Source organism: Coregonus clupeaformis, chromosome 17 (genome assembly GCF_020615455.1).
Source record: "Coregonus clupeaformis isolate EN_2021a chromosome 17, ASM2061545v1, whole genome shotgun sequence".
NCBI lineage: Eukaryota > Metazoa > Chordata > Actinopteri > Salmoniformes > Salmonidae > Coregonus > Coregonus clupeaformis.
Window position 1 is genome coordinate 29,384,190 of NC_059208.1, and position 53,763 is coordinate 29,437,952.

Here is a 53,763-nt window from a genome sequence, read left to right on the forward strand (position 1 = left end):
ACGACCCCCACTCGGAACGTCCGCGGGTAGCCAGCAGGGTGTCAAGCCGGATGGACATGTCCACCAGCTGGTCGAAGGTGAGGTGGGCATCCCTGCAGGCCAGCTCTCGACGGACGTCCTCCCGTAGACTACATCGGTAGTGGTCGATGAGGGCCCGCTCATTCCACCCTGCATCCGCCGCTAGAGTCCGGAACTCCAGAGCGAACTCCTGTGCGCTCCTCTTCCCCTGTCGGAGGTAGAATAGACGCTCCCCCGCCGCTTTCCCCTCAGGTGGATGGTCGAACACGGCCCTGAAGCGGCGAGAGAACTCTGCGTAGGTGATCGTAGCAGCGTCTATCCTCCTCCATTCGGCGTTGGCCCACTCCAACGCCTTGCCGGTGAGACAGGAGATGAGGGCGGAGACGCTCTCGTGTCCCGAGGGCGTCGGGTGTACGGTGGCCAGGTAGAGTTCCACCTGCAGGAGGAACCCCTGACACCCGGCAGCGGTGCCATCATAAGCCCTCGGGAGCGAGAGCCGAATGCCACTGGGTTCCGGAACACCGATGGGAGGACTGACCGATGGTGATGGTAGGGTAGGCGGAGGCGTGGGTACCCCTCTGGTCTCCCATCGGTGCAGAGTGTTAATAACGTCCTGCAGGGCGGTCCCGAGTTGAAGGATCCGATCGTCCTGCCCGCGGACGCGCTCCTCCAACGATTCGGGAGCTGATGCTGCTCCTGCTGACTCCATGAAGGTGTGTTATTCTGTCACAGTGGCTGATGTGGATGTGGTGGAGGAGTCACACGCAGGACACAGAAGCTAAGTCCAACCGACTTTACTGAACACAACAATATATCAGACTCTGGCCTCAACAAAATAGGAGGCGGACTATGCGCAACAATGCGCAAAACACAAGTAATCCAAGGCGCACGAAAACAGTACAGTGCGACGACAGGAAATTACAAAATACAAAAGACGAGCCGCACCTGTTGACAGGCGAACAATAACACACAATACACGACTAACAAAACGAGAAACTTATAGGGGACATAATTAACCCAAATGGAAAACAGGTGTACAATAAAGACAAAACCAAACGAACATCGATAACATACAACGGTGGCAGCTAGTACTCCGGGGACGACGACCGCCGAAGCCTGCCCGAGCAAGGAGCAGCCTCGGCCGAAACCGTGACACTCATCTCACCATGTTAGCTACACATACAAATAATTTGGATCAAATATGGTTATTACTAGTATTTGTTAAGATTACTTCTTATTGTTTTTCATTTATTGACCCATGCTGTTATGAGAGAGGGAGAGAGACAGATAGAGAGAGAGATCAATCTGGTCAACAAATTCAGAACTCTTGCTCTGTTTTATGAGTTGAAGAACACAAGTTGTCTTAAAATATTATCCACTGTTAAAACAATTAGATCTGGAGGGTTGGCGTTAAGATCAGAATGAATGGTGGATTGGTCACTGTGGGTGAAAGAAAAAGGAGCACTTGAAGAAATAGGAAATTAGGAATATATGTATAATTATTTAACTACAGATACTGTAGATGTGAGCGAAAATAACTGTAAGTAACAGTAGAAGTATTGTTGTCCGTTAGTTTACTCCAATCATGGTAGGGATGGTAGGGCAGGAAATAAAATAAGAAAAATACTGTATCTCCCAATGATCAGATCATGGCTGGCACCTTAACCCTGAGAATCTGTAGTACACAGATGTTAAACAGGGTGTGTCCCAAATGGCACCCTATTTATTATATGCAGTTGAAGTTGAAAGTTTACATACACCTTAGCCAAATACATATAAACTCAGTTTTTCACAATTCCTGACATTTAATCCTAGTAAAAATTCCCTGTTTTAGGTCAGTTAGGATTACCACTTTATTTTAAGAATGTGAAATGTCAGAATAATAGTAGAGAGAATTATTTATTTCAGCTTTTATTTATTTAATCACATTCCCAGTGGGTCAGAAGTTTACATACACTCAATTAGTATTTGGTAGCATTTCCTTTAAATTGTTTAACTTGGGTCAAACGTTTCGGGTAGCCTTCCACAAGCTTCCCACAATAAGTTGGGTGAATTTTGGCCCATTCCTTCTGACAGAGCTTGTGTAACTGAGTCAGGTTTGTAGGCCTCCTTGTTCGTACACGCTTTTTCATTTCTGGCCACAAATGTTCTATAGGATTGAGGTCAGGGCTTTGTGATGGCCACTCTAATACCTTGACTTTGTTGTCCTTAAGCCATTTTGCCACAATTTTGGAAGTATGCTTGGGGTCATTGTCCATTTGGAAGACCCATTTGCGACCAAGCTTTAACTTCCTGACTGATGTCTTGAGATGTTGCTTCAATATATCCACATAATTTTCCTTCCTCATGATGCCATCTATTTTGTGAAGTGCACCAGTCCCTCCTGCAGCAAAGCACCCCCACAGCATGATGCTGCCACCCCCGTGCTTCCCGGTTGGGATGGTGTTCTTTGGCTTGCAAGCCATCCTCTTTTCCCCTCCAAACATAACAATGGTCATTATGGCTAAACAATTCTATTTTTGTTTCATCAGAACAGAGGACATTTCTCCAAAAAGTACGATCTTTGTCCCCATGTGCACTTGCAAACCGTAGTCTGGCTTTTTTATGGTGGTTTTGGAGCAGTGGCTTCTTCCTTGCTGAGCAGTCTTTCAGGTTATGTCGATATAAGACACGTTTTACTGTGGATATAGATACTTTTGTACCTGTTTCCTCCAGCATCTTCACAAGGTCCTTTGCTGTTGTTCTGGGATTGATGTGCACTTTTCGCACCAAAGTACGTTCATCTCTAGGAGACAGAACGCGTCTCCTTCCTGAGCGGTATGACGGCTGCGTGGTCCCATGGTGTTTATATTTGCATACTATTGTTTGTACAGATGAACGTGGTACCTTCAGGCGTTTGGAAATTGCTCCCAAGGATGAACCAGGCTTGTGGAGGTCTACTATTTTTTTTCTGAGGTCTTGGCTGATTTCTTTTGATTTTCCCACGATGTCAAGCAAAGAGGCACTGAGTTTGAAGGTAGGCCTTGAAATACATCCACAGGTACAACTCCAATTGACTCAAATTATGTCAATTAGCCTATCAGAAGCTTCTAAAGCCATGACATCCTTTTCTGGAATTTTCCAAGCTGTTTAAAGGCACAGTCAACTTAGTGTATGTACATTTCTGACCCACTGAAATTGTGATACAGTGAATTATAAGTGAAATAAGTACACAAAGTAGATGTCCTAACCGACTTGCCAAAACTATAGTTTGTTAACAAGAAAATTGTGGAGTGGTTGAAAAACAAGTTTTAATGACTCCAACCTAAGTGTATGTAAACTTCCGACTTCAACTGTATGGGCCCTACATAGGAAATAGGCTGCCATTTAGGATGCAGACTTAGTCTTATTATTATAATGCATAGCCTATAGGTGAGTCATCATCATGGTGTTGTGAGTAAGAGACACTCTGCTCTGGTGTCTTGTCAACCCCACTATGTCAGACAAACACGTAGACACATACTTAAGGGAGGAGCGCAGCACAGCACTCTCCATGCATAATTGAAGTAACAGGAGACAGGTCAGGGCTAGCATGCTATGAAAACTCAACATTACAAGTGGAGAAAATCACCTCCCAGCTACAATGTTATTCATCATGACAGACTGACCATCTGTGTGTGGAGCGGTAGTGTATCGTCCATTCCTTTGTTGCTGCAGGGGGAACAGTCATCATTACATAGCCAATGTGTATGAATTGGGGACAGAATACAGATTGTTACAGAAAAGAATGTCTCACAATGAGAAAAAATAACTATTTTGTAAGGCATAAAGAGGCTGAGCTAACATTAAAAAAAATAGGAAAATGGCTCTAAAAGAGACGTGTCACAAATTGCATTCTTTGATTGTGTTCAATTTAAATCTCTCACTTTGAAGGCTATTACAGCATTTTATCCATGCTACCCATTCTATTAAAAATAGAAAACTATTCAATAGAACACCCAGCCACTGAACCAACTCAGCTGTAGAAAAATCTGATAAAGATAAAGACTGTCTTTTCTCTGTGAGATGGAATGGAATAGGTAACTGAAGTGTTTCCTATATAGTGCAGTACATTTGACCAGGGCCCTGGTCAAAACAAGGGCAATATTTACAATAATAATACTATTTTTGAGGGTGCTTATATTTGTCCTGTTACACACAACCCACTGGGCACACACTGATTGAATCAATGTTGTTTCCACGTCATTTCAATGAAATGACGTTGAACCAATGTGGAATAGATGTTGAATTGACGTCTGTGTCCAGTGGGAGGTGTGTAATGGAAATGTGTTTCTTGCATATCCCAACTCCCCCTGAGACACCCACAGGGAGTGGGGTCACAGCCAGGGTCACCATTGTACAGTGCCACTGGAGCAATTAGGATTTAGTGCCTTGCTTGTGCAATTCGGGATGGACCCATGGATGGTGGTATCCATCTACAGTCCAATGACTTAGCAGTCTGTCAGTTGTTCACAGTTGTGCTCTTATTATAAGAGCTAACCTGGTCATTGGTAAAACATTTATGGCAGCTTTCTTGCATTCTCCTTGTTTAAATCTACAGATTTAGGTAGTCTCTTCCTAAAAAAAATATGCAAAACCTTCAGACAGTGATACTCCCAATCCATGTGAAAAGATTCCATTGGATCACAGATATTGAGGAATAGTGATTGAGTTTGCTCCCTGACATCACAATCACGCTGATTCCATATCGTTCCAACATGAGAGGAAACGCCTGAATCTGAATGATAACCGTTAGGTCTCTAAGTTCTGTACATCTTTTGTTGTTAAGTAAAGTTGTGCACTTTTACAATTAACCACGATAAGAGGAGTGTTATCATATTTTCTTGTCAGTTTGATGTAAATGCACAGAAAGGATATTTGTCAGCGCTTATACTATAAATCTTGATTATTACAACAGTGCAAAGCTTTAGGCTAAACTCATTTTATAATCTCTGGGTTCCCCCTGAAATATTCCCTTGATTGGTAGTCCATTCCATGCATGCTGTTATTACTGCTACCCAGACATGAATAAAAGACTGTTTACACATTTGCTGCCGTCTTCAGTTTTTAATGACATTTTCTTGACAAACGTTAATGTACCACAAATAAACCCCTAGTAGAGTGCTTGTGTAAGAAGTGGTCCAGAACCATGCTTGCCTGATGAGTAACCTTGCCTGAGATTTGAGGACTCGCATTATCTCCCGTGAGCTAATGCCTAGGCTTCAGCTCAGCGGGCTAACTCAGTGTTGATGCTCGGAGGACTTGCCACTTGCCAGTAAATGTGCATGTAAATGTTAAAGTTAATCATTGCAGATAGACATGGCCCCGAGCCACCAGTCCCTCCCTCTTCAATCTGACTCATCCTCTGCCATTGGGCCACTTTGTAATTTGGCCTCAGATAAGAGCAACATTTTAATGGTTTAAAAAAAGCAATTAACTCCACTTCTCATCTCTGCTCTTCAACTGGCAAACATTATTTATTGTCCTTTTTTATTATTTTCATTCTCCTCCATCATGTCTTATTTTTCTATGATCTGTTTGCCAATGGGTATGTATAAGCCTTTCCACAAAAGTTGCATTTTAGTGGATCTAGTTACCAAAACCAATGGGGAGAAAAACCACACCACCAGACATAACAGAAATAAAAGGCACAGCCTCCAAACAAATGGAATGAGCTGTGGTTTCAAGCTTAGTCAAGCTTAGTCCTCACAAGAGAAGTCTCCAACGTGTTTCCTGAGCTTGTAATTCTTTTTATGGAAACCTTATCAATTAATCATAACTAGGGGAGCAACTGTTATAAACACAGATATTGTGATTACACAGAAAGAGAGAGAGAGAGAGAGAGAGAGAGAGAGAGAGAGAGAGAGAGAGAGAGAGAGAGAGAGAGAGAGAGAGAGAGAGAGAGAGAGAGAGAGAGAGAGAGAGAGAGAGAGAGAGAGAGAGAGAAAGAAAAAGCGAGAGCGAGAGAGCGCGAGTGAGAGTGAGAGAGAGAGATGCTGTGAGGAAATTATACATCTCTCAGAGAGCTAAGGCTTCGTTCTCTTTGTAATTGCGTCTGCTGACTGGCAGGCCCATCAAGAGAAATTCCTCCAGGCAAACCAGCACTTAGCAGAGCTATAAAACGGAGGATCCTAACTAATAAAACCTCACACCAAACACCAGTCTAGTACTTTGTCTTGGTAAAAGCCGAACTTCCATATTCACCTGAAATCACCATGTGAGGCAATTCCAAATAGGTTACATGGAAAAGGGCTCAAAGCAAAATATGTGTAAAGATATGCAGCTTTGTAAACCTCAATAATCAAAAGTATATCATGGAATGGTTGAAATGAATAGTTGATGGACCAATGACACTGGAAAAAGAGGATATTCAACAGGACATAAATGCATACTGGAGGACAGAGTGTTATTTTCACAACCTACACTCTCATTCTGCTCACTCATTACCCCCCCCTCCCTCTCTCTCCCCATCTCTCTCTCTGGAAAGTATGAACTATTCCAGTAGATTTGCCAGTTTGGAAGCGTTTGGATGATATTAACCAGTGCACTGGCAGAGCTAGTTTCCTGTCACTAAATTGCACTGACTGCACCCAAGAGTGTTGAGACTGTCAGCTGAGCACAGTATAATATAACTAATTCTGGGGCACCTTGCAACAAAAGCTCATAATACTAGGGGCTAGATTCAATCCGTACGGCAGAAGATCCGTGTTGTAGCGGTTGCCATTTAAAGGTAATTTCCGACTGAGTCGACATATGCTAAGCTAGGGTTAGGGATAGGATTGGTGTTACACTTGTACATAGGGTTAGTGTTGATGCTTCATGTCCACATTCTGGTTCAACTCTAACCCCAGCCTCAACCACAACCCTAACTTCATGTCCACATCCCAGTTCAACCCTAAATCTATCCTCAACCACAGCCCTAACCCTAACCCTAGCTTCATGTCCACATCCCAGTTCAACACTAACCCTAGCCTCAACCACAACCCTAACCCTTACCCTAGCTTCATGTCCACGTCCCGGTTCAATCCTAACACTAGCCTCAACCACAATAACAACCCTAACCCCAACCCTTAACAGTTAACCCTAACCCTTAACACCATCCGTGTATGAATACAGTGTAACAATGACTAAATAGAATACAATACTTGTTTCACTGTATCTATATAAATAATGACATACTAATAACACAGTAATAACAGTAATACCAACAATGCAATGCAAAGCGTGACCAACAATTAACATTTTTGAACAAATTTTTGTACCACTGGCAAACTCATCACTCTGCCCTTTGGAATCCATTTAGCTGTGTCCCTCACTTAAAGATTTTTAATAGACTCCACTCTCACTCTCTGCATTGATGGATTTAGTAATGGTACACCACCACGTCTTATTAATGATGATGTCTTTGGGCTTGTTCCCTCGGCTTGGAGGTGAGGATGGAGGGATGAAGAAAATGGAATGCTGGAACAGAGTGAACGAAAGGAAAGGAAAGGAAAGGAAAGGAAAGGAATGGAAAGGAATGGAAAGGAATGGAAAGGAAAGGAATGGAAAGGAAAGGAATAAAGGAAAGGAAAGGAAAGGAATGGAAAGGAAAGGAAAGGAATGGAAAGGAAAGGAAAGGAAAGGAATGGAAAGGAATGGAAAGGAAAGGAAAGGAATGGAAAGGAATGGAAAGGAATGGAAAGGAAAGGAAAGGAATGGAAAGGAATGGAAAGGAAAGGAAAGGAATGGAAAGGAAAGGAAAGGAAAGGAATGGAAAGGAAAGGAATGGAAAGGAATGGAAAGGAAAGAACTGCAAGAAAAGGGAAAGGAAGAACCTCCTTCCCTTTCTATGATCCCAGGTACAGTGCCTTCAGAAAGTATTCACACCTCTTGACTTTTTCCACATTTTGTTCAGGCACATTTTGTTGTGCCTGACTTTAAAATGGATTAAATTGAGATTTTTTGTCACTGGCCTACAGACAATACCCCACGATGTCAAAGTAGAATAATGTTTTTAGAAATGTTTGCAAATTAATTAAAAATGAAAAGCTGAAATGTTTTGAGTCAATAAGTATTCAACCCCTTTTATTATGGCAAGCCTAAATAAGTTCAGTAGTAAAAATGTGCTTAACAAGTCACATAATAAGTTGCATGGACTCACTTAGTGTGCAATAATAGTGTTTAACATGATTTTTGAATGACTACCTCATCTCTGTACCCTACACATACAATTGTCTGTAAGGTCTCAGTCGAGCAGTGGATTTCAAACACAGATTCAACCACAAAGACCAGGGAGGTATTCCAATGCCTCACAAAGAAGGGCACCTATTGGTAGATTGGTTTAAAAAAAAAGCAGACACTGAATATCCCTTTGAGCATGGTGAAGTTATTAATTACACTTTGGATGGTGTATACTACAAAGATACATGCGTCCTTCTTAACTCAGTTGCTGGAGAGGAAGGAAACCGCTCAGGGTTTTCACCATGAGACCAATGGTGACTTTAAAATAGTTACAGAGTTTAATGGCTGTGATAAGAGACAACTGAGTATGGATCAACAACATTGTAGTTACTCCACAATACTAACCTAAATGACAGAATGAAAAGAAGGAAGCTTGCACTTTGTCCTTAATACAAAGTGTTATGTTTGGGGCATCCCTGAGTACCACTCTTCATATTTTCATGCATGGTGGTGGCTGCATCATGTTATGGGTATGCTTGTCATCGGCAAGGACTAGGGAAAATCCTAGAGGAAAGCCTGGTTCAGTCTGCTTTCCACCAGACACTGGGAGACAAATTCATCTTTCAGCAGGACAATAACCTAAAATACAAGGACAAATATACACTGGAGTTGCTTACCAAGACAACATTGAATGTTCCTGAGTGGCCAAGTTACAGCTTTGACTTAAATCGGCTTGAAAATCTATGGAAAGATTTGAAAATGGCTGTCTAGCAATGATCAACAACCAACTTGACATAGCTTGAAGAATTTTTAAAAGAATAATGTCCAACTATTGTACAATCCAGGTGTGCAAAGATCTTAGAGACTTACCCAGAAAGACTCACAGCTGTAATCGCTGCCAAAGGTGATTCTAACATGTATTGACTCAGGGGTGTGAATACTTATGTAAATTAGATATTTCTGTATTTCATTTTCAATACATTAGCAAACATTTCTAAAACATGTTTTTACTTTGTCATTATGGGGCATTGTGTGTAGATGGGTGAGAACAACAATCAATTTAATACATTATGAATTCAGACTGTAACACAACAAAATGTGGAATAAGTCAAGGGATATGAATACTTTGTAGGAGGATGTCTGTGAAAATAATGAGAGAATCTTTAAGGCTCTCAGGTATGTTGCTGTAATGAAAGGTGCATTGCCATAGCATCATTGGCAGCACCTTCTTCAGGCTGGTCTCAGGTGTTCTGCTAATGAACATGTCAGCGTGCATGTTTTTGAAACTTCTCAGGTGTGCTTTGGGAAAATATCAGGTGTAGAAATGAAAACCAACTCAAGCTTTCAATATCAAGGGTTGAACATGGTTTGCTCATATACCAACCCAGGCCACAAAGTGTTAATTGCACTACTTCTGCTATACAATTTTGTTAACAGCATATTTAGTCAAAACAACCTTGAGTTTATTATGAGGATATTATTGTGATATCACAGAGAGGAAACTTATTGTATACTACAGCACTACATTCTGTTATGTGCTAAATCCCCAAAGTCACCTTAACCCTTTACTAGGCAGTTCAAAGATATAACAACACAGAGAGATGGAAAAGCTGCATTATTTTGAGTTCAACGCAGCCTTGAGAACCTTTCCCCTTTCGTGTATAGTCAATGAGACATAACCATGACTTCAAAAGCCGGCAGCTTAACCTTCTCCCCTTTCTGCAAAAATAACAAAAACTACTAGTGAGTCACTGCTCTCTTTTGGAGGAAAAAGAGCCACTGGTTTAAGACGGCAACCCCATCTGAATACAAATAAGAAAGACTCATCCACTCCTTCTGCAGTCAGACACACAGGCCTACACGAGCAATTCAGTAGCTGCTACCTGCCAACTTCTGACTTCCCTGAATAACATATTTAGCACGTTGAGTGGCTTGGCTTGTATGATGCTCACTGGTGGGACCTTGAGCAAACAAAAAAGGAATACATTACTACACCCAGGCTAGTCCTTTGTGACCAGCTGATTAGAGACAATGGGGCTAATGCCCTTATATTTAGATTGACACCAAGTCTGCATGGATAAATGGCTTTCCAGAAGGTGTATCCCCACTGCGGCTACCATCATATCAGGCTCGCTTGCTGCTTCGCGTCATGCGGAGGGAGTAGAAGAGAAGGGTCCTAAGCTTTTCATGTTGAGCATCATCCCACAAATCACATAGTCACACTATATGTTATGTCCCTCCAGCTTGCTTTTACACTGGGTAAGGTGACAAGCTCTAAACTTCTAGCACTGAATGTTAAAGAATGGATTGGAGGATGGGGTCCACTTAAGCCTCAGCCCCCTTGGCTCCTTCTGTTCTGTTTCTTCATTGCCACTGTGAGAGTTCTTCTCATTCTTCCTCCATTACAGCCACTCACTCAGGCTGCGTCCCAAATGGCACCCCATTTCCTACATAGTGCACTACTATTGAGCAGAGCCCTATGGTCTCTGGTCAAAAGTAGTTCACTTTATAGAGAAAGGGGTGCCATTTGGGACGCACACTCACTCTGCTGTGCTCTGCCACCTGGCTCCCCCTGCCACTCCTCCACTCTGGGGGCAGGCCACTGTCACTTACCCCCGTACGCCGGCGCTGCTCATCTGGGCTTGTCAGAGCGCATCTCATCTCCAGGACTAAGCTGGCAGAAAATAGCCCATTGGAGAAGAGGGTAGGATGAGAGGGAAGAGACTGAGGGATGCCAGGAGGTGACTTGTCTTCCAAGGGAAATGCAGGCTGTCAACTTTTTATAGGACAAAGCATGAGACTAAGAGTGCATGCACTTACAGTGGGGAAAAAAAGTATTTAGTCAGCCACCAATTGTGCAAGTTCTCCCACTTAAAAAGATGAGAGAGGCCTGTAATTTTCATCATAGGTACACGTCAACTATGACAGACAAATTGAGAAAAAAAAATCCAGAAAATCACATTGTAGGATTTTTAATGAATTTATTTGCAAATTATGGTGGAAAATAAGTATTTGGTCAATAACAAAAGTTTCTCAATACTTTGTTATATACCCTTTGTTGGCAATGACACAGGTCAAACGTTTTCTGTAAGTCTTCACAAGGTTTTCACACACTGTTGCTGGTATTTTGGCCCATTCCCCATGCAGATCTCCTCTAGAGCAGTGATGTTTTGGGGCTGTCGCTGGGCAACACGGACTTTCAACTCCCTCCAAAGATTTTCTATGGGGTTGAGATCTGGAGACTGGCTAGGCCACTCCAGGACCTTGAAATGCTTCTTACGAAGCCACTCCTTCGTTGCCCGGGCGGTGTGTTTGGGATCATTGTCATGCTGAAAGACCCAGCCACGTTTCATCTTCAATGCCCTTGCTGATGGAAGGAGGTTTTCACTCAAAATCTCACGATACATGGCCCCATTCATTCTTTCCTTTACACGGATCAGTCGTCCTGGTCCCTTTGCAGAAAAACAGCCCCAAAGCATGATGTTTCCACCCCCATGCTTCACAGTAGGTATGGTGTTCTTTGGATGCAACTCAGCATTCTTTGTCCTCCAAACACGACGAGTTGAGTTTTTACCAAAAAGTTCTATTTTGGTTTCATCTGACATTCTCCCAATCCTCTTCTGGATCATCCAAATGCACTCTAGCAAACTTTAGACGGGCCTGGACATGTACTGGCTTAAGCAGGGGGACACGTCTGGCACTGCAGGATTTGAGTCCCTGGCGGCGTAGTGTGTTACTGATGGTAGGCTTTGTTACTTTGGTCCCAGCTCTCTGCAGGTCATTCACTAGGTCCCCCCATGTGGTTCTGTGATTTTTGCTCACCGTTCTTGTGATCATTTTGACCACACAGGGTGAGATCTTGCGTGGAGCCCCAGATCGAGGGAGATTATCAGTGGTCTTGTATGTCTTCCATTTTGTAATAATTGCTCCCACAGTTGATTTCTTCAAACCAAGCTGCTTACCTATTGCAGATTCAGTCTTCCCAGCCTGGTGCAGGTCTACAATTGTGTTTCTGGTGTCCTTTGACAGCTCTTTGGTCTTGGCCATAGTGGAGTTTGGAGTGTGACTGTTTGAGGTTGTGGACAGGTGTCTTTTATACTGATAACAAGTTCAAACAGGTGCCATTAATACAGGTAACGAGTGGAGGACAGAGGAGCCTCTTAAAGAAGAAGTTACAGGTCTGTGAGAGCCAGAAATCTTGCTTGTTTGTAGGTGACCAAATACTTATTTTCCACCATAATTTGCAAATAAATTCATAAAAAATCCTACAATGTGATTTTCTGGAAAAATGTTTCTCAATTTGTCTGTCATAGTTGACGTGTACCTATGATGAAAATTACAGGCCTCTCTCATCTTTTTAAGTGGGAGAAGTTGCACAATTGGTGGCTGACTAAATACTTTTTTTCCCCACTGTACTTTCTGTCTCAGATGTTTGTTACAATGACATTTTGATATAGTATAGTTTGTTCTGGGGGGCTTGCGTAATAAAAAAAACTTTATGTATGGCCTAAAATATATTTAGAGCCAAAAAAATGAACCAAGGTAATGCCCTTATTTAGAACCTAAAAATAAGCAGGCAAATACTGCTTTGAGTTTGACTCAGTCTAGGAGTATCAGTTATAGAAGTTATCTAGGTCTCTCTTCTTTTTCGTCTGTGCAATTCCCTTCTCAATCAAACAAGATATTGATTAAATATGTAATAGGAATGTAATTGCTTAAAATTATTATTCCCATTAGATGTTTGCCAGACCTATGAAAAAGGACAAAATATATATAAAAAAGAATGTTGCTTTATTCAGTAACTCAATGTTCTTACTTTTGGATCATTGTAGTAAACATAATACATGTACACTAGTTTCTGACACACTTCAGTCTTAGCAAATATAATTGATTTACTGGAGGGGGTATACACAACCTAACAAGCATTACAAACACACAAAATACAACATCACATTGAACAACAACAGTTCAAAATAATCTTGAATACAAACACTGACAGAAGTGCATTTGAGAACATCTTTTTTTTTTTTTAAACAGTTCAAGTTTACTTTCAAACCCAAACACATCTCAATCAAAAAGGGACAAATTCCAGTTAATGAGGAATTTCGTTCATCAGTAGGCTACCTCAATGGGTATAGTGCAATGGGTAGGATTTTCACATACTAGCCAGTCAGCACTGCATTTACATCCCTTGATTATTATGACACCATTAATGTGCATTAAATTATAATAATAATATAATAATAATAATAATATAATATGCCATTTAGCAGACGCTTTTATCCAAAGCGACTTACAGTCACGCGTGCATACATTTTTTTGTGTATGGGTGGTCCCGGGGATCGAACCCACTACCTTGGCGTTAAATTATGATGCCGATAATCAACAATGGCACACATTGCAAAGTTCATAAATTGGCACTGGCGATCTGTGTGTCACTAGTGCTGTTTTAGGGGTAGAGAGAAACCCAATCCAATGCTATAGATTCACTGATTCCTGTCACCACTCTCAGTTGTCTCAAAAACAGGAGAGGCTCCATTTACATTTTAGACATTTAGCAGACGCTCTTATCCAGAGCGTCTTACAGTTAGTGAGTGCATACATTTTATTTTTATTTATTTTTCATACTGGCTCCCTGTGGGAATCGAACCCACAACCCTGGCGTTGCAAGCGCCATGCTCTACCAACTGAGCTACACAGTCAAACTAGTTTCAAACCTGTTCCCTCTGCCGCAAACTCAACCCTGGGACAGAGAGATCTGGGGCCGCATGTCAAGCATCTCAGAGTAGGAGTGCTGATTTAGGATCCGTTTAACCTTTTAGATCACAATACAGTGCCTTCAGAAAGTATTCACACCCCTTGACTTTTTCTACATTTTGTTGTGTTACAGCCTGAATTTAAAATGGATAAAATTTTGATTTTTCACTAGCCTACACACAATACCCCATAATGTCAAAGTTATACTGAACAAAAATATAAACGCCACATGTAAAGTGTTGATCCCTTGTTTCATGAGCTGAAATAAAAGATCCCAGATATTTTCCATTCGCACAAAAAGCTTATTTCCTTCAAATTTTGTGCAAAAATCTGTTTAAATCCCGGTTATTGATATTTTCTCCTTTACCAAGATAATCCATCCACCTGACAGGTGTGGCATATCAAGAAGCTGATTAAACAGCATGATCATTACACAGGTGCACCTTGTGCTGGGAACAATAAAAGGCCACTAAAATGTGCAGTTTTGTCACATGACACAATACCACATTATGTCTCAAGTTTTGAGGGAGCGTGCAATTGGCATGCTGACAGCAGGAATGTCCACCAGAGCTGTTGCAAGATAATTGAATGTTAATTTCTCTACCATAAGACATCTACCAATGTCGTTTTAGAGAATTTGGCAGTACGTAAAAAGCGGCCTCACAACCGCAGACCACGTGTAAATATGCCAGCCCAGGACCTTCACATCCAGCTTCTTTACATGCGGGATCGTCTGAGACAGCTGATGAAACTGAGGAGTATTTCTGTCTGTAATAAAGCTCTTTTGTGGGGGAAAACTCATTCTGATTGGCTGAGCCTGGCTCCCCAGTGGGTGGGCCTGGCTCCCAAGTGGGTGGGCCTCTGCCCAGTCATGTGAATTCCATAGATTAGGGCCTAATTTATTTATTTAAATTGACTGATTTCCTTATATGAACTTTAACTCAGTAAAATTGTTGAAACTGTTGCATGTTGCGTTTATATTTTTGTTCAGTATAACTCAAAATGAAAAGCTGAAATGTTTTGAGTCAATAAGTATTCAACCCCTTTGTTATGGCAAGCCTAAATATGTTCAGGCGTAAAAATGTGCTTAACAATTCACATAATAAGTTGAATGGACTCACTGTGTGCAATAATAGTGTTTAACATGATTTTTGAATGACTATCTCATCTCTGTATCCCACACACAAAATTATCTGTAAGGTCCCTCAGTTGAGCAGTGAATTTCAGATGGGTGTAAAAAAAATAAAGCTGACATTTGAGCATGAAGTTATTAATTACACTTTGGATGGTGTATCAATTCACCCAGTTGCGACAAAAATACAGGAGTCCATCTTAACGCAGTTGCTGGAGAGGAAGGAAACTGCTCAGGATTTCACCATGAGGCCAATAGTGACTTTAAAACAGTTACAGAATTCAATAGCTGTGATAGGAGAAAACTGAGGATGGATGAACAACATTGTAGTTACTCCACAATACTAACCTAATTGACAGAGTGAAAAGGAAGCCTGTACATAATTAAAATATTCCAAAACATGCATTCTGTACGCAACGAGGCACTAAAGTAATACTGCAAAAAATGTGGCAAAGCAATTAACTTTTTGTCCTAAATACAAAGTGCTATATTTGGGGCAAACCCAACACAACACATTACTGAGTACCACTCTCCATATTTTCAAGCATAGTGGTGGCTGCATCATGTTATGGGTATGCTTGTAATCGCTGGAGAACCTGGTTCAGTCTGCTTTCCTTCAGCAGAACAATAACCTAAAACACAAGGCCAAATCTACACTGGAGTTGTTTACCAAGAAGACAGGCAAAATCCTAGAGGAGAACCTGGTTCAGTCTGCTTTCCATCAGCAGAACAATAACCTAAAACACAAGGCCAAATCTACACTGGAGTTGTTTACCAAGAAGACAGTGAATGTTCCTGAGTGGCTGAGTTACAGTTGTGACTTAAATCTGCTTGAAAATATATGGCAAGACTTGAAAATAGTTGTCTAGCAATGATCATCAACCAATTTGACAGAGCTTGAAGAATTTTGAAAATAATGATGGGTCAACGTTGCACAATCCAGGTGTGGAAAGCTCTTAGAGACTTACCCAGAAAGACTCACAGCTGAATTATTTTTTTATATATATCTTTTTTACAAATGTTAGAATTTTTCTTCCACTTTGACATTACAGATTATTTTATGTAGATTGTTGAAAAAATTTACAATTAAATCCATTTTAATCCCACTTTGTAACAACAAAATGTGGAAAAAGTCAAGGGGTGTAAATACTTTCTGAAGGCTATGTATATACTATTAGAAGGACAGGAGTGCTGCTGCTGATCCCACATCAGCATTCTTACTCTGGGGGCTTGGTACATACTGGGAAGCTATTAATTAGTTTTGTTTTGCACACCACAAGGCAATGAAATGTAACAGGCAGCATTGCACACCATCATATAGGCTTCGGCTGAGTCCCAAAATGGCACCCTATTCCCTATATAGAGCACTAATTTTAGGCCCTGGTCACCTTTATAAGCTTTGGTCAAAAGTAGTACACTATAAAGGGAAGAGGGTGCCATTTGGGATAAATCCACTGAATCACGCATGGTTAGCAGCACTGATGAGCCATAGAAGGGGTTATTCCTCCAGCTTGATTCGGGGCAGAGCAGTCATTAGCACCCTTTCAATTTAAAACCATCGCAGGCTAATTATAGCACAAGTTTATGCACGCATATAACCTGCGCAGAATGACAATTATCACAATCAGAAGTGGTACCCATTAATAGTAAGTAAGGAATTCTGATCCTTTTTTGCAACTATGTGGACTGAATTTTAAAAATAGGACAATTGAACTGTAATGGGGACGCAAGTGACATGAACCTTTTTGTATTTATCTTTTGACACATAGGGCAATGACAATAAAGAAACTCATTAAAGAAACTCAAGTGTTTCTGAATGAAATAGAAGTACCCCTTGCATATCTAGTGACACTGCATAGCAACAGAAACTTTTACATAAATACATGATAATAGATTAGATCCTATTCTTAAAAGACTGCTGCATTTGAATGAATAATGCATGTTCTAGTCAGCATCTTTAGAAAACTGGAAACATATTTTCCTGGACACACTCTTTGAAAGTTTTCATCTGCCTTGAATTAATATCTCAAATAATCTAGAAGAGGAAGAATTTATTATGCAATGGCCACAATAGGTCAAAAAGGTAAATGGCAAATATTTGACCCTCAATGAAGCACAAGATAATCCAATTACAACTAATAACACATACTTAATGGTAGACTGGTGACCATATTTTCAAATTCACTTTGGTTTCTCTTAAAGGGATACTTCTGGATTTTGGCAATGAGGCCCTTTATCTATGTGTGGTCCTCTGTAGCTCAGCTGGTAGAGCACGGCGCTTGTAACGCCAAGGTAGTGGGTTCGATCCCCGGGACCACCCATACACAAAAAATTTATGCACGCATGACTGTAAGTCGCTTTGGATAAAAGCGTCTGCTAAATGGCATATTATTATTATTATTATTATTATTATTATATCTACTTGTCCAGAGTCAGATGAACTCATGGATACCATTTTTATGTCTCTGCGTGCGGTTTGAAGGGAGTTGCTAACTAGCGCTAGCGCAATTGCTAACTAGCGTTAGCGCAATGACTGGAAGTGTATGGGTATCATAAACTTCCAGTCATTATGCTAATGCTAGTTAGGATTGGCACATGAAACTACCTCTAACTTCCTTCATACTGTACGCAGAGGCATAAATATGGTACCCACGAGTTCATCTGACTCTGAGTAAGTAGCAAAAAGGCGTAATTGCCAGAATCTCACAGTATCCCTTTAAGGTTTTGGCAATATTCTGCAAACAATTTTGTAAATTGCCAATTAGAAAGGCAACATGACAAAGCTACAACTTTGTGCAGGAGGGTAGGCTAAGCCACAAAGGTGTGATTTATCAGATAACAGTATAACAAATCACAAACCAACAAAGAAGTATGAAACCAAGACCAAGTCATCCTAAAGTCCCATCTGGGCTTTGCTGAAAACCTACATTACATACTCAAATAGGTTCAGTGTTTTAGACTAATAAAAAAGATACATTAATTCATACTATACATTTTTTGCTCATAAATAAATATATAAAATAAATTCCTATACCTCAAAAAGACACGTTGTATAGCACTTTCTGCCTAAGGTACAGACAATGTATCCTTAAATCGTGACTCATGTGTCCCTGCATCCCATGCTAAATGCCATTGAATGTCCATTGCATTTCACTCTCTTCTGTGTGAGGACATGGTCATCTCATCACACAGCACAGTCTCTAATACCAGATACAGATTACATCATATCAACTATCCTCAATCGGAGACTATCCTCAATCCCAGATTTTCATATTAAAGATATTGAACGGGATCTTAAGCACTTACAAATTCATAACATATCATACGAATTGCAGGAAACATACATTTGTGCAGGACGTAACATATCATACGGAATGAATGACGTTGTATACAACTGTGCACAATTTTCTGGGACCCATTTTGGCTTGTGAGTGCTACTTTCAAAACTACTTGCTGAAATTATACAGAACCTTTCTAGCATCACTTTCAATAACCCACAGCCCCAATATCTGATCATCTGGAACAAGCAGTTACAAACTTGAGACTGTATATATCAACTAAAGTTATGTCCTGCACATGAGTACATCTGCAAAGGGCCCCAGGAGGTTTTTGTTAAAGATGCAGCGCACCCACACCAGGTACGTTGTAAAGGGTTTGATGTTTTCAGAGAAGGTATAGTTCTGGTGGGGGAGAATATAAGGCATGTACGTGTTCTCTCCTTGCTCCTGGATCCACACTTCGTACTTCACCTCCCTGACCTTCAGGTACTTGAGGTTCCAGGGGATTTGCCACGACACAGTCAGCATGGCCTCGTTGGTGGCCGGGACCGACGTCTGGCACTGGGGCTCTCTGACCCGGCCCGGGTGGACCGTGCTGGCAGGCTTGGCCTTCTTCAGGTTGGGCCTGGTTTTCACTGTCTCTCTGAGAGCCTCTAGTAAAGAAGGGATGTCCACAATGGTGTCCTGGTAGATGCGATAGAGCCACTCAGGGTTGCGGCAGCACAGGTGTCTGGGTACTTCCTTACTGGCCAGGATGTGTTCCTGCTCTTCCTTCTCCAGGTGGGCTATACCTCCCTGCTCCCAGGGCCTCTCTGGGTAGGCCACAGAGTTCTCTTCCACCATGTTACTCCAGGCCACATACTGCAGGTCCATGCCTGGTAGAGAGGCCAGGGTTTTGTAAGGGGTGTACTGCTCAGGGTTGACCGCATAGGGGAAGAGCTCCACTACGACGGCCCCCCGGGGGAGGAAGAGAGAGGAGACCAGCTGGGCCCCGTGCATGCTGACCAACATGGAGGCCCCGCTGATGACCTTGACGATGTTTGGGAAGGTCTGCTCCTCCAGAGACACCGTCACGGCTCTCATCTGGAACTCCTGCGCCAACGCCAGGATCAGCTCAGCTTCGTTCAGGATGAGTCTGTTGATGGAGCGACTGAACACTACGATGTACTCGTCCTTTTCCTCCGCCGCGCTCTCCTCTCCTCCTCCTTGCGTGTTGATATTGAGCTTCTCCATCAGCGATGAGGCAAACTGCCGGATCTCGTTCCCAGAGACCAGGATGTTGGCTTTGGGGCCCTGTGGCTGGACAAAGCCATACTGGTACCAGGTGGTCATCTTGGACAAGCCCACGTAGGACTTAGTGAAGCACATAAGTTTGCCAAAGTTCCTCAGCTGCTCTTTGAGGAGTGGCTGCTTGCTGCTCAGCAGACGGTAGAGGTCAAAGTGTGCACCCTCGCCCCAGCCCTCCATGAAGACCAGGCGGGCCTCATCGTCCAGATCCGAGTACTGCCGCATGGTGTAGAAGATGGGCAGCAGGTCGTCGTGGAAGACGTGCATCAGGTTATCCGGATTGAACCGGTTGAGGATGAGGGTGACGTCAGGGATGAACACAGGCTTGGGCATGAACTTGAGGGCGGCGGCGGGCAGCTCTAGGAAGTTGAAGTACTGGGTGTTGTGATCCTCCACAGAAGACAGGTCCAGCAGGGCCGGCTGGAAGCGCCGGGGCCCCAGGTTGGGCAGCATGAAGGAGGAGTTGCTGTGGAAGAAGACAAACTCCTCGGCCTTGGCACAGTAGCACAGGTAGTCGAAGCGGCAGATGCGGTCAGTGTGCATCTTGCCGGTGCAGACCATGCGGGTGCCATGCTCCTGGAGGGCCAGCAGAGCGCCGTGGTAGTCTATCCGGGCCTGGGACAGCTCCTGGGACTGGTGGGTCAGCTGCAGCTCCTCCTCCAGTACTGCAGCGTGCTCGCTCAGCCTCACATACTTCCAGAGCAGTGCTGCCACCACTGAAACCAGTAGGCCGTTCAGAATGGCCGCCACGTTCATCCTGCAGCTCGCCGCACGCATTACAGCTCCACGTCCAATCTGATCTCTGACCTCACACGCATGCTCCGCCTCCCGCTAGCCAGGCGCCGATACACCTGGAGAGGAGAGAGAGAAGGGGAGAGGGAGAGAGAGGGGAGTGTAGGGGGGCGTGGGGAAAGGGAAAGAGGAGAGAAAGATTATTTTTAGCATACTACTGATATCATGTTTCCAACGGAATCAACTGAACATACTGTTTCAGACTTTCCAAAAATCAAATTACATTCAAACTCAAAGCAATCAGAAATAATACAAAACAGAGCGGAAGCCTATTATTTGGAGTGCTATTGATGAAGGTCTACATACCAAAGCATGGCTCAGAGCCCCTTCCCTCGGAGAAGCCTTTGTCTGCGTCCCAAATAATGGGATACTCCGAGATTTTGGCAATGAAGCCCTTTACCTACTTCCCCAGAGTCAGATTAACTTGTGGATACCATTTTTATGTCTCTGCGTGCAGTTTGAAGGAGGTTGCTAACTAGCGTTAGTGCAATTGCTAACTAGGGTTAAGGCAATGACTGGAAGTCTACGGAAACAGCTAACAACGCTAGTTAACATTGGCTCACAAAACTACCTCTAACTTCCTTCATACTGGGCGCAGAGACATACAGTGCATTCGGAAAGTATTCAGACCCCTTCTGTTACGTTACAGCCTTATTCTAAAATGGATTAAATAGTTTTTTCCCCTCAATCTACACACAATACCCCATAATGACAAAGGGAAAACAAGTTATTTTTTAATGTTTGTAAATGTATAAAAAAGTAAAAACTGAAATACCTCACATGATTTGGAAAGGCACACACCTGTCTATATAAGGTCCCACAGTTGACAATGTATGTCAGAGCAAAAACCAAGCCAAGATGTCGAAGGAATTGTCCGTAGTGCTCCGAGACAGGATTGTGTCGAGGCACAGATCTGGAGAAGGGTACCAAAAAATCTCTGCAGCATTTAAGGTCCCCAAGAACACAGTGGCCTCCATCATTCTTAAATGGAAGAAGTTTGGAACCAAGGACTCTTCCTAGAGCTGGCTGCCCGGCCAAACTTAGCAATCGGGGGAGAAGGGCATTGGTCAGGGAGGTGACCAAGAACCCGATGGTCACTCTGACATAGCTCCAGAGTTCCTCTGTGGAGATGGGAGAACCTTCCAGAAGGACAACCATCTCTGCCAGACGGAAGCCACCCCTCAGTAAAAGGCACATGACAGTAAGCTTGGAGTTTGCAAAAAGGCACCTAAAGGACTCTCAGACCATGAGACACAAGATTCTCTGGTCTGATGAAACCAAGATTGAAATCTTTGCCCTGAATGCCAAGCGTCACGTCTGGAGGAAACCTGGCACCATCCCTACGGTGAAACATGGCGGTGGCAGCATCATGCTGTGGGGATGTTTTTCAGCGGCAGCGACTGGGAGACATGTCAGGATCGAGGAAAAGATGAACGGAGCGAAGCACAGAGAGACCCTTGATGAAAACCTGCTCCAGAGCGCTCAGGACCTCAGACTGGGGCGAAGGTTCACCTTCCAACAGGACAACAACCCTAAGCACACAGCCAAGACTACGCAGGAGTGGCTTCGGGACAAGTCTCTGAATGTCCTTGAGTGGCCCAGCCAGAGCCCAGACTTGAACCCGATCTAACTATCTATCTATCTATCTATCTCTGGAGAAACCTGAAAATAGCTGTGCAGTGACGCTCCCCATCCAACCTGACAGAGCTAGAGAGGATCTGCACAGAAGAATGGGAGAAACTCCCCAAATACAGGTGTGCCAAGGTTGTAGCGTCATACCCAAGAAGACTAGAGGCTGTAATTGCTGCCAAAGGTGCTTCAACAAGGTAGTGAGTAAAGGGTCTGAATACTTATGTAAATGTGATATCAGTTGGGTTTTTTTAAATACATTTGCAAACATTTCAACAAAAAAAAAGTTTTTGCTTTGTCATTATGGGGTATTGTGTGTACAGTCGTGGTCAAAAGTTTTGAGAATGACACAAATACTAATTTTCACAAAGTCTGTTGCCTCAGTTTTGATGATGGCAATTTGCATATACTCCAGAATGTCATGAAGAGTGATCAGATGAATTGCAATTAATTGCAAAGTCCCTCTTTGCCATGAAAATGAACTTAATCCCCCAAAAACATTTCCACTGCATTTCAGCCCTGCTACAAAAGGACCAGCTGTCATCATGTCAGTGATTCTCTCGTTAACACAGGTGAGAGTGTTGACGAGGACAACGCTGGAGATCACTCTGTCATGCTGATTGAGTTAGAATAACAGACTGGAAGCTTTAAAAGGAGGGTGGTGCTTGAAATCATTGTTCTTCCTCTGTTAACCATGGTTACCTGCAAGGAAACACGTGCCGTCATCATTGCTTTGCACAAAAAGGGCTTCACAGGCAAGGATATTGCTGCTAGTAAGATTGCACCTAAATCAAGCATTTATCGGATCATCAAGAACTTCAAGGAGAGAGGTTCAATTGTTGTGAAGAAGGCATCAGGGCGCCCAAGAAAGTCTAGCAAGCACCAGGACCGTCTCCTAAAGTTGATTCAGCTGCGGGATCGGGGCACCACCAGTGCAGAGCTTGCTCAGGAATGGCAGCAGGCAGGTGTGAGTGCATCTGCACGCACAGTGAGGCGAATACTTTTGGAGGATGGCCTGGTGTCAAGAAGGGCAGCAAAGAAGTCACTTCTCTCCAGGAAAAACATCAGGGACAGATGATATTCTGCAAAAGGTACAGGGATTGGACTGCTGAGGACTGGGGTAAAGTAATTTTATCTGATGAATCCCCTTTCCGATTGTTTGGGGCATCCGGAAAACATCTTGTCCGGAGAAGACAAGGTGAGCACTACCATCAGTCCTGTGTCATGCCAACAGTAAAGCATCCTGAGACCATTCATGTGTGGGGTTGCTTCTCAGCCAAGGGAGTGGGCTCACTCACAATTTTGCAGCCATGAATAAAGAATGGTACCAACACATCCTCCGAGAGCAACTTCTCCCAACCATCCAAGAACAGTTTGGTGACGACCAATGCCTTTTCCAGCATGATGGAGCACTTTGCCATAAGGCAAAAGTGATAACTAAGTGGCTCTGGGAACAAAACATCGAAGTTTTGGGTCCATGGCCAGGAAACTCCCCAGACCTTAATCCCATTGAGAACTTGTGGTCGATCCTCAAGAGGCAGGTGGACAAACAAAAACCCACAAATTCTGACAAACTCCAAGCATTGATTATGCAAGAATGGGCTGCCATCAGTCAGGATGTGGCCCAGAAGTTAATTGACAGCATGCCAGGGCGGATTGCAGAGGTCTTGAAAAAGAAGTGTCAACACTGCAAATATTGACTCTTTGCATAAACTTAATGTAATTGTCAATAAAAGCCTTTGACACTTATGGAATGCTTGTAATTATATTTCAGTATACCATAGTAACATCTGACAAAAATATATCATAACACTGAAGCAGCGAACTTTGTGAAGACCAATACTTGTGTCATTCTCAAAACCTTTGACCACGACTGTAGATTGATGAGGAAAAACAACAATTTAATCAATTTTAGAATAAGGCTGTAACGTAACAAAATGTGGAAAAAGTCAAGGGGTCTGAACACTTTCCGAATGCATGGTACAAATGGTATCCACAAGTTCATCTGACTCTGGGGAAGTAGATAAAGGGCCTCATTGCGAAAATCTCAAAGTATTCCTTTTTAGTGCACTACTTTTGACCAGGACCCATATGGCTCTGATCAAAAGTTGTGCACTATATAGGGTAGGGAAAAGGGTGCAATTTGGGGCGCATCCTTTGTTTACCTTTGTGGATAAGCACAGGCATTCCTAGAACCTTAAATCACATCCCCCTCCTGGTTATGTATTGATGAATTACATTGTGTGGAGAGAAAGTGGAAAATAAATTCCTCTTAAAACTACACTAATCTGCATATTGAGAGAACATGTGAATCATGTGGTGAGAGAGACTGTCTGCGTCCGAAATGCTATTCCCTATATAGCGCACTACTTTTTATCAGTCCATGACCCATAGGGCTGCAGGCAAAAGTAGTGCACTATTTTGGGAATACAGTGCCATTTGGGATGCAGCCACTAATTCAGATCCCAAGCAGCTGCTTCCAGACTATGGTGGAAAATAGTCATCTAAAGGTTGACTGCTACAAGAACAAAGGTTTCTATAGGCTAGCCTCTGCCTGGGATACTATAAATATCACATCACTTTCCATAATAGCCGCTGAGATTAAATGAATATAATTATTCCAGTACAAAAAAAGTTGAGGGTGTGTAAATGACATACAGGTTTGAGACTTAAAACACTTCATTTAAATATGCTTTAAATCACCATGATAACTTAGCAATACTCAAAAAGAAGAGTCAAGAGAGTTTTCTCCCTAAGAAATCCAGAGACTCATATCAGCAATATAGCATAGTCATTTGCATCTATAATATTAAATCAGAATCTACAGACTAGCTCCCTAACCTTCAACTTTGGGCTGCAGACACTAAATACACTCCCTTCCTCTCCCTTGGAGCCAGACTGTGTCTGCAGTAGGCTTGGTCGGTATACTGTATATGCCGTATACCAGAATATTTGGAAATAACCACGGGATGGTTTTTCAATACCGTTGAAGCTATTAAACTTTTTTTTTTAAATATACATTTGAATATTTGAAGCTACTTTTTAAGTAAATACCTGCAGTCAACTTGTGCAATATGACCCCAGGCATGTTATTCGTTTACAAGCACAACAACGAGAGATCGGAGCCTTGTGAGTCACTCACTGTTGTGCAGCACGCGCCAGGTGATCTAGCTAAAGTATGGAATTCACAACTAAATGTTTGCCAGCTAGATATCTTATAACTATTAAAGGAAAACTCCACTCAAAAACTATATTTTTGGTATTTGTTTCATTAGTCCATTGTTGATATAGTCCCAAAATGTTTTGCATGTCAGCAATCAAGTTTTCAAGATATGTAACTTTCAAAATTCAGAAATCTGGCCCGTATAATGAATTTAGCATCATATGATCCTGCGTTTTGCATCATACAGGCTAGGTTTCTGTATTTTGAAACAGTGGAAACAATGGAATAATTAAACAAATACCAAAATATAGTTTTGGGGTGGAGTTTTCCTTTAAGTTAACTGTCTAAAATATGCTAAATGCTCTGCAGTTGTGCATTTGGTTTGCTAACTTAGTAGCTAGGCTAGTTATCTACTAAAACGGAAGTATCAATGAACATGATTGTGGGAAATTAATTAATGCTCAGTTTGTCACGCGCTGCATAATTTTAGCCACAGAATTATGTGCTAGCCATCTAGTCTATGTTTTATAAATGTGCAATGAGCATAAAACAATGTATATAAAGGAATTGACAACTCGTTCTCATTCTGAGAAATAAGCATCTTCTTATCCAGGTAGGCCACTTGATTTCAACATCTAAACAAAGTGAACAGGCTGTTGTTCAAACAGTTGGAGACGGACAGGAGGGTGTATTCATAACAGTTCAACTGTTCTACCTTGTTAGCAAGCAAATAGATCCAAGTTGGCTGACTTTAAATATAAAGATTAGCTGGCTACTCAATAGCACGTGGGCTTGTGCTTGAGAGATTGTTTGAGACCTGTGTTAATTTTCTATTATGCCTGCTACCAGAAGTTGGTCATTATTAGTGGATGTGCATTGTACATGGTTCAGGTTACATTTGTAACAAAAAGGGCATTTCATATGAAGCTTTGAAAGCCAGATCAGTGATTATTGCAAAAAAAGCAGGTTAAACTATTTTGATAAAATAATGTAATTATTAGTGGGTCTTCTGGTTGTCAAAGGATTATATTTAGCCTAGGTATAATTTTACAATCCCTGAATTCATTAGATTATTCCTGTTTGAAATCCAGTGTATTGACCTTTAATTGTGCAACATTATTATACTTTAGAGAAAAAGTTCCAAAAATCGAGATCTACAGTACCAGTCAAAAGTTTGGACACACCTACTCATTCAAGGGTTTTTCTTTACTTTTACTATTTTCTACATTGTAGAATAATAGTGAAGACATCAAAACTATGAAATAACACATATGGAATCATGTAGTAACCAAAAATGTGTTAAACAAATCAAAATATATGTTATATTTGAGATTCTTCAAAGTAGCCACTCCTTGCCTTGATGACAGCTTTGCACACTCTTGGCATTCTCTTAACCAGCTTCACCTGGAATGCTTTTCCAACAGTCTTGAAGGAGTTCCCACATATGCTGAGCACTTGTTGGCTGCTTTTCCTTCACTTTGCGGTCCAACTCATCCCAAACCATCTCAAATTGGGTTGAGGTTGAGTGATTGTGGAGGCCAGGTCATCTGATGCAGCACTCCATCACTCTCCTTGGTCAAATAGCCCTTACACAGCCTGGATGTGTGTTTTGGGTCATTGTCCTGATGAAAAACAAATGATAGTCCCACTAAGCGCAAACCAGATGGGATGGTGTATCGCTGCAGAATGCTGTGGTAGCCATGCTGGTTAAGTGTGCCTTGAATTCTAAATAAATCACTGACAGTGTCACCAGCAAAGCACCCCCACACCATCACACCTCCTCCTCCATGCTTCACGGTGGGAACCACACATGCGGAGATCATCCGTTCACCTACTCTGCGTTTCACAAAGACACGGCGGTTGGAACCAAAAATCTCAAATTTGGACTCAGACCAAAGGACAGATTTCCACTGGTATAATGTCCATTGCTCGTGTTTCTTGGCACAAGCAAGTCTCTTCTTCTTATTGGTGTCCTTTAGTAGTGGTTTCTTTGCAGCAAATCGACTATGAAGGCCTGATTCACCAGTCTCCTCTGAAAAGTTGATGTTGAGATGTGTCTGTTACTTGAACTCTCTGAAGCATTTATTTGGGCTGCAATCTGAGGTGCAGTTAACTCTAATGAATTTATCCTCTGCAGCAGAGGAAACTCTGGGTCTTCCTTTCCTGTGGCGGTCCTCTTGAGAGCCAGTTTCATCATAGCGCTTGATGGTTTTTGCGACTGCACTTGAATAAACGTTCAAAGTTCTTGAAATGTTCTGTATTGACCTTCATGTCTTAAAATAATGATGGACTGTCATTTATCTTTGCTTATTTGAGCGGTTCTTGACATAATATGGCCTTGGTCTTTTACCAAATAGGGCTATCTTCTGTATACCACCCCTACCTTGTCACAATACAACTGATTGGCTCAAACGCATTAAGAAGGAAAGAAATTCCACAAAAATAACTTTTAACAAGGCACACCTGTTAATTGAAATGCATTCCAGGTGACTACTTCATGAAGCTGGTTGAGAGAATGCCAAGAGTGTGTAAAGCTGTCATCAAGGCAAAGGGTGGCTACTTTGAAGAATCTTAAATATAACATATATTTTGATTTGTTTAACACTTTTTTGGTTACTACATGATTCCATATGTGTTCTTTCATAGTTTTGATGTCTTCACTATTATTCTACAATGTCAAAAATAGTAAAAATAAAGGAAACCCCTGGAATGAGTAGGTGTGTCCAAACTTTTGACTGGTACTGTATATTGTGAATCGGCCATCAATTTTAAAAAATCTAGATGTGATTTTTAGGCCATATCAACCTAGACTTGGCACTCCGGTGCCGCTTGCCGTGCGGTTGCAGAGAGAACAGTCTATGACTTGGGTGACTGGAGTCTTTGACAATTTTTTGGGCCTTCCTCTGACACAGCCCTACCTTGCTGTCTAATATTTGTTTCGTGCGTGCAGCAAACTGTGAGTAGAATTTTTTAGTTACTTTCATAACTTTATGAACTGTGATATCTGTCCGGCAAACAGTTTGTCAGAGACTGCATAAAATGTTTGCATGCGCTCTTTAGCATTTAGCTAGTATTCGCTATGGTATTTTACATGTACTTTTTAGTATAACTAACCTTGGGATTACAGAGGCTCAGTGGGGTTTGAAAATAGCGCCCCTTGTGTGCAGTGCCGGTATGACCAAATATCCCGGGATGGCACAAGGTCGGTTTGAAGGTAGGACAATCTGGATACCACCCAAGCCTATTTTGCAGCCAAGCCTATCTATCCATCAATCCCAGGTTAAGTAAAAGAAGTCCAGTTTAACCCTACCTCAATGCCCCTAACGCTTTGTTTGAGCTGCAGACAATATGGAGCACAAGATTCATACAGCAGATATCATGGAAACATACTGAACGGTCATTGCCACTTCCAACACACGTTTGCGCAGACACGCATGCACACACACCTCTGATTTCTTCATTTTTTCTGGGTCAAATTGCTCCATCCTAAAAACTCCTGAGAATCCTCCTTTGCCACTAGCATCCCCAGAGAGCAGCCATCCCCCTACAGTCTTCCTGTCTCTCTCTCTCTCTCTCCTCTCCAGACTGAGCTCATAAAGAACTCCAGTATCCCTGGCCTGACTCTGCCTGAGTCCCAAATGGCACCCTATTCCCTATGTAGTGCAATACTTTTGACCAGGGCCCATAGGACACAGCCAGCCTTACACTCGCCTGAAGCCCCGGACTCTCTCTCCTCTATCAGCCAGCCAAGCCAAGGGTCCTGGAGGAAGAAGCCAGACTGAACAAAGACATAATGGCTCCATCTCTCCCTCCTTGCACTCTCTTTCCCTCTCTCTCTTCCTGCTCTCATTCTATCTCTGCTCTCACTCTTTCTCTCAATCTCTTGCTGCTCTTATTCTTTCTCTCAATCTCTTGCTGCTCTCATTCTCTCTTTCCATATCTGCTCTCATATGCTGCAATAGAGGCAGGCTAAAAAAGTCCTCAGGCTATTTTGACATCCAAATCCGTAGGCTACAATATGTCAGTGGTAGTAGTAGCTCAGTCTTTGTGGTAATACCCTGCAGTCATAGATAAGTTACAGGAAAAAGATCTAGAAACACAGAACAGTTACACAAGAGCTTAAAATAGACTACTTTAATAAGAGCTTTTTCACTTGTTTTCATTACGATTTGAGATTTAGTTTACCAAAAGAGCATGATACTAATTCAGGTGGTAAAAGTCTTGGGGAAGCCCTTATCTCCATCTATAGATACAATATGATAGCAATGCAGATGTACAGGTACTCATAATACTCATATGTGAACTGCACTACATTTGAAGTTAAACTGAGTGAATCCCATCGTTCTTTTGTCATCCAATCCTGGGCCTCCTTTTTTCTCCTCTTCCCCATGTTTGACTTGGATCGCCATTCGCCAAGGGCACTGGCAGAGGAGTCAGGTTTGGTTAACTCACCTCTGCCTACTGACCCATACTGTACTGACAGGGGGCTAAAGCCCATTATTAGACACTGCTGGTGACCTTGACAGCTGGGCCTATAGGCCTCATGACCTGGGTGTCATCAGGAGGACAATATGGTTGTTTCCCAAATGGCACCCTATCCCCTTTAAAGTGCACTAATGTTGATGTGCCCTGGTCAGAAGTAGTGCACTACAAAGGGAATAGGGTGCTATTTGGGAAGAAGCCTCTGGCTAACCCTAAAAAATAAAATTACCTACAGGGTTCCTCTGAAGTTTGACCAAGCCCCCTACATGGGATTTAGGTCCAGAGATTACTTCTGAGATTTTTAATGTACCTGTGAGTCCAAATAGGCAGATAGCACAAACCCCTCAGCTTTCCCTTTTAGCCTACCCATTTAACCAATTCCTACAAGTGTTTAAGTTGGTATGCCATTCAGACAATAACACTTAATTTTACTAATTCACATTCATGAAGCACGACAATGGGCTAATAGTGCTCAATGTAATTTTTTTTGCAGCTAAAATGTCACACAGCATGAAGACCTAAAGCAGCATTGCCCTCCAATTCATGAGGACAAGGGCAATTGTGCCAGTGCCAGTGTTAATCCTCCTCGATGCACACAGGCGGCCCACAGGGATGCGTGCAGGGCCCACTGCAATTCCACTGTGCCAAATACTGAAGGGTTTCAAAAGGTCAGCCTGCCTCTGTGATAAATTAGCAGGCAATTCCATGGCACCATCTTCAGCTAACACTGCAGTGAGCCGTTGAGGTTTCGTTTTTTGTGAGAGAAAATGAGGATCCAAACACCACCGCTCCGCTCTCCAGTGTTCTCCCTAGAGACGCCACATGATGCTTTCCAAATTAAATATCCTGTTGTGTAATAGCTTATTCCAATTCTGAATTATACAGACGTACAGAAAAGGATGGTAGGATGAATTGGGAGACGCTAGCACTCAATTTAAGAAGTGGATATTAATGATTACATAGCGTAATGAAAAGTCTCGCACAGTTTGACAACAAGTCTGAATTTTCTAAGGAAAGACTCTGGCACCGTGACCAGCATGCAAAAATGACAGGACAAGTAAAAAAAAAAAACCTTGGCCATCCTGTTACTAGGACCACAGAACTGGAATGAGATTCTAGATAAGATTTGTTGCACAACCTGTCACGGTCATAACCATTCAGGCACAATGACTTTAATTAGCCTACATTTTGGGTGCTACAGATAATATTGTGGTACACACACTACTAAGAAATAGTCTTGAAGTCCATCATATGTAGCTAAATACATTTTCTATGCAAAGTGTTTTTGTGAACAACAGACAAAGTAGGCTATATCTAATCGAACTAATCTGACTAAATCAGGGTTTTTCAAACTGGGGTCCGCAAACCATTTTTTTTTATTATGGGGGGAGGGGTATTTTGGGTGAATTATTTGATTAATATCACAAGCTGCAACAGAATACCACCATGGCAGAGTTTCCGTTAGGAAAATGTGGCCCCAGACATTTGACCGGCAGCATTTAAATCTAACGGAAATTTGAGAAATTTACCAGACCTATATGCATTGGGTGCGTAACCTGATTAGGGCGTCCACCCACAGTGCTGAGAATGACAGATCACATTTAGATTATGGTAATTCATATTAAATTTTCCACTCAAAGGCTCAGTATCTGTATGCTGTATGCGTGTGATAAATAAGATACATAATGAATATACTGTTCACACACGCCAAGTTAATTCCACAAAATGTTGCAAATTAACCTATAGACCGATAAGCATATATAAAAAATATAAACACAACATGTAAAGTGTTGGTCCCATGTTTCATGAGCTGAACCAAAACAAATAATCAAACACTTTCCATACACACAAAGAGCTTATTTCTCTCAAAGTGTATGCACAAATTTGTTTACATCTATGTTAGTGAGCATTTCTCATTCATTCATTAAAATCACAATTTAACCGACACCCATCTATTTTTGTGACTACCTGGACCTACCAATTGGTTTTTAAGTATTGAAACCAAACCATATGGATTTAAATGAAAAGTATTTGAATAAACATGAATGTAAGAAGCGAACATCATTTCAAATAGGCTACAGTGCCTTGTTACGTTACAGCCTTATTCTAAAATGGATTAAAAATATAATAATCCTCAGCAATCTAAACACAATACCCCATCTTGACAAAGTGAAAACAGGTTTCTAGAAATGTTTGCAAATTTATACAAAATTAAAACAGAAATACCTGTGGTAAATTCAATTGATTGTACATGATTTGGAAAGGCACACACCTGTCTATATAAGGTCCCACAGTTGACAGTGCAAGTTAGAGCAAAAACCAAGCCATGAGGTCGAAGGAATTGTCCATAGAGCTCCGAGACAGGATTGTGTCGAGGCACAGATCTGGGGAAGGGTACCAAAACATTTCTGCAGCATTGAAGGTACCCAAGAACACAGTGGCCTCCATCATTCTTAAAAGGAAGAAGTTTGGAACCACCAAGACTCTTCCTAGAGCTGGCTGCCCGGCCTTACTGAGCAATTGGGGGAGAAGGGCCTTGGTCAGGGAGGTGACCAAGAACCCGATGGTCACTCTGACAGAGCTCCAGAGTTCCTCTGTGGAGATGGGAGAACCTTCCAGAAGGACAACCATCTCTGCAGCACTCCACCAATTAGGCCTTTATGGTAGAGTGGCTAGACGGAAGCCACTCCTCAGTAAAAGGCACATGACAGCCCGCTTGGAGTTTGCCAAAAGAAACAAGATTCTCTGTGTCTGGTCTGATGAAACCAAGATTGAACTCTTTGCCCTGAATGCCAAGCGTCACGTCTGGAGGAAACCTGGCACCATCCCTACGGTGAAGCATGGTGGTGGCAGCATCATGCTGTGGGGATGTTTTTCAGCGGAAGGAACTGGGAGACTGGTCAGGATCGAGGGAAAGATGAACGGAGCAAAGTACAGAGAGATCCTTGATAAAAACCTGCTCCAGAGCGCTCAGGACCTCAGACTGGGGCGAAGGTTCACCTTCCAACAGGACAACGACCCTAAGCACACAGCCAAGATAACGCAGGAGTGGCTTCGGGACAAGTCTCTGAATGTCCTTGAGTGGCCCAGCCAGAGCCCGGACTTGAACCCTTTCGAACATCTCTGAACAGACTTGAAAATAGCTGTGGAGCAATGCTCCCCATCCACCCTGACAGCTTGAGAGGATCTGCAGAGAAGAATGGGAGAAACTCCCCAAATACAGGTGTGGCAAGCTTGTAGCGTCATACCCAAGAAGACTCGATGCTGTAAACACTGCCAAAGGTGCTTCAACAAAGTACTGAGTAAAGGGTCTGAATACTTATGTAAATGTGATATCAGTTTGTTATTTGTAATAAATTAGAAAAAATGTCTAAAAACGTGTTCTTGCTTTGTTATTATGGGTATTGTGTGTAGATTGATGAGGAAAAATAACAATTGAATCAATTTTAGAAAAAGGCTGTAACGTAACAAAGTGTGGAAAAAGTCAAGGGGTCTGAATACTTTCCGAAGGCACTGTAAATGTCATATTAAACAGCATATAAACACTCTAAATAGATCAGGAGCCAGACAGGGAGCCTAAGAAGGAATGAAAATGAATTATTTGACCTATATTATTTCAATTATTTAAAGGCTATAGCCTACAAAGAAATACGTTGTGATGCATTTGCGAGTGCGACACACTAGGCTGGTAGGGACATAAAGCTCTCAGCATTTAAACACCATTTCGTTGTATTAAATCATTATAGTCTATAAATTGCGCATATAGGCTGTGACTTAAAATTAAATACAAATTAAACTAAAAATGACTTATTAGTGCCTTCAAATTCATTTTTAGAATTCATTTTTAGAAACACGAGTTTTGCCAGTCTGTGGCTTCAGGCTCATGCGATGGTGCCTGGAGAGAACGGACAGCAGCGGAGAATATCATCTCCACGCTTGCACAGCCACTGGGTCTGCTAAACACCCTTTTGGCCACTCTTGCCAGGCTGGGCAGAGATGCAGAGTTGTTTATTTTTCTATAGGTAGGCCTAAAGGTTTTTAGGCAAAATAACCCAATCAAAACGGAAAGCTTCTTGAACGTGAGAATATGCCAAGCCTATTGGGCCAAAATCAATTATGGCCTATTGTATAGATAATAAAACGAAAATGAACAAAACGTTTAAGAGACCAGATTTTTTGTTTATTGATACAATGACACACTTAGTTATCTACCCATCTCGTTCCTTTCTTTTATCATATGCACGTAGTAAGTACATAAGTGTATTTTCAGATTCCACAATGATTCTTTAATATATAATAATAATATTCTTTAGTTGTGGATGTTTCATGTAGCCAGCGTGTAACAATTGCCATTTCCCGCACGTAGAACAACGGCATCCGGTCTATAACCTAATAGTTTAGCACCATACCAGCATATGGCATCCAATCCTTACACATAACAGTGGACACTACTTCACCGCACTCCCTCTCTTGCTCTTGGTCCTCATCTTTGTAAATTACCTTGATTTAGCACCTGTGTGTTTGATCAGTTTCTTTATGAAAATATTTAGCGAACTCCATGACAGTAGCTAAAGCAAGAGGCTATTAGCAGCACACAAGTAGACTACAAATGCATGCTGGGGCGGCATGCCCTGAGCTCCTGAAGTGAGCGCTACTGGAGAGAAATTGAAGCGGGCGAAAAGGCCGAACCGCCAGCCTCTGGAAATCTGGCTCCACGCTCCAGTCAAATTGGGCACGCTCCGCTCCAGCTCTGCTCATTCTCTGCTCTGTGTCCAGCATGAAGGAAGTTCGAGGTAGTTTCACGAGCCAATGACTGGAAGTCTACAGGAACAGTTTGCATGCTAGCTGTTCCTGTTCATCCAACTCTGGGGAAGTAGATAAATGGCTTCATGGCCAAAATCTTGAAATATCCCTTTAATATGGAGGAAATTAAAGTCATTGGAGATTTTTTTATTTTACCTTTATTTAACCAGGTAAGCCAGTTGAGAACAAGTTCTCATTTACAACTGCGACCTGGCCAAGATAAAGCGAAGCAGTGCGATAAAAACAACACAGAGTTACAGTGGGGAAAAAAAGTATTTAGTCAGCCACCAATTGTGCAAGTTCTCCCACTTAAAAAGATGAGAGAGGCCTGTAATTTTCATCATAGGTACACGTCAACTATGACAGACAAATTGAGGAAAAAAAATCCAGAAAATCACATTGTAGGATTTTAAATGAATTTATTTGCAAATTATGGTGGAAAATAAGTATTTGGTCACCTACAAACAAGCAAGATTTCTGGCTCTCACAGACCTGTAACTTCTTCTTTAAGAGGCTCCTCTGTCCTCCACTCGTTACCTGTATTAATGGCACCTGTTTGAACTTGTTATCAGTATAAAAGACACCTGTCCACAACCTCAAACAGTCACACTCCAAACTCCACTATGGCCAAGACCAAAGAGCTGTCAAAGGACACCAGAAACAAAATTGTAGACCTGCACCAGGCTGGGAAGACTGAATCTGCAATAGGTAAGCAGCTTGGTTTGAAGAAATCAACTGTGGGAGCAATTATTAGGAAATGGAAGACATACAAGACCACTGATAATCTCCCTCGATCTGGGGCTCCACGCAAGATCTCACCCTGTGGGGTCAAAATGATCACAAGAACGGTGAGCAAAAATCCCAGAACCACACGGGGGGACCTAGTGAATGACCTGCAGAGAGCTGGGACCAAAGTAACAAAGCCTACCATCAGTAACACACTACGCCGCCAGGGACTCAAATCCTGCAGTGCCAGACGTGTCCCCCTGCTTAAGCCAGTACATGTCCAGGCCCGTCTGAAGTTTGCTAGAGTGCATTTGGATGATCCAGAAGAGGATTGGGAGAATGTCATATGGTCAGATGAAACCAAAATATAACTTTTTGGTAAAAACTCAACTCGTCGTGTTTGGAGGACAAAGAATGCTGAGTTGCATCCAAAGAACACCATACCTACAGTGAAGCATGGGGGTGGAAACATCATGCTTTGGGGCTGTTTTTCTGCAAAGGGACCAGGACGACTGATCCGTGTAAAGGAAAGAATGAATGGGGCCATGTATCGTGAGATTTTGAGTGAAAACCTCCTTCCATCAGCAAGGGCATTGAAGATGAAACGTGGCTGGGTCTTTCAGCATGACAATGATCCCAAACACACTGCCCGGGTAACGAAGGAGTGGCTTCGTAAGAAGCATTTCAAGGTCCTGGAGTGGCCTAGCCAGTCTCCAGATCTCAACCCCATAGAAAATCTTTGGAGGGAGTTGAAAGTCTGTGTTGCCCAGCGACAGCCCCAAAACATCACTGCTCTAGAGGAGATCTGCATGGAGGTATGGGCCAAAATACCAGCAACAGTGTGTGAAAACCTTGTGAAGACTTACAGAAAACGTTTGACCTGTGTCCATGCCAACAAAGGGTATATAACAAAGTATTGAGAAACTTTTGTTATTGACCAAATACTTATTTTCCACCATAATTTGCAAATAAATTCATAAAAAATCCTACAATGTGATTTTCTGGATTTCTTTTCTCATTTTGTCTGTCATAGTTGACGTGTACCTATGATGAAAATTACAGGCCTCTCTCATCTTTTTAAGTGGGAGAACTTGCACAATTGGTGGCTGACTAAATACTTTTTTTCCCCACTGTACATATGGGGTAAAACAAAACATAAATTCAAAAATACAACAGAAAATATATATATACAGTGTGTGCAAATGTAGCAAGTTATGGAGGTAAGGCAATAAATAGGCTATAGTGCAAAATAATTACAATTTCGTATTAACACTGGAATGATAGATGTGCAAGAGATTATGTGCAAATAGAGATACTGGGGTGCAAATGAGCAAAATAAATAACAATATAGGGATGAGGTAGTTGGGTGGGCTAATTTCAGATGGGCTGTGTACAGGTGCAGTGATCGGTAAGGTGCTCTGATAATTACAGTTTATTTCCTGTATAGAAAATTATTAGGCAGGCCGTCTAAGTGGTAATTTTTGGGATGGATAAACAAGTTTGTGTCAACTTAAACGACCAAAACCTGACAGAAAGCATGCAGATAAATTAATGAACTAATATATTTTTTACTGTTCAAAAGTTTGGGGTCACTTAGAAATGTCCTTGTTTTTTTGTCCCTTAAAATAACATCAAATTAATCAGAAATACAGTGTAGACATTGTTAATGTTGTAAATGGCTATTGTAGCTGGAAATGGCCATTATCAGCAACCAAATATCTCTGAGCAAGAGGACAAATACATTAGTGTCTAGTTTGAGAAAAAGACGCCTCACAGGTCCTCAACTGGCAGCTTCATTAAATAGTACCTGCAAAACACCAGTCTCAACGTCAACAGTGAAGAGGCGACTCCGGGATGCTGACCTTCTAGGCAGAGCTGCAAAGAAAAAGCCATATTGGCCAGTCTGAGATATGGCTTTTTCTTTGCAACTCTGCCTAGAAGGTCAGCATCCCGGAGTCGCCTCTTCACTGTTGACGTTGAGACTGGTGTTTTGAAGGTACTATTTAATGAAGCTGCCAGTTGAGGACCTGTGAGGCGTCTGTTTCTCAAACTAGACAATTTAATGTATTTGTCCTCTTGCTCAGTTGTGCACCGGGGCATCCCACTCCTCTTTCTATTCTGATTAGAGCCAGTTTGCGCTGTTCTGTGAAGGGAGTAGTACACAGCGTTGTACAAGAACTTCAGTTTCTTGGCAATTTCTCGCATGGAATAGCCTTCATTTCTCAGAACAAGAGTAGACTGACGAATTTCAGAAGAAAGTTATTTGTTTCTGGCCATTTTGAGCCTGTAATGAACCCACAATTGCTGATGCTCCAGATAGTCAACTAGTCTCAAGAAGGCCAGTCTTATTGCTTCTTTAATCAGCACAACAGTTTTCAGCTGTGCTAACATAATTGCAAAAGGGTTTTCTAATGATCAATTAGCCTTTTAAAATGATCAACTTGGATTAGCAAACACAATGTGCCATTGGAACACTGGACTGATGGTTGCTGATAATGGGCCTCTGTACGCCTATGTAGATATTGCATTAAAAATCAGTCATTTCCAGCTACAATAGCCATTTACAACATTAACAATGTCTACACTGTATTTCTGATCAACTTGATGTTATTTTAATGGACAAAAAAAATGCTTTTCTTTCGAAAACAAGGACATTTCTAAGTGACCCCAAACTTTTGAACAGTAGTATGTATATGTGTATATATATATATATATGTACATATAAAATGTATATTATATACACATACATACATACTACCGTTCAAAAGTATTTTTGAGATTCTTCAAATTGCCACCCTTTGCCTTGATGACAGCTTTGCACACTTTTGGCATTCTCTCAACCAGCTTCACCTGGAATGCTTTTCCAACAGTCTTGAAGTAGTTCCTACATATGCTGAGCACTTATTGGCTGCTTTTCCTTCACTCTGCGGTCCGACTCATCCCAAACCATCTCAATTGGGTTGAGGTCGGGGGATTGTGGAGGCCAGGTCATCTGATGCAGCACTCCATCACTCTCCTTCTTGGTAAAATAGCCCTTACACAGCCTGGAGGTGTGTTTTGGGTCATTGTCCTGTTAAAAAACAAATGATAGTCCCACTAAGCGCAAACCAGATGGGATGGCGTATCGCTGCAGAATGCGGTGGTAGCCATGCTGGTTAAGTGTGCCTTGAATTCTAAATAAATCACTGACAGTGTCACCAGCAAAGCACCCCCTCACCATCACAGCTCCTCCTCCATGCTTTACGGTGGGAACCACATATGCAGGGATCATCCGTTCACCTACTCTGCGTCTCACAAAGACACGGCGGTTGGAACCAGAAATCTCAAATTTGGACTCATCAGACCAAAGGACAGATTTCTTGGCCAAAGCAAGTCTCTTCTTATTATTGGTGTCCTTTAGTAGTGGTTTCTTTGCAGCAATTCGACCATGAAGGCCTGATTCACGCAGTCTCCTCTGAAAAGTTGATGTTGAGATGTGAAGCATTTATTTGGGCTGCAATCTGAGGTGCAGTTAACTCTAATGAACTTATCATCTGCAGCAGAGGTAACTCTGGGTCTTCCATTCCTGTGGCGGACCTCATGAGAGCCAGTTTCATCATAGCGCTTGATGGTTTTTGCGACTGCACTTGAAGAAACGTTCAAAGTTCATAACATTTTCCGGATTGACTGACCATGTCTTAAAGTAATAATGAACTGTTGTTTCTCTTTGCTTATTTGAGCTGTTCTTGACATAATATGGACTTAGTCTTCTATCAAAAAGGGCTATCTTTTGTATACCACCCCTACCTTGTCACAACTAATTGGCTCAAACGCATTAAGGAAATAAATTCCAAAATTAACTTTTAACCTGTTAATTGAAATGCATTCCAGGTGACTACCTCATGAATCTGGTTGAGAGAATGCCAAGAGTGTGCAACGCTGTCATCAAGGCAAAGTGTGGCTACTTTGAAGAATCTTAAATATAACATATATTTTGATTTGTTTAACACTTTTTTGGTTACTACATGATTCCATATGTGTTATTTCATAGTTTTGATGTCTTCACTATTATTCTACAATGTAGAAAATTGTAAAAAAAATAAAGAAAATCCCTTGAATGAGTAGGTGTGTCCAAACTTTTGACTGGTACTGTGTGTGTGTGTATATATATATATATATATATATATATATATATATATATATATATACATACATACATACACACACACACACAGTGGGGAGAACAAGTATTTGATACACTGCCGATTTTGCAGGTTTTCCTACTTACAAAGCATGTAGAGGTATGTAATTTTATCATAGGTACACTTCAACCGTGAGAGACGGAATCTAAAACAAAAATCCAGAAAATCACATTGTATGATTTTTAAGTAATTAATTTGCATTTTATTGCATGACATAAGTATTTGATACATCAGAAAAGCAGAACTTAATATTTGGTACAGAAACCTTTGTTTGCAATTACAGAGATCATACGTTTCCTGTAGGTCTTGACCAGGTTTGCACACACTGCAGCAGGGATTTTGGCCCACTCCTCCATACAGACCTTCTCCAGATCCTTCAGGTTTCGGGGCTGTCGCTGGGCAATACGGACTTTCAGCTCCCTCCAAAGATTTTCTATTGGGTTCAGGTGGCTAGGCCACTCCAGGACCTTGCTTCTTACGGAGCCACTCCTTAGTTGCCCTGGCTGTGTGTTTCGGGTCGTTGTCATGCTGGAAGACCCAGCCACGACCCATCTTCAATGCTCTTACTGAGGGAAGGAGGTTGTTGGCCAAGATCTCGCGATACATGGCCCCATCCATCCTCCCCTCAATACGGTGCAGTCGTCCTGTTCCCTTTTCAAAAAGGCATCCCCAAAGAATGATGTTTCCACCTCCATGCTTCACGGTTGGGATGGTGTTCTTGGGGTTGTACTCATCCTTCTTCTTCCGCCAAACACGGCGAGTGGAGTTTAGACCAGGGGTGTCAAACGTACGGCCCGCGGGCCGGATCAGGCCCGCAAATGGGTTTAATCCGGCCCGCGAGATGATTTAGAAAAGAAAAAAAAGTTGTTTTTTTTTTGTATAAAAATGCGCTGCAATTTTTCAATAAAATAAACTGCTGTTCCAATTGCGTCCACTGGATGGCGCAATAGCAATTGTGTTAAGCAAGCAAACTGTTTATACCGGGGCAGAGCAAGTAGGTCAAGCACGTGCAGCCAATGAGCTACTTTGTTTTGCCCGCGATATTTATTACGGCTTCTATTTTTAACATTATGTGCTTTGGCACCCTCATTGCCCCAATATGTCTCTGTCAAAAAAGAGAAAAGTGGACGCAGAGTGCAGAGTGTTCCAAGAAAAATGGTCATCCTATTTAATCACGGAATTGAATGGGAAAGATGTATGTTTGGTGTGTTCAGAGCATGTTGCAGTGCTGAAAGAATATAACCTTCGTCGCCACTATGTGAGTCTTCATGCCGACAAATATGACAACTTTCAAGGACAGCGGAGATGAGAGAAGGTGAATGAACTGTTGGCTGGTCTGAAGAAACAGCAGTCTGTGTTTACTCACAGCCGAGACATCAGTGACGCTGCAGTGAAAGCTAGCTACCTCATTGCTAATGAAATCGCAGTGGCTTCAAAACCATTTAGTGAGGGTGAATTTGTAAAAACATGCATGATGAAGGCAGCGGAGATTGTGTGCCCTGAAAAGCGGCAGGCTTTTGCAAATATCAGCCTGACAAGAAACACAGTTGCAGACAGGATTTCCGATCTTTCAGTGTATTTGGACAGCCAGTTGAAGCAAAAAGTAAAGTCATTTATTGCGTTTTTCGGTTGCAATTGATGAAAGCACGGACATTACAGATGTTGCACAACTGGCCATTTTTTCATCCGCGGAGTTGATGACACATTGACCGTCACCGAGGAGTTCGTGGAGTTGGTGCCGATGACAGATACAACGACAGCAGCTGATATTTTTACTGCACTCGCCGGGCGCGCTGGACAGGGTCGGAGTGGACTGGTCCCGCGCTGTCAGCCTGGCTACAGATGGTGCGCCCTCAATGATTGGGAAAAAAGCAGGCGTTGTGACAAAGTTCAGAGAGAAAGTGCAATCTGCAAATGGAGGACGTGATTTTTGACTTTTCACTGTATTTTGCACCAGGAGGCTTTGTGTTGCAAGTCATTAAAGATGGATAACGCCATGAAGGTGGTCATCCAAACTGTTAATTTCATCCGATCCAGAAGCCTGAATCACCGTCAGTTTGACAGCCTTCTCAGAGAGAAAGACCACATCTATGGCCTGCCATACCACACTGAGGTAAGATGGTTAAGCCGAGGTGCTGTGCTGAGGCGTTTCTTTGATTTACGAGAAGAAATTGAACAGTTCATGGAAGAAAAGGGCAAACCAGTGTTAGAATTTCATTCCGCAGAATGGATGCCGGACCTTGCATTTATGGTGGATGTTACAGAGCACCTGAATAACTTGAACAAACAGCTGCAAGGGCGCAACAAAGTTGTCACGCAGTTTTATGACAGCATACGTTCTTTCAAGTTGAAGCTGTCATTGTGGGAGACGCAACTTGCTGGTGGTGATGCAGCTCACTTCCCCTGTCTGAAAAATGTGTGCGCGACCCAACATGTGGCAGACATGAAGCGGTTCAAATATAAAATAACTGGACTGTTACGGGAGTTTGAGCAACGCTTTCAGATTTATGTTTATATGTTTTTATGTTGATGTGCTATTGTTTTTAATTGATTTTATTTTATTTGTATATTTAACCTATTCTTGACTCTGTGGTTCTTGCACTTCTTTGGGGAACAGGATTTCATTATTTTTATCTACATTTCTGCCTGAGAAATGACACCCTGATATAGTTCTGTGATCTGTGATATACTTCTGTGAATCACTGAGGCATTGTGTGTTTGTGTGTTCTTTGTTTTATGATTAATAGTAATGTTGTGCTTGTACTATTTTGGACACACTGTCCTCAGGCTCCAGCTTTATGATGTATGTTGATCGTATTAAAACAAAGAAAACAATCTGAAGTTGTTGTTTTTAAGTTATATATACCATGATTTTTCCGGTCCGGCCCACTTGGGAATAGATTTTCCTCCATGTGGCCCCTGAGCTAAAATGAGTTTGACACCCCTGGTTTAGACCAAAAAGCTCTATTTTTGTCTCATCAGACCACATTACCTTCTCCCATTCCTCCTCTGGATCATCCAGATGGTCATTGGCAAACTTCAGACGGGCCTGGACATGCGCTGGCTTGAGCAGGGGGACCTTGCGTGCGCTGCAGGATTTTAATCCATGACGGTGTAGTGTCTTACTAATGGTTTTCTTTGAGACTGTGGTCCCAGCTCTCTTCAGGTCATTGACCAGGTCCTGCCGTGTAGTTCTGGGCTGATCCCTCACCTTCTGATGCCCCACGAGGTGAGATCTTGCATGGAGCCCCAGACCGAGGTTGATTGACCGTCATCTTGAACTTCTTCCATTTTCTAATAATTGCGCCAACAGTTGTTGCCTTCTCACCAAGCTGCTTGCCTATTGTCCTGTAGTCCATCCCTGCCTTGTGCAGGTCTACAATTTTATCCCTGATGTCCTTACACAGCTCTCTGGTCTTGGCCATTGTGGAGAGGTTGGAGTCTGTTTGATTGAGTGTGTGGACAGGTGTCTTTTATACAGGTAACGAGTTCAAACAGGTGCAGTTAATACAGGTAATGAGTGGAGAACAGGGGGCTTCTTAAAGAAAAACTAACAGGTCTGTGAGAGCTGGAATTCTTACTGGTTGGTAGGTGATCAAATACTTATGTCATGCAATAAAATGCAAATTAATTACTTAAAAATCATACAATGTGATTTTCTGGATTTTTGTTTTAGATTCCGTCTCTCACAGTTGAAGTGTACCTAGGATAAAAATTACAGACCTCTATATGCTTTGTAAGTAGGAAAACCTGCAAAATCGGCAGTGTATCAAATACTTGTTCTCCCCACTGTGTATATATATATATATATATATATATATATATATATATTTTATAATACCATCTTTGAGAACTAACAATCAAAAAGCTATAGAGTCAAGGAGAGAAAAAATGGGCATTCTGAGCACATGCCCATTGATTTTTTTGCAGAGGAACACAGCATTAGCCATTGCAAAATGCATAGAATTGCAGGAAATTAGCTTCAAAACTGCAAAATGTTCTCTTAGCTCAATGGAAAAATGTGTAGAATTGCAGAAAATGTGCTTTACAACAGCAGAATTGTCTACGCCAGCAAGATACCTTTCTAGCTAATAGACTATGTTAAGAGTTTAAATTCTCTTCCAATGAACTGTGGGGATGTCAAAATAATAACTGTCTACCAAATCTCTTCACTTTAAAATGTTGATTACTTCTATTTGCCATTATCATTCACCTGATAAGACAAGATTTTTTTGCTAACATACGATGGAGGGTCCCTGGTTTGCCTGGCCGGGGGTCTCATGGCAAGAAAAGTTTGAAAACCCCTGGACTAAATAATAAATAAATACAAATGAAATGTGTATACTATAGAACTACACTTCTACTAAAACAATGATTAGGCCTAAATAGACACTGACAGCCTAGGTTGTTTGAAAACTGATGTCCTCACATAGCCTAACTTCTGTTGCTACGGGGAATAAAACACACCCTGGATGAAGAGTAAACAGAGCACTTTTTGCTTGACATTTTCTGTGTGAGGAAGTAAAATGTTGCCTTAAGAGTAAAATGATCCAATTGGAGAAAGGTCGCCATAGTTCCCATCATAATCATATGCGTTCATGAACTCGGGCTACAACTGGGAATGCTTCACATTTAAATTATATTTCTGTCTGGCGTAATGTTACCGCTCCAGCTCTGACTCCACTTCATCAGTATTCAGTCAGTCTCCCTAGAGCTCCCACCCACCCACCCACCACGCTTCCCAGTCAACCAACTCGCCCACATCCGCTTTCCCCTAATAGTCCTAAAATCTTTGTTATACTGAATATTGCTTATAAATAATGAAACAGGCATTAAGAAAAGTAAATATTCCCTTAGAAGGCAGCAGGCAGGCGGTACAGTAAGTAAACATGCTGTGGGATGAAGAACTGTCCAAAGAGCCAGACTGGACAACACATTAGCCTTATGTTTCACTTAACTTCTCTCTATACTTTTACAGTAAAATGGCTTTCTGCTTTTGTCTCTCTGAGAAGCAAAAGGCCTGGAGTAGTTCTGTCTTTAGAGATGTCCCTGGGTGACCAAGTAAGCCCAAGGCACTTTCTCAATTGTCCTCCTGATTCTTCACATGCTCTCTCCTCGCCTCGCCTCCTTCTCAAAATGCACAAGAGGCTAAGATCCTAGGTTCCTTTGTCTAATCTTCTCCTCCAACGCATTTTGAGGAGGCGAAGAGAGAGGACGTGAAGAATCAAGGAAAGACAACTGAAAAATAGCCCTTTTTTCACGGTAGCTGAAAATACCTTTAAAATAGTAAAGACAATTCAGCATCTGGGTAATTCCACGTTAATGGAATTGCGCTGAGACTGATTTTTCACTTGAAATGTATGCCAAACAAAAACCATTGATTTCAAAAGTTGAACAAACCATACAACTCTATGCACAAGGACTATGTAAAATCTCCCTCTGTTTTTTGTGTCCACGATTTCCAAAAATGTAAATATCTGCTCCAAATTAACATTCAACGATGTCCGTAGAAAGATTTCGGTGTCAGCTATGACATGACACATTGACGTAAAAAAATATATATATTTTGGTTGTTAAACTACAGTAAGTGAAGTGGATTTACACCCGGTAACGGAATTTCATCATGGATCACTGATCTGTACTACACAGAAATGCAGAATTATGGATATGAATGTCATTCTCTTCAAGGTGATGTATCCTAAATTAGGTACACAAAGGTAGAACAATATCCTCCTTTGCATATTTGGGTATTATTCTACACACTGGCTATTATTTTAATGAGCTCTGCCCCCAAAGAAGACCAAATTTGGTTGCTCCGAACCGGACAAAATCTAAACCAATCATAGATGTCCATGTTTCACAAGTTTGGACATCAAAGTAAAGCACAGTAGAGCTCAGTAGAGTACAGCACAGCACAGTAGAGTAGAGTTCAGTACAGTAGAGTGCATTCGAGTACAGTAGTCGAGTCCAGTAAAGTTCAGTACAGTACATTAGTGTCCTCAACTCTAGTGTGCTCTACTGTGTACTGTAGTACTATACTCTACTTTACTGAACTCTACTGTACAGTACAGTATTGCCCTGTACTATACTTTTCTGTACTGTACTCTACTTTGCTGTCCAAACTTGTGAACCCAACTGTGGTTTGTGAATATTATGATTTCCCATTATAGCCAATTCAACTGCAGAAATTCCGTTACAGATTTTTCGGAAATTCCGTTACCGATCAAGTTTTAATCACAATAATTTATAAACAAAATTGATATCCGTAAAAACACTGACTAACTAATAGGTCTACCTTTATTTGTTACTTCTGTGAACTTTTATTATCTTCCCTCCTAATGAGGGAGAGAAATTAGAAAATATCTTAAAGATGTGGGTTTTTGGTAACAGAATGTCAAGGCACAAGGCAATTTTTCTTAAAAACCTACAGAAGGCAGAAAAATGTATCCAAAGCTTAATATAAAGTGGTGATATTTGTTGCCACGGTGTCTTTACTTCAATATTACTGTATTTTAAAAAAATCTATTTCTGGTAGATGTTTCCTAAAAGAATACCCCCTTTCCATCTGTTTGACTAGAGATCAAATCCTTTGCTTATTCCTACATTTTAAGATAGAAAATTGCTTTAAAAAATGTATATATCCCTTAATAAAATAAAAAAAGATGACATGCTCCTATGAACTTCACATGTTGCTGCTCATGGGTCTTTTTACATGGAAATGTCTATCTCCTTTTCACATAGTCACCAATCGCTTTCATCTATACATGATGATCAAACCTCTGACATTTGCAGTGATGGGAGCAGGAGACAGTAGTGTTTCCAAACTGCTCCTATATGGGTTTGGTTACAAAAGGATGAGCAGTAGCAGCAGTAACCAATGAGAATGTTGTTAAGCCTCTCTCTCTGATGACATCACAGCAGTAGCGTCTGAGCTGAGGCTGAGCGTGCCAGGTCTCTCTACCAGGGCTTGGCTGACAGGCCTTGCACGGCTCCCTACGGTTTTGTATTGCCGTTTGTCTTGGAGATGATAAGCACCCTGATAATGGGGAGGGGTGGAAGTAGCATAGAGCGGAGCAGCCTGGAGATTCTAATGCATTTTAATAAGGCTCCCGCTCCTCGAAAGGCAAACAGCGCTGTTAGTATCTTACTCTGGTATTCCTCATCGCTGACTTGTCCCTTCGGGATCACCTTCGAGATTCCCTCCCTGCTCTGCATCCTCATCCTTTAGGAGGACAATTTGCTAACCTCTCTGCTCTCACAAAGAACCACTTAATAGGCCTCTCTTCTCTACTGCTTTATTGCCTGTGTGCGCCAGGCTCTTATGAGGCGTCCCCCTTTGTCATTTTTATTCCTGGCCCAATTGTGGCATGTCAGGTTGGATCGAGCCTCCTAGCGCTCATGTTAGCTAGAGCTACAGCCCGATGCGCAACATTAGCGGCTGTACCATACTCTCCCACTCTTTCTCTCTGCTGGGGACACACGGTCAACCTGCCATTGTCACAACAACCCAGATGCAGTTAAAGCCACCATAGTCTGTAAGGTTTCCAATAATTTAAAATGCACCCCTTGAATTTAAAAAGAAAAACACTTATAAATAGCCTAGATTAATTTCCTTAAAAAATCTTCCTGTTTCCTTAAAGTTAACAGTACTTGGTTTGTTTCCAGTCATTGTTGCCCCAGGGGCCCATGAGGAATGGGGGCTGATGCAGCCATTCTGCAGGGGGTAAGGAGAAATGTCACTGAGACACAAGGGAGAAGGACAGAACATCCTCTGGAAACACTGCAGCATAGCACATTAGAATTCAGCCACATGACAGACTCCTAAAGGCCAGAAAATGAAATGCAATACTATGATATAGCCTAGAAGAATAGAATAGGTATCTCGTATATAGGCCTAAGAGGAATTATGTGTGCATTACACAGATCTTCCTGAAAAGCAGAAACTGAGTATCGTCAATAACACACCAACGAATTTGCTGATAGCAAATAGGCTACCATCCTAATATTCAGATACACACACTTCTCTCATCAACTCCCCCAGACTTCTACTTCATCTACAGGCTGCCAGCTGAGTTCCCATTCATTATAGATGACCTTCCTAACATAAGTACCAAGGCAATTCAAATTAGGCATTCATATTTAGGACAGGTTGGCTGTTTGACACTGCCATGCTCCACCACTACATCATGATATGTAGGCTATAGCAGCACCCACTCATCTGAGACCAAGAGCAATTGGTGAGAGGTGCATATTGCAGAAGAAGTCATATGATACCCTACTTTAAAAAATTAATCCTTCATATTGTTGGCTAGGCCTATTTGTGAAACTATCAACTTTATCTTGGCCAGGTCGCAGTTGTAAATGAGAACTTGTTCTCAACTGGCTTACCTGGTTAAATAAAGGTGGGGGAAAAAAATTAATAAATAAAAATAATGTGCAATCAAAAGGGGGATTCAAGTGGGTCTGGGCATGTGTGATGTTTGTATGTGTTGTGTCTTTTATAAGAGATAAAAAAAAATCGTATAAAATACAAAAAAGGAAGATTCAAAAAGTGTATGAAAACCTCAAGGTAATGATGGTTTTCAACTTTAGTTGGTGGCATTTTCATAAAAGTCATCCTCAGTCAACATGAATTTATCTGTGTGCGATTTAGGTAATTCTTTAAATTAATTACTTGGTTTGTGATTATCCTAGAGTAGCCTAATCTCTTTAGGTTTACTCAACACCACACAGATGACGAAGACATCAGTCTCTCCAGGATGAATGATTTTAAGGAAAAACGTTCAATCCCAGACCAGACAATACTACCTGACCAAACTGTGTTAGAAGTTACCATGAAAGTCATCCAGAGTTGAGTTGAACACACATAACCCTAATAATGACAATTTAAAGCCAGGACAAATTAGTGTTTCCTTCACTGTCTTGTTTAGGCCTAGACAAAACTGTGTGCATGAAGAATCGCGATTGATAACAATGTCGGGGTTCAGATAACCATAGTTATGATTGAACACGTATAGCCTAGCTATTGTAGGAATAAGCTTGATTGATATTCATAAATACTCCATGGGCTACTTAGAAACAACGGTTCCTGTTCATATTTGAAGCCATGGCGTAATTTGTTGTCCATGCAAACCGTTACATTCTTGCGTTAAAATAAACTGTGTCATGCCATGAGCAGGATGCATTGATACAGTAGCGTCAAGATATCATTTGCCAAGAACCACAGTGCTTTTGAATTCGAAACTTTGTCCTGAAACTAAAAGTTTTCAAACACAAACACCACATTGAAAAACATGACATGCCCGATAATAAACGTCTACATTATTCTTACCAGGGAGTTTCGATAAAACTGAAAGGTATTTTCTTCACCGCAGCAAAAATGTTTCAGCTAAGGCAGCATTACTAGCTCCAGAGCAGATTCTCTGCAGAAACGTTCCAGATTGAAGCGATCAAATGGAACTCCTTCACAACGATATGCCTCGATGTAGGTGCAACTGTTAGAAATACCGACGCATTCATTCATCAAGTTTCAGTTAGACAGTATTTTTTTTTTGTATTATGTTAGCTGTCAAAAGGCGATTTCGATGTAGCGATTCAGATTCTCCTTGCTATCCTGTCTCCACCCACTACAAAGTCAAATCTCATATTCAAACCTCGCGAGATGTTATCGGCGATTTCTCCACGCTCCCTGATGATGTGACCATAATGACACAACATAAGAGGACATCAAATGATGTCCAGGAATTTGCACAACGATTTGATTGTATATTTGATGGTGACCAAAGTATGGAAAATGAATCCTTCTTCTCTCTTGTATTATGTTTTCTTGCATAGACCACTAGTTACAATTCACTCACGTGTGAACTACTTTGTTTTTCAGGACAAGCTATATACACACATCACAAATTGCATAGAAAATGTTTATATAAGAAATCATTTGCACATACTGCATTGCTCAGCTCTCCTCATAGCTCCATATTACCTTTGGCATTTCATTAATCACAGCTTGCACCCTACTGACAGGGGGTTAGGAGCTTGCACCCTACTGACAGGGGGTTAGGAGCTTGCACCCTACTGACAGGGGGTTAGGAGCTTGCACCCTACTGACAGGGGGTTAGGAGCTTGCACCCTACTGACAGGGGGTTAGGAGCTTGCACCCTACTGACAGGGGGTTAGGAGCTTGCACCCTACTGACAGGGGGTTAGGAGCTTGCACCCTACTGACAGGGGGTTAGGAGCTTGCACCCTACTGACAGGGGGTTAGGAGCTTGCACCCTACTGACAGGGGGTTAGAGGACATTACTTTTGCATTAATCATGCTCAATCTCTAAATAAACAGAGTGGCTGCATTTATGCCTTCTGTTACACACACACGCATACATATAAACGCAACATGCAACAATTTCAAATAAATCAGTAAATTGAAATAAATAAATTAGGCCCTAAATCTATGGATTTCACATGACTGAGAATACAGATATGCATCTGTTGGTCACTGATACCTTAAAAAAAGAGCACACTTCTCCAGTGTGCCAGTGGCCATCGAAGGTGAGCATTTGCCCACTGAAGTTGGTTACGACACCAAACTGCAATCAGGTCAAGACCCTGGTGAGGACGATGAGCATGCAGATGAGCTTCCCTGAGACGGTTACTGACAGTATGTGTCGAAATTCTTCGGTTTTGCTAACCCACAGTTTCATCAGCTGTCCGGGTGGCTGGTCTCAGACGATCCCACAGGAGAAGAAGCCGGATGTGGAGGTCCTGGGCTGGCGTGATTACACGTGGTCTGAGGTTGTGAGGCCGGTTGGACATACTGACGAGGGGGGAGTGGAACAACTGCTCAGGTACGACTACTTTCCTACTGCCATATACCATAATACATTGATCTCTGCCAGAAAGAAAATCTATGAAAAAGCAGAAACAAAAAAAATCTGTAGTTGTGACATGATCAAATACAACACCATCCACAGATTTCACACATTCATCTCATATGTCAACATTGATGCATTGGTCTCTCAAGCGAGGCCCTTCCCCTGGGGACAAACCTCCACACACGCGTCCCCACCCCGGCTACCGACCCAGACATTGAAGATGTTAATAAATATCTGTTTGTTATCTGCCCAGAAGTGGAACACTAGGCTACTCTGGCGAATTTCAATGATGTGCTGTCTTTCCATCAAATCGTGCGGTGTTGAATGATCACTGAGACGCAAAATAAGTTGTATGTTATTTATGGTTAATACACACATTGTTTTGCTCCAATGCAACATGTAGAAAAGGTTGCATGTAGCCTAGGTAGGTTGTCATGTAAGCAGTGTAGTGCTGCCGGAGCACAGGTCAAAACATATGACCCCTCAAAGAAGGCCTCTGCGAGATCTGAACTCAAGACTCCTGGTTTACAAGACCAGTGCTCTAACCATTGAGCTATGGTGCCATGACTGAAGGCATAAAAAGCAGTAACTTGTCAAAAAATGTAACAATAAATCTAGATGTTCTTCTGGGTGTTTGTGAGAGAGCTTGCATCGATAATGTTAAATGGTAACATGTTAACCTGATATATATGTCATTTCTGTGCTGGCTGTTCTGTTGAAACTAGACATAAACTACTACAACAATGTCATTCTTCACAAGGCATGTATACATGGGGAGCAGAATTTAACACAAATCGGGATTGTACTGACCTGGATTAAAACATATCACCCCTTAGTCAAGGCCCCAGCGAGAATTGAACTCACGACCCCTGGTTTACAAGACCAGTGCTCTAACCACTGAGCTATGGAGCCTCACCTATTAACACCTTGAGACAACAGGGAATTTACATATCACAACGGACCTTGCCAATTCATAGACAAGGCCACACCTCATGCCACTCACTCTACCACACTCAGCTGTTAGTGCAGTCTGGCCCAACCAGCTAAACAGGCTGTTAGCATATGAAGCAGTCACCTACTCTAGGCTTGAGTGTCTGCTTGTTTTCAGTCTTTCCGTTACATCATGATCTACATGAGATTTAGACCAGAGAAACATAATACACATTTTTACATGCCAATTGGATCTGTGCAATAAAATACACACACACACACCTCATCTCTGTGGCACTGCCAGGACTTGCCACTAGAGAGCAGAAACAGACCATAAAATGCATTGACATTGACAGAGAACATATAGGCCTACAAATTATCACTGCATTTTATTGTCTGCTGCTGCGCTCTAGTGTCGAGTCCTAGCAGTGCCACAGCGAGAGAGAGTTTATCAGTCACACCCGCAGGGTTGAAGATATAAATGCAGGGTACAGTGAAAATCTTAAGATCCTACAGTGCAGGTCAAAGGGAAGTGAATTAAACAATAGCAACATATTAATAATAATTACATATTTACAACTGTAACATGATAAATGTCCATTGGGTGGGGGCAGGTTAAATGTCAGGTGGGAGGGAGGGGGGGAAATGTCCATAGGGGGAGCAGCAAGGGGGGGGGGTGACTAGTGGTGGCTATTCAGCAGCCTGATGGTCTGGGGGTAGAAGCTTTGGCCAGTCTTTCTGGTTTTGCCATGATGCTCCTATACTGCCCGCGAATGAGTGATGGAAGCAGGGAGAGTACTCCATGACTCAGCTGGCTGGGGTCCCTGAGATGGTGTGTGTCTGGGCCTACCAAAAGACATGCGCCGGTACTTTGGCGACTAATACGTTTTGGGCTGGATGTGTCAGGCTGAAGCGGGAGGTTTAAAAATACTTGCCAAAGGTATTTGTCACATGCGCCGAATACAACAGGTGTAGACCTTACAGTGAAATGCTTACTTATGGCTGGATGGCTGGAAGCTTGGCCCCAGTGATGTACTGGGTCGTACGCACTACCCTCTGTAGCGCCTTACGGTCGGATGCCGAGCAGTTGCCATACCAGGCGGTGATGCAACCGGTCAGGATGCTCTCGATGGTGCAGCTGTAGAACATTTTGAGGATCTGGGGACCCATGCCAAATCTTTTCAGTCTCCTGAGGGGGAAAGGGTGTTATCGTGCCCTCTTCATGACTGTCTTGGTGTGTTTGGACCATGATAGTTTGTTGGTGATAGGCCTGATCACCGACAACGATGAGACAGCCTATCACTGTTGTGTCGTCAGCAAACTTAATGATGGTGTTGGAGTCGTGCTTGGCCACGCAGTCGTGGGTGAACAGGGAGTACAGGAGGGGACTAAGCACACACCCCTGAGGGGCCCCTGTGTTGAGGATCAGCATGGCAGATGTGTTGTTGCCTAACCTTACCACCAGGGGCGGCCCATCAGGAAGTCCAGGATCCAGTTGCAGAGGGAGGTGTTCAGTCCCGGGGTCCTTAGTTTAGTAATGAGCATTGTGGGCACTATGGTGTTGAACGCTGAGCTGTAGTCAATGAACAGCATTCTCACGTAGGTGTTCCTTTTGTCCAGGTGGGAAAGGGCAGTGTGGAGTGCGATTGAGATTGGGTCATCTGTGGATTTGTTGGGGCGGAATGCGAATTTGAGTGGGTCTGGATTTCCGAGATGATGGTGTTGATGTGAGCCATGACCAGCCTTTCAAAGCACTTCATGGCTACCGACGTGAGTGCTACGGGGCAGTAGTCATTTAGGCAGGTTACCTTCGCTTTCATGGGCACATGTTCTATGGTGATCTGCTTGAAACATGTTGGTATTACAGACTCAGTCTGGGACAGGTTGAAAATGTCAGTGAAGACACTTGTCAGTTGGTCTGTGCTTGCTCTGAGTACACGTCCTGGTAATCCGTCTGGCCCCGCGGCCTTGTGAATGTTGCCAGTTTGTCCAAAAGGCTTCTTAACCCCCAAGCCATAAGACTCCTGAACAGCTAATCAAATGGCTTCCCGGACTACATGCATTGTTCCCAGGACAATGACCCTAAGCATACTGCTAAAGCAACACTTGAGTGGTTTAAGGGGAAACATTTATATATCTTGGAATGGCCTAGTAAAAGCCCAGACCTCAATCCAATTGAGAATCTGTGGTATGACTTAAAGATTGCTGTACACCAGCGGAACCCATCCAACTTGAAGGAGCTGGAGCAGTTTTGCCTTGAAGAATTGGCAAAAATCCCAGTGGCTAGATGTGCCAAGCTTATAGAGACATACCCCAAGATACTTGCAGCTGTAATTGCTGCAAAAGGAGGCTCTACAAAGTATTGACTTTGGGGGTTTCTGTTTTTTTGTCTTATTTCTTGTTTCTTTCACAATCAAAAATATTTTGCATCTTCGAAGTGGTAGGCATGTTGTGTAAATCAAATGATACAAACCCCCCAAAAATCCATTTTAATTCCAGGTTGTAAGGCAACAAAATAGGAAAAATGCCAAGGG

General features: G+C 42.1%; 1 protein-coding gene and 1 non-coding gene across 2 annotated transcripts; both read right to left on the minus strand.

Moving 5' to 3' along the window:
- Positions 1-17,557: 17,557 nt before the first annotated feature.
- On the minus strand, positions 17,558-49,042 carry LOC121586247 (protein O-linked-mannose beta-1,4-N-acetylglucosaminyltransferase 2). Its single transcript, XM_041902794.2, has 2 exons — positions 48,761-49,042; positions 17,558-20,504 (listed from the first exon to the last, which is right to left on the minus strand). The coding sequence occupies exon 2, from the start codon at positions 20,428-20,430 to the stop codon at positions 18,652-18,654; it is 1,779 nt and encodes a 592-aa protein (XP_041758728.1). The 5' UTR covers positions 20,431-20,504; positions 48,761-49,042; the 3' UTR covers positions 17,558-18,651.
- Positions 49,043-51,138: 2,096 nt separating this feature from the next.
- trnat-ugu lies at positions 51,139-51,211 on the minus strand. The gene has a single exon. It is a non-coding gene; the product is annotated as a tRNA-Thr (tRNA).
- Between the last annotated feature and the right edge of the window lie 2,552 nt (positions 51,212-53,763).

Bases quoted from the DNA above. Each gene is read 5' to 3' on its own strand.
- LOC121586247 (XM_041902794.2), bottom strand. From the start codon at position 20,430: ATGCGTGCGGCGAGCTGCAGGATGAACGTGGCGGCCATTCTGAACGGC.